Here is a 72089-nt window from a genome sequence, read left to right as displayed (position 1 = left end):
TTATTTCGAATCTCCAAACTCGATTTAGTACACAATGTGACTTTTGATTTGATCACGTGACACAGTCTAGTACTTATGGGACACCGAATAGGCCCTTTCCCGTTCTTTGAGAAAAACATACAACGCTGTCCCCTTCCTAGTTTATCATGTAAGTACCCAATCCGACATGTTGAAGCTCCGAGTACAATCTTCTTACATGTATCTCTTCCAGTACGTTGTAGACACAAGTATAAAATGATAAATTGTTTAATAGACATAGGCATAATATAATTTTGATTCTATTTTTAAAGCACTAGCTGTAGCTTCCAGTTTATGTGTCATTAACTCTATACGTTATTATTACATGACTTTACACTAAAAAATCTTTACTTCCGTTGAAGTTATAGGGAAGTAATACATAATGGGAAGTAATTACTATGGAGACGTAATTGTTTTCGTTTTTCTAGAAGTGGAAAAGAAGGCCTTCATTCACATTAATTTTAATGTCGAAGTTGATTGAATGGTACCGTGGTTTCATTTGTCATGTGTATCTCATTTTTGTTAATTATTGTCCTTGGCTCAGAGCACGTACCATAATAATAGTAATAGTTCCTTGATTATGTATTGCAAGACTCATCAATTCTAGCCTCCGATATTATCGTTAATATATAGAAAAATTAACGTTCCATAATTTGTCCATTAAAGGTTTTATTCACCTCAGCTCTGTTTACTCGTTGCTAAACCACTGTTATTCTAAAGTGCTCATTTATTATCCCTTTGTAATTTCTTAAGATACACTTTACTAACAATAACTGAACAAGGTTGATAACATTGTTGTAGTTCGTTGTCATAACAATACTAATCGACATCAAAGGTAGTGTTCCTTACTCAACATAGTGATTCCTATATCATGTTGGTAATCACAGTGGTCCGAGAAAGAAAATATCTAAAATAGTGTACGAATTATGTTACACTCTGAGGTTTCAGAGTTGACTTTACTCAGGTGATGATATGTTTAATTCTCTTCAGGAAGAGAACTCATTCTTACTAGTTCTGCTTTAAATAGGTATAAAGTGAAATTAGTTACTTCAGAATATACGAATATTCTTACCATAATGTTAATCTGATATTACAATTTAATGAATTTAATCTAAATAGTCTGTTGTATCAGAAAACGTTCTATGTTGTTGTTTGAAGACAGAGAAAGAAGTTAATAATGCTTTATCAGTTAACTAACTCTTTGTATTGTTAAATTTCAGGCACGTCTCGTACAGGAAATTTTATAGGTAGACATTATTACTTCAAACTAAGGGAAGAAGGTTATCTTTGATTACACATTCACATATAGAACATTATGTAATTTTTTCTCTCAGTTTGAAGTGATAAAACCTTAATTTTTGCTTTTATGGCTGCCTCGTGAGCCGTCTCTGCAACAAGCATGTCTTGCTTATCTAATGAATAACTATACATTATTCGGCGTAAGCTCTAAACTGCGGTAAACAAAGCCACGTGAAACTAAATCTCGCTGATTTGCTGTTGTCCTACCGACACTTGTACCTCTCCGCAAATAGTTCATGTGATTGCATTATTACTTTTACTATGAAGCTTCCCATAAAACTGCTATATTATTATAAATGACAAAAATATAATACGGATTATCTAATAATACTGCAATCGAGTGTGTAATGAAACAATAGAAATAAACACTAAGCATGCACAGTAATTATGGCGCCAACTCAACTGTTAACGGGTGTTCTGCTTTTAAAGTCTGAAAGATGACTGGCATGAATCCCGGTTCCGCGAGTGTTGTGGTGAAACACCAGCAAGGCAAACCTTTACTCAGTAAGCAACAATTGTTTACGAACGAAATTCAAATATTTTTTTTAATCTTTCGAGTTTCTTTTCTTTCTTTCTGCTGCTGCTGTAAGTATCTGGACAACACGAGACAGTATTGTCAAAACGCACGTGCATAATTTGCTCCTCCCCGTGGGGAGTGGGAGTGATACATCACTAGCCAATCGTATTTGTGACAAGCGGAAGGATACAAATATTTTGTTTATCGGAGTTTAGAGTTTACGCTGAACAATGTATAGGCAGAGTAATTTTGGGAAATAATCCAGCATATAATTTTAAATACTCAGTGAGATGATACGGGATTTTCATAGCTCCATTGCCAAGGGCCCCAGAACGTAGATGTTGACCAATAGATGTAATAGGAAGTATTCGTCAAGACCTATCTAGAGGTACTGTTAATTTTGGCCCTAAAGCCTCAGGAAGTTGGTCAAATAGAGCCGCAAAGGTAAGAGGGTCATGGGTTATTTAGGGAAATTGAGAGGTGTCAGGAATGAAATCAATATAGGAATAAGATCAGTATGCAACATCTTTTAGCATATATGAGAAACATCCATAGAGGATAGTTTTAAGTTGAAATATTGGCATAGGTGATTCGTCGAACATTGTTTCGAAGCCAGATATCTCGAAAGAAAACGTAGTGTAATCGCCTGCCATGGCTGAGATCTCCTGCTTCTGTTACAAGTTTCGTACATTATCAGTATATACATCTTATGTCAATGTTTCGAATTAACCACCGTATCGAGTGCTGATGGCTTCTCTTATGTCGTGTCATCCACGAATTAGTCTTTTTGTCTTGACGAAGAAATTGTAAGCGTACAGACTCATATCTGGCGACACAAAGGATGTTCGAGCACCTCCTATCGCGTAGTTGCGATTGAGATATTGTGCAGAACACACACACACACAATAACATATATATATATATATACATATATATATATATATATATATATATATATATATATATATATATATATATATATATAATGTTAACGAACTATACCGAAACTGTGGATGGTGGTCCCTATTAGCGTAAAGGAAGTCATGCATACTAGGGATGGCCACATTTTCCGGAAAACGGAAGGCAAAACATTTTCTGGAAAATGAAAATGTTCACTTGGAATAGTGATATTGGTCGTCTTACATTAAGAAAATTAACGAAAATTGTTACGCGAAAACAAATAAATGAGGCAATGCTCTTCACCATGTAGTGCTATAGAAACGCAACTGAAACTTAACAGTGGGTAGGAGAGGAAAGGTCGAGTAAATCAGCAACGAAACATTTCTTCCTGCTACATCTATTTGTACACTTCCTTAATCACGTACTTTTTCCGTTTACGTGAGGGCTTGCGGATCATTCGTTTGCATCTGGAAATTCCGATCATGCGTGTGTTTCGGGGAATCCCCGATTATGCGTGTGCCTGAGGGCAGACCCCTGGCAGTAAAGAGAGTTGGCAGTGTGTTATTAGTGCAACTGGTATGTTTATATTCAACCATTTCTTCATTGCTTATCATGATCACGGTGATCTGTCAAGGTCACAGATCCTGGGGGGCCGGGACAGCCCCCTCAAAGTTCATGTGGGCCCCGCATTGTATTTATAAATATACAATATTTTGCATAATTTGAATTCAATTTGTCTTAAAACCCTCATATATGCCTTCTGCATTTGAATGGATCCCCAAAGTTACAGAAAAATCGTCACCCTAGATTCTATAGAATCCACACGCAGTAGTCTTGTATCATTTCATGGACAGGAGTACACTACGGATTCCAACTAAGCTCAGGCGTTAGAACATCGATTAACACTCAGAAGACCGATCTTCGATTCGAGCGCCCTACCCTCTCGACTGTTTTTTTTTCTGTAAGTTTATTAGTCAGTTACACCCGACCTGTGCCATAGACTTTTTAAGCCCGTAAGATAAATTCAATTCTACTGATGTAATTCAATTTTACACTGTACCCTAGTGTTACCATCTTGCAACTATAAGCGTCACGAATTCCAAATACCGGTACTATTGACTATACATACAATAGTATGTAGTACTACTTGAAACTAGCGCCAGCTATTCATATAATGATCTATTCCAGATAATTCTCTTCATTCTCGCCAATTTCTCTTAAACTGAAGGTCTATACCACCTATTCATCGATACATCAACTTAGTTCTCAATGCTGACTTATTATCTATGTTTTTCTATGCATTTGAAGGTTTTAATTATTATTCTACATTCATGTTTTGTTACTAAATTGTCAACTCCTAATGCAATCAAAATGTTTACTTTTTATTTCAGAAACGTAGATGATAATCTAGATGCTTCTACCTCGATATTTCAGATTATCGCTTCACCTAGTGCAAGCTCAAATGCATCTAAAGTAACACAAAGATCCCAAGAAAAATGTTTTACAAATAAGGGAACATAGTAGTACGTAAAAAACAGAAAAGAATTCTTCTTATCGCAGAGGCCCTAAACCTTGTTCTCCCGCAAGAGCAGAGGTGCTTGAGTAAAATAAGTAATATGGTACCAAAGGATCTTTTTTCCTTTGCCTTTCGTTGAAGCAGTTCGGTTTCTTGAATTTATGAATGAAATAGGATCAAGTTACCAGTCACCATCCAGGCAAACTGTGACTCGCCGTATTGAGGCCTTGTTTTCTAAGGAGAAGTGTGGCTGCGGAATCGATTGCTTTGACAACATATAGTTGAACTTCGTATGCTACAGAAAGTTATATTACAATCACAGCCCACTATATGCTTCCATCTAAGTTCAATAAGTTCAGCACTCAAATAATTGAAATAGAAGTGAGGCACGCAAAGGTAAACCTAACTCAGCACTTAGCACATGTTGCAGAGGAGTGGAACATTTCAGATAAAATACATGCAATTGTCTTTGACAATGCTAGTAATATCACAAGTACGATACGAGAACTTCCGTATGCAAGCATAGTTGTTTTGTTCAGACCCTACAACTCTCTATAAATAAGGGTCTTGCAATAGAAAAATCGAGAAAGTGTTAAGTGTTGCTATTCGGATTGTTTCCCACTTTATAAACATAGTACGTTGGCAACGTCAGAACTGGAAAAACAGTAAAGGTTATTAGGATTGGCAGTACATTCCCTTATACAGCAAGTTAAAACTCGGTGGAACAGCATAAATGGAATGCTTGAGAGACTGAGAGAACAAAGAAGAGCTCTTAACAATGAATTATCAGATAGAAATGTAACAAAGGCGCCAGATTGCAAGAAGTTTAACCCTTTAAGGATTTCCACTTTCTGAGGTAATTTTTAGACTTTCACTCAAACAGCTATTGCTTCCTTACTATTTATCGTAGGATCATGGTTCATACCCCGTTTTTTCACGATAGAGCATACTCACCAATGGTATCACGTGTCCGTATCATAAGCCCTAACCGGAAAAATCGGTAAAAAACGGAATTTTTCTGAAAAAATCACCCCTTCGTAACACCTGCGCCCCTCAGGCACGGCCCCGGTTTTACGTAGAAATCTAAAAAAAATTGATAAATACCCAAACGTACACACAATCCTTATGCAAAGTTTCAATCTGATATCTTGAAAACTAAAGGCATGAAAAAGTTTTGAAATTTGCCTTAAGAAAACAAGTCACGCCTCACTTGGCGCCGCCAAGTTGACCATCCCGTTCCAAAACTAATCTCCGGTGTTCTTTGGTCCATCCTTGACTTGAAAAATAAAAAATCCCGGCTTAAATACCTGTTATAGAACCTAAATAAGCGGTCAAAGACGATAGTACGCCATGGTATATAAACATACCAGAACTCTTAAAAAGGTTAAACTTCCTACAGACTAGGGATGACCACATTTTCAGGGAAAACGGAAAACGGAATATAATTCTTCCGGAAGCTGAAAAACTAGAAAGGACCGGGAAAATGGAAGACAGAAAATTTTCCTAAAAAACGGAAGACGGAAATTTTCAGGAAAATCGTAAGACAGAAAATTTTCCGGAAAAACGGAAACGGAAAATTTCCGGAAAAATGGAAATGGAAAATTTTCCGGAAAAGTGGAAAACAGAAAATGTGATTTCCGGAAACCGGAAAATTCTTTTTCCGGAAATAGCCATCCCTAATGCATACGCACTGCAAAAATGCACATTTCATTAATGTTCAAGGGTGTACAGAGTATTCCCTGCAGGGTGAACTTCCCACACATGCCATCAACCGAATTTTGAGATATACTCTCACTTTATGATTGGTCCGAAGTAGACAAACGATAAGTGTAGATGGCAATGAACACGGAATCCTTTGGCGCGGCGTCGAAAATGTTACGGATCGTCAGCAGCACGGTCTTTCGTACTCGGGAAAACGCATGCGATGTTTCCTTTCATGCTTATTAATGAAGAAAACGTGAAATATACCATGATGAAATACATCGCATCACATTTTCTGAACACCAAAAGCATGGAGCTGCTTATTTCTAACATTTCCGACTTCCCTCCAAAGCACTGGATATCCATTATTGTCAACACTTACCTCTTGCCTACTTTGGACCCTTATTGAAAACATGGTATATCTGAAAACTCTATTGCAGTATATCTGAGAATTACACCCTGTGGAGAATACCCTATACACCTATTGAAAATTGATGAAATATGCATTTTTGGATTGTGTATGCATGGCTTCCTTTACGCTAAAAATGACGAGCATCCAAAGCTTCTGGAATTTGAAATAGGTCCTTTTGAAATTTAGCGTTTTCGCGATTTTGGACCAGGCCCGTGCTGGCCCACCGGGACACCGGGACGTGTCCCAGTGCGCCTTCCGAAATATCACAGTATAAATAAAGGTGCAAGTTTTTAGTAATAATTTCTTACAGTTTTATTGGTAAGGAACCCGTGAAAGGTGCAGTGCGCCCTTTACATTAGGCGCCCTTCCGAGACCACATCAAAGATGAACGATGTTATTTACTCTTCTGTATAGCACAGCTCTGTACAATAAATACACACCGTTACTGTTGGCGAAGAACCCGTGAAAGGTACAGTTTTCCCTTTACATAAGGCTCCCTACGAAACATCACATTATAGATAAGTGGTTTTAGTTATCCTGTATACCAGCTTTGTTTAATAAATTCAAATGCTGACTGGTAGTACAGAACCTGCGAAGAATACAAGGCGCCCTTTACATAAGATGCCCTGCGAAATATCACATTATTTTTTATTTTATTCTTCTGTATTTCAGTTTTGTATTATAAATTCATACACTTGCTATTGGCAGAGAACAGGTAAAGAATATAATCTAACTAACTAACTCTATGGCCTATGGAACCCGGAGGTTCAATGCCGCGTTCACAAAACCTCTCCACTGACTTCTATCCTTAGCTAACTGCACCCAGTTTCTACTTTGCATTCCAAAATCTGCGAGATCCATCTTAATATTGTCCTCCCATCTGCACCTAGGTCTTCCTAATGGTCGTTTTCCAATTGGTCTTCCAGTCAAGACTTTGAAAGCGTTTCTACTTTCTTCCATTCTAGCTACATGACCTGCCCATCTAAGCATTCTAGACTTGACGACCCTAACAGTGTTGGGTAAACCGTATAAATTATGTAGTTCCTTGTTACATAATTTCCGCCATTCACCATTCCCGTTCCTCTTGGGTCCGAATATTCGTCTCAGGATCTTGTTGTCAAATGCCTTCAGAAAGTTATATAGCTATAAAACGAAACAATTTGATACATCAAGAATAGTTCGGATAGTCAAACGTACGATGCATTTATGTAATACTACACTGACACTAGTATCTAATTTACGATTTTTACGGCTTCGAAGCTTTCACAGCCTTAATATGCATCCATATATCCGAGCATATTGATTGTTCCTGTGTGTTTTAAAGCAGTGTTCGGATAATCAGTACCTGTTGGATTTCTGAAATAAAGCTGTAATGATTTCCGTAAAATGTGGTCATCCTGTCACCACGGCACGGCGCGTCCTCAGGTTGTGAATCGAGGAGAAGGCTTCTGGGATATAGAGGTTAGCTGTGAATATACTAAGTAAGCAGTCGCAGACAGACAAGGGGTGATAATCCAGCTTGAGAATTTGGTGTGAGGCTAACAACCTCATCCATAAAAAAAAACAAAAAAATTTAAGATAAGTTCGCAGAATCCTCTGATCAGAACTGATAACTCCGCAAAGTAAAATCGACATGAGATTTGGAACATAAAATATAAGAAGTCTCTATAAGACAGTCGCGTTAAAATTTGTAAAAAATGAGTTTAGAAATAGAGGTTAGACCTAGTGGGATATCAGGAAGTTAGATGAGAAGGAAATGGAGAAGTCAAGTCGGGAAATTTTACGTTCTTTTACGGGGAACAAATTAAAAATTACCAACTAGAAACAGGGCTTTCCGTTCACAAACGAATACGTAATATCAGCAATTACATAGGTTGAATTTGTTAATGATATATTTTCTTTTACTTCTCTTAAGGGTCGGTGGTGTAATATTATTATTTTAAATGCACATGCCCCAACAGAAAATAAGGATGGCGATTTAAAAAATACAGTTTTTAGGAAAGAATAGAACGGGTATTTGATCATCTCCTGCAATACCATATGAAAATTCTGTTAGGCGGTTTCAATGCGATGGTAGGACCAGAGGGTATTTTCAAACCGATTATAGGGAATAAATATTTGCATAAGGAAGGTTGTGGCAACGGCGTTAGACTCGTAAACTGTGCAACATCCAGAAACTTTATCGTGAAGATTACAAAATTCCAACATCGCGATATTCATAAATATACTTGGACCTCATCAGATGGAAAAACACATATTCAAACTGACCATGTTTTAGTAGACAGAAAAGAACAGTCTTGCACAACTGATGTTCGGTCATTCAGAGGAGTTGATTGTGATAGTAAGAGAGAGATTATCGTTGAATATAGGAAATAGCAAAACGGAGCGGTATTTAAAAAAAATAGAGGAGAGTCAGGTGAGAGGGGAGCCAGATTGAAGTGTCGAATAGATTCTCGGTTTTAGAAGGTTCGGAATGCACTAGTGTTCAAGATACTTGGTTGAAATTAGAGATAACTTTAAAATTTCAGCAAAATAAATATTGGAGCACGTAGAAATACGTAGGAACAAACCATGGTTCAACCAGGAATGTACTAAAGTAACAGAGAAGAGAAAACAGAAGAAACTGCTTTGGCTACAAAATCCGAACGAAATAACTGCATAAAATTTCATTGTCATCTGGCAAAAACTTCTAAAACTTTTAGAACAAAGAAACGCTACTTTTGAAAGTTAAAATTAATTAACTTGAAGATAATAGTTAGAACAAAAACATTCGGGACATGTGTAAATGCATCAACGAACTTAAGAAGGGCTATCAACTTCGTGCTTATATATTAAAGAAACCTAAAGGAACAGTTCTCACTGATACAGATAGCATCTTAAATAGATGGAAAGATTTCTTTGATTATTTGCTTAACACATAGCCGAAAACTAATGCGCGTAGAGAAAGTGAAATGCATGCAGCATAACCGTATATCTATTCCAGAACCTAACCAGGCAGAAATAGAAATCGCTATTTTAAAAATAATAAACACACATCTCCGGGTGTAAACGAAATTCTGGTTGACTTAATTTTTGCTGGAGGGGAAAAATTGAAGAGCAAGATACACAAACTCATTCTCATTATCTGGAACAAGGAGGAATTACCACAAGAGTGAAGAGAATCAATCATTGTTCCAGTTCAGAAGAAAAGCAACAAAACAGATCTAATAATTATCGAGGTATTTCTTTTCTGTCAACATCCAATAAATCCTCCTACACATTGTATTAGGAAGATTGACTCCATACGGAGATGAAATTATTGGAGATTATCAGAACGGATTTAGATAAAATCGATCAACTATCGACCAGATATTTACCATTCGACTAATACTTGGAAAGAAATGAGAGAATACAACATCCTGGTACATCAATTATTGACTTTAGACTCTGGTAGGAGGGAAACATTGTACAACTTGCTTACAGAATTTGCAATACCGAAAAAGGTAGATTAATTAAGATATGTTTAAATGAATCCCAAAGTAAGGTTCGAGTAGAGAAATTCCTGTTCACGAGCCTTCACGTTGAGAATGCTGAAACAAGGAGATGCATTGTTGTCATAATTATTTAACTTTGTTCTGGAGAACGCTATAAGGATTGGAGTCTGGTCTAAGAGTTCACGGAGAGTCGAATAAGAATCCGCTATGCAGCGTTAAATGTAATGAGAGCGAAGACTGTACAGATGTGGTAAGACTGTTGGTATAGATGTGCGACGGTAGGCCTCTTATGTTAAGGAATAAGCAATGCGTAAACTATACTGTTTCAGGACTTGTAGTTTATCACATAACTTCTGCGGAGCTGATAACCAGCTTCCTTCTGCCTCAGATTGATTGTTCCACTCTGCGGTCAATTAGAGGCCAGCCATAACTTCACCTTTATACCACCACCTTGAGCAGGACCAGGAAATCCAGGGGGCTCCGCTGATTGAATTGATGCTTCAATCATGGTTTATACGCGTTTCGTTTAGAACGACAATTCATTTTAGAAATAATTTACCTTCCTCTCTTAGCACCAAATCCTGTAGAGTCCCATAATGCTTTCAATTTTAACTTCGGAAATTTGAAGTAGTGTCTATCACCCTGTAATTTTTACAGAATCCAAGATCTTATATAGCATATGAAATAAGTTATTGTGATATGCATCTACTTCTATGACTAACTCACGTGCAATTATTTGGCTGTCCACCTCCTGCAATAAATTAAAAAACGAAACTGCGTGATTGTCAGTTTAGGATTGCCCTAAATGGACCTTGTTCTAAACGAACGAAATATCTATTTCCATAAAAATTTCCACCAATCACACCAATACGGAAAACTTTTGTCATCATATGCTTGACATAATCACTGAAAACAGGCTCGTGCTTTCGACCACGCATCATTTCAATTTGATCCACACATATTGTTCCACATTCGTAAATAGGTGACATTACGGGTTTTAGTAGTTGCTCTTTCATTCAAATGTGAATTCTAAGGTAAAAAGGGTTCAAATACTTTCTAAAAACCTATTTTTCTCATCTGAAGAATGGACATTACAGATAATTTTCTATCAAGATGGAAAAGCCAATTCAGCGTGCATTTTGCAGTGGAAATTTAATTTATTCCATGGTCAATAAAGATTCTTTTTATTAGAATTAAGTCGTAGAATAGCTAGTGAAGGAATGGCGTTAAAAATACATGCCTTTATACCTTTACGCATAGGAGCTTCATAATTAACTACGCTTCCTTTTTTAAAGATCTAGATCATCAATTCTCAGCAATGACGCATCATCTTTTAATAGCTTTATTATTGTGAAACAAGACCCATCCCAACAAGTACCATTAGAGACAGGTACTTTTGTTGTAAAACAAAAGTACTCGTCTATAATAATATAAAACAGAAACATTTTAAGAAATGTATTGAGAATAAAAGTTTCTTAAAGAGAAAGATGTTTAATAAGTACAACACAGCACTCTAAGGAATAACTTAAAAACAATGCTTAATGAGAAAGGTATTATGTGAAAATATTACATATGATGTTTGTAATTATAAACTTTTGTCATTGCAGGTACAATTCACCATTCCCTCATGAAGTTCACTCAGAGCATGTTCCTCTTTTCCTTCATTTTTAAGATGCAATATTCATTTGTAATCCATCATGAGCAAACAAATATTCACATTCAAGAGGTAATATCTACATTGATTCTTGATCACTTTTACGAAGGAACTTGTACTTTCATTTGGCAAGATGAACGTACATTATGGGGAATAAGGAGCATTGCAACCTCAGGATTCCATATGCCAATCATTAGTGTAAATACAAATTACATAAACAACTGTCAACATGTTGATGAATTGATAATTCCGTCAATGAATCAAGGATGTATGAACTTCATTATTCAATCAAGAAATATATCTGATACATTTTGGTATCTCAAAATTTCAGCAGATATTTCTATTCAAAGGAAAAACAGAAGGTACATTGTTGTTAGTCAAGAAATTAATGATTCCATAATTAACCTCTTCAAACAGAAATGGATACATTTCTTTACAAACATTTATGTAATTGTACCAGAACTAGGACGATCTACGTCTGTTGAAAACTATAAAGTATTATCTCCAAAAATAGGAAATGAATTGAGATTACAATCATTGCAGTATCTTGCCTCGTGGCAAAATAACCAGTTTACTGATGTAATGAATCTTAGAACAAGTAAGCTTTCCAATCTAAATGACGCAATTCTTAAATTGCTGTGGCTCCAATTCCCTCCCTTTACCATTAGAAATCAAGGCACATATGATGGTACTGACTATCGAATATTAAAGGAATTGTCCTATAAACTAAATTTTACATGGAATATTTCTTAAGTAAGTATGGATCTTTGGGGTACTTACGCAGATAATGAATCGGCGCATACGTTCTTTGGTATGTTGAAAAGCGAATATCAAATAGGTGTACCAAGTGATTTTATATCTGAAACATTGATACAGCATTTTGATACAACCATATTCCATTCCGTATCAGCTGTATGTTTACTGGTTCCGTCTCCTAGACAAATAACAAATTTATGGTCCATATTTTCTGCTTTCTCTTCTAATGTTTGGTTATCTATTGTTGGACTGGTGTTGTGTTCTACTGCGTTGTTTGTCTGGATTTCACGTTGTGATACTTATATGAATGCTAGTAGTTCTAAACCTCCGTGTGTACAATTACTATATTCATTGACGACATCAATTTCTATTATCGTAGGTATCAGTATACCCTATCCACGTAACCCAACTATCCGACATATGTTGGTATGGCTCCACATGATTTCCACAGTTCTTATTGCTGCTTACAATTGCAACTTAATTTCCCATCTAACATTTCCAGTCTATGAAAAACCAGTAGACACTCTACAGGACTTCATTAATTCAGATTTGAAATGGACAGCAACGCATGATATTTGGTCTCAATATTTTAAGTACTCATCTGATGAACTTTTGCAAAATTTTAGCGAGAGATATATTTCAATAGAAACAGTGGAAAGCTCCAACAAATTAATTAACACAGATCGAATAGCTGTACTGGTGCTAAAAGTTCTGCCCACAAGTTTAGGTGATATTCCCACCTTCCGTAATAACGTTCTTAAAAATATGCGCGTAATGAAAGAAGATATTATAACCCGATCTGTGGCATTGACTTTACCAAAAGGATCCCCTTTAATTAACAAATTAGATTCCTTACTACGGATATTGAGAGATTCAGGTATTATCAGCAAGTGGGGATCTGTAGTGCTTGATACATACCAACAAAAAGAAAAAGCGATTTTAGTACTTCCGAAACAAGAAACTAAAGGCGAACCTTGTCCATTATCATTAAGTGATTATACGGGAAGCTTTATCTTATTGTTTGTTGGGTATGCACTATCAGTATCGACATTTATTGTTGAGATGATCAGATCCTAAACATCTGAAATGTACCTAAGATATTTAGCTATGAATAGCGCAATTGTATATCCTTGTTATCTATGGTTTAATACAGTAGAATTTTATAAGAATGTATCAAAGTAAAACAATGTGATCATACAATCTTAATATTGTGCAATTTTGAATGCTAATTGATATAGACATACACTCTCAGTTTGTAAGTAAAATTCTTGAGACGTAAAGGTAGCAAATTCTAGTTAATCATAGGCTGGGTTTTTGTTAATTGTTTGTTATTCATGTCGTTATAATTTAACTTCTCATTTTTGTTATACTTGGGTTTTGGAATATGAAAACCGAGAGTAAAAATTTTAGAACAATGATTTTCTGAATAATCCTATTTTTTACCTACTTTCGCGCAAAGAAAGATTGTAATGCTAAGTGTGTCACTGAAATTTTAAAGTGTAGAAAATAATAGACGTAACTCTTAAATTATTTAGAGTCTAATAAAAATGTAAAAATATTATATAATTTGTATTGTAAAAGAAAAACCCATCTTAATCAAGACATGTGGTAAAAGGGATATTGAGGGGAAAAAACTTTGAATAATACTAAAAGTGATACTGTTTTTTCAGGAAGGTATGTCACTAGAAGTAGATTCGAGATCGATGTTATGGATAATGGAAAGATTATTATCCCTGTCTGTAGCCCATTTTTATAAGTTATTCATTGTTTTCTTTTAACATAAAAGTTCTCATTGCTTGGGTTAAATCATAATAGAAAGAAAAATATTAACGAATATAAACGTAACCAAGAAAGTTCTGTCGTTTTTACACCCACCACCTTCGAACATCGATATGCCACCTAAGACGTACCTAGAAGATCAAAAATAGTCCCCATTAACATCAACGACGTTCTGTCAGTGTTTTGGAAGGCCATGGATTCCATTACGGTAGAACTTGGTGGACTGTGCAGCGATCATATAAAAAAAACGAGAGAGAGAGAACTGAAGTATTCCATTAGATGTCCATTAAAGGTCTAATCAGCTGGAAGCAGTTTGTTCGTTGCTAAATTACTGTTATTCTAATATATATATATATATATATATATATATATATATATATATATATATATATATATAGTATATATATATATATACCTTTGTAATTTGTTGAAGACACGCCTTATGAAAAGAAACTCTGTATTATTGTTGATACGTTTGTAGTTGGTCGTCATGGCAATGCTTATTGAGTATTTGATTTCAAGGATAGCGTATCATACTCAACCTGAAGATTTTTCCACTTTGTGTTGGTTGTATCAGCATGCTGGGAAAGAAAGTGCATGTAATGAAGCCATAAAATAGTGTAGGTAATATCATTATATTCTGAAGTTTCAGAATTGACTCTGCAAAAGATAATAGTATTTTTAATCCTCTTCAGAAAGACAGGTCATTCCTATTAGCTATGATGCTACAATTTATTATGTATAATAGTTATTTCCGTTTATCTGAATACTGTTACAATACTCATAATCTCAAGCTACATTTTCGGTGCATTGAATCTAAGCAGTTTACGATACTGTTAGTAATTGAAGCCGTGACTTCCATAACCACACAAGCCCAGCTGAAGAGATATTCAGAAAAACAATAAAACCTTAATATTTCTTGGAAATGTGAACTTGGAAATCAGATTTTTTTCATACTTACACTTTGCTTAATAACAAATGACATTAAGTATTAAAATAACGAGTGTTACAAGTAATTTGTCTATAATAAAATAATGAAAATACTGGACTTGTGTTATTATGGAACTCATTAGTCAGTTACAATAGTTTTAGATACTATAACTCTGATTTGGCAAAGGAATATACTGATGTTTAAATAACAATATCTGGAAATGAAACAACAAACAGTAGCTGTACATAAACCCAGTCTATCTCTAACGGTTTTCGAGATGTATAATGCTTTTTTTAATTATTCGTTTCAGCTTTATTAATTAAAGATGGTCCGAACGAAAGCTAAATGTATGGATATTTTTTTTTGGTATCGGTTGGACGAAGTGTGGGAGCCATCGCACATGATTTCAACCATCACCATCCTGAAAAGAATCCTATCTCATCCAACACAGTTGCCACCCTCCTATCCAAATTTAGAAATACAGGAGCTATCGAAGACAGGCACGAACAGGAAGACATAGAACGGCTACGGAAGGGTGAATGGGCATCAACAATAATAGCAGTGTTGATGTCCATTCACAGAAGGTCTTCAGGTTGGCGTCTTTAATCAGATGCTGCAATAATTGCAACTTGTACAGGTACCACTTTCTTTTAAAGATTTTCCTACAGTTGCTGCCATCCTATCCAAATTTAGAAATACATTTGAATATCACTCGTCACTTACGACTGAGAAAGAGTTTCTTCGCCATATTGCGCAGTTAATCTTCTGAAGATTTTCGCAGGTTTCACGGCTTCTTTTAGAAGGAACTTGATGATGCAACTCTGCGCAACTGGGGGAGTCAGCTCCACACTACTAGGATTGTTGCTATCGATCATCGCCGCTCTCTGAGACTTCATCTCCTCAACGGGTACTTGTTACAGAAAAGTATTACAGTGAAACCTGTGTATGTTGGCCACCATCGGTTCCATTGAAAAGTGGCCAACTTAGACAGGTGGCCAACTTACAGAAAATAAGTGTGATTGGTGTATTTTAGAATAGGATTTCTAGTATTACTTGATTGTAAAATTTTAATAAGCAATACCACGGCAGCTACTTTTAAATAATGTATATAGAGTAATCATAACAATATACAGTACTAGAAAAAATACTACAGTATATTTAATATATGTACCTTTTTCTTCCTGATAACTAGTCTGGTACACTGAATTATTCGGATGGAAAACAGAATCACACAACCATAAAATCAAAACTTATATTCGCAGGTTATCGAAATTGGTATTGTAGCACACTGAGTTATTCAGATTGAAAACAAGAAAAGCAAAATTATAAATTCAATAATTTATATGCAGTTTATATGATTTTTTTTCGGCAGTGACAAATATTTTCTGTAGATACCTTTCCAAAACTAGCAAATCAGTTATTAATAACAAATTTATTCATGGTGGTTCATTTTAGACGTATGTCTTTTATTCTTTTATGCACATGTGCACATTCTAATTTTGTAGTAACTACCTCCTGTTAATGAGCCCCAAGTGTTTAGCTTGGAGCAAAAGATGTTTAGAGAAAATCTTAAGGGAATTCATATTTCAAAACCTCCGGTACCTTTCGACAAGCAGTCAGATGACAATAAATGACAATCGAGATGGTTAGCTTTAACCTTGAGAATTTTCCAGAATTACTAAAGCTTCCCACTGATGAAAGGAGCCGATATAGCTAATGGTTTTACCAAAACAGACAGGGTAAACAAATTCCTACGACCATTTCCTGAATTCCTGAATGTGCTTTTTCTTATTCGCATCTTCCTTCACCACCCCTTTGTCAGAATGACTAGAAAAAATACTACAGTATATTTAATATATGTACCTTTTTCTTCCTGATAACTAGTGTGGTACACTGAATTATTCGGATGGAAAACAGAATCACACAACCATAAAATTAAAACTTATATTCGCAGGTTATTGAAATTGGTATTGTAGCACACTGAGTTATTCAGATTGAAAACAAGAAAAGCAGAATTATAAATTCAATAATTTATATGCAGTTTATATGATTTTTTTCGGCAGTGACAAATGTTTTCTGTAGATACCTTTCCAAAAGTAGCAAATCAGTTATTAATAACAAATTTATTAATTAACAAATTTATTCATTAACGAATTTATTCATTAACAAATTTATTCAGTCACTTCTGGCCATTGACCTCGAAGAACAAATCGTGGAAATCTATGCTTCTCTGTCTGCAGTAACAAATACAGAACATTTGGCTCTCATACGGGAATACGAAAGAGTTAAGAAAAATAACAAAACTTATTCGCGTGGCCAAAATATGCAGGTAAATTTATCATTGTCAACATAGGATAAACATTGCGTCAATGCGGCCAACTTCCAAGATAGACAGGTGGCCAACTTACAGAGTAATAAGTAACGAATGTCTTATGGGAAAATGCAGGTTCAAGACGAACCAGGCCAAGATAAGCAGGTGGCCAACTTACAGAGGTGGCCAAGTTGACAGGTTTTACTGTACCTATTACAGGATGGGATATGGACTGCGTACAGCAAGACCTAGGAAAGAAGAAATTCCAATTATAAATTGAACATTCCTCGTACTATTTCAAGCAACAATTATTCTTATAATTATGATTGAAATAAAAATTTATGTTTGCAAAGACAGATACATAAGTGTCCAAACCAAACAACGCACCCCAAGGAGCATAAAGAAATTTACTTAAAATAAAAATTATGTACACAAAAAATGCTTCATATGAAACAACCGCTTATCCAAAAACTCACAGTAATGTTACTTTTAGAAAAACGTGCTTTATAAAAGAAATAAATGAAATGAAATCTTTGAGTTTTACGTCCCACGGTTATGCCGGTTAGGCTAAAGGAGACGGTGATAATGAGTAATGAATGAAATGGTGGAATGAAGAAAGTGGGAGGAAACGGGAGAACCCCGAGAAAACCCACGCACACGGTGTTTGTCCACCACAAAGTTCACTTGGCGGGGGCTGGGTTCGAACCCGGGACCCCAAGCGCCAGAGGTGAACGCTCTACCACTGAGCCACCGCGGCCCCTATAAAAGAAATAGGTTGGTTGGAGCAATTACTCAAGTAATTTGTAATCCTTTCTTTGTAGGTATATTCATCATTGTAACATGAAGATCATTCAGAATATGGTACTCTTTTTCTTCATTTTTAATAAGGAGAATTTATGTTTAATCCGTATTCAAGAAACAAACATCCACATTCAAGAGGTAATTTTTTCATTGATTCTTGATCACTTTTACGAAGGAACTTGCACTTTCATTTGGCAAGATGAACGTACATTATGGGGAATAAGGAGCAATGCAAACTCAGAAACTTATATGCCAATCATTAGTGAAAAAACAAATTGCGTAAACAACTGTCCAGATGTTGTTAAATTGATACTTTCGTCTATGAATCAAGGATATATTAATTTCATTATTCAGTCAAGAAACATATCTGATACATTTTGGCATCTCAAAATCACAACAAATGCTTCTATTTTAAGGAAAAATAGAAGATACATAGTTGTTAGTGAAGAAATTAATGATTCTTTAGTTAATCTCTTCAAACAGAAATGGATACATTTTTTTACAAACATTTACGTAATTGTGCTAGAACTGGGAAGATCTACATCTGTTCAAAACTATAAAATATTATCTGCAAAAATAGGGAATGGATCGAGATTACAATCATTACAACCTATTGCCTTGTGGGAAAATAGCCACTGTATTGACGTAACGAATCCTGCAAAAGATCAATTTTCTAACCTAAAAAATGCAATTCTTAAATTAATATGGGTTACTTACCCGCCCTATACGACTAGAAATCAAGGTACGTATGACTGGTACTGATGGTACTGACTATCGAATATTAGAAGAATTATCTTATAAACTCAATTTTACGTGGAGCATTTCTGAAGTGAGAATGGATCTTTGGGGCACTTACGCAGATAATGAATCTGCGCATACGCTTTTTGGCATGTTGAAGAGCGAATATCAAGCAGCAGTACCAAGTGATTTTATAACTAAAACATTGATACAGCATTTTTATACAACTACATTCCATTCTTTATCAACTGTATGCTTACTTATACCACCACCGAGACACATGACAAATTTGTGGTCAATATTCTCACCTCTTTCAGCTAATGTTTGGCTTGCTGTTGTGGGATACGTGTTAGGTTCTGCTATGTTGTTGTTCCTTGCATCATGTTGTGATGGCTACATAAAAAACAGTGAGATCAGAACTCCGTATGTACAAATAATATATTCACTGATGACAGCAGTTTTTATTGTTGTTCGTATTAGCACATCCCCTCCACACAATCCAGCTATTCGTCATATGTTTGTATGGTTCTACCTTACTTCCACAATTCTTATTACTGCATACAGCTGCAACTTAATTTCCTATCTAGCATTCCCATTGTATGAAAGACCAATGGACACTAGAGGAGTTCATTAATTCTGGTTTGCAATGGACAGCAGCACAGAATGGATGGCAGGAATATTTTAGAAATTCACCAGATGAACTTCTGCAACCTTTTAGCAAGAGATATATTTCAATACGATCATTAAAAAGTTCCAATACATTTACTAACCCTGAGCAAATATCCATACTAGCAACCAAAATACTATCAACTCGTTTATCTGATATTCAACCTTGTGACAATTATTTCCTTAAAAAGAAGCTCGTAATGAGAGAAGATATTGTTACCAGATCTGTGGCATTGACTTTTCGGAAGGGATCACCTCTAATTCACAAACTATATACCTTATTACGTATCTTAAGAGATTCAGGTATTATCAACAAGTGGGGGTCTATGTTACTTGACACATATCAACCTAGGGAAAAAGCAATATTAATGCTTAAGAAACAGGAAACTAAAGACAAACCTTGTTCGTTATCAGTATACGATATTATAGGAAGCTTTCTTGTATTGTCTGTCGGATACGGACTATCAACATCGGTATTTATTGTTGAGATGTTTAAAAACTGACAATCTGAAATACGATGTGTATTGCAGCTGTGCTTTCCGCAGTTAATGACGGTCCGAAGATATATTTTCTTGTTATCTGAGGTTCTATACAATGGAGTTTGATTGAAGTGTTGCAAAGTAATATAATCATATAACAATATAATAATAAAAATATCTGTGTGTATATACTGTACATTCAAGAACAATTTATCTTCACACAGTCTCAAGTGCTTAGCAAATAATCAAAATATAGGAAACAGATTCCAATCCCTCCTAGGACTGACTTCTGTTATCTATGTCATGATTATTCAACTGTTCATCGTTTCGGTGAGATTCCAGGGCATAATATAGATTACGAAATCCAACAATAGCATATAACCGTCATTTTTCCCCCTTCCGTCTCTAGCTGTTTTTGCTCTATAGAAAGGATGCCCTAACATGAGGCAAAATATGTCATTGAACCTTTTGGGAATCGAAACAAAAATTTAGAAACTTTTATATTCCATTTAGTAGCTTTAAAAATATAGTAACTTATATAATTTACGTTACAGAAGAATAACTTTTAAACACGACTTGTGAATGGGAACCTTTTACATCACAAAACCTTGAACAAGTATCATTTCTCAGTGTGAAACGACCTCCCGCCTATGCGAATTCAATTCTTCAGGCTTTTACAGTGAATAAAGCACGAGTCTCTGAGCACACAGTTCACCGTACATTGTTAGATGTGAGCCTCCAGAACGACGTCCCACACGTGTATCACTGGTAACCATTATCATAACCCTTAATGATGACTAGAGAAGGCAAGTGTACTTCACCATTGAACTGCAGGGCAATGACTAAACGTTTCGTGGTCCGATACACTACGACATGCCTTAATGAAATCGATGACAGGGACAGAATCCGTCGACTTCCAGCGCAACAGCTGCTCGAGACGTTAACAGTAGGATGATGAGAAGCCGGTGGTGGTTCCATTCTGATTTGGGAAGCCTTCATACAGTCACCCATGAGACATAGTGCGAGTGAAACGCATCATAATGGCTTCTAGCTATCGACACGTAATTGCTGATCACGTACACACATTTATATCAACCATATTTCCAACCGGGAATGGCATCTTTCAACAGAACAACGCTTCTTGTCACAAGCTCATCGTTGTGCAACAGTAATTCAAGGAGCGCAGTTGTGAATTCCAATGACTACTAATCCCCCAAACTAACCCGACCTTATCACAGTTAAACACTTTTGGGATGTTGTTGAAAGTCAGATATGAGCTCATTGGTCTCCTGCAGGCACCTTACAGAAATTAAGCTAATTGCATGTACAGATACAGTGTTTTATGTCATTCTTCCAGCCACCTACCAACGAATCATTGTTTCTATTCCAAACCGCATTGTTGCTATTATTCGACCAAAGATTGACATGTCAGATATTAGGAAGGTAGTCCAAATGTTCCGGCTGGTCAGTGTGCATTCCGCAATTACTGAGAGATAAAACATGTTACTATGTTTCTGTGTACTATGTTTCTGTCCGTGTAACGTGGGTTCCTGTCACCACGGCATGGCGCGTCCTCAGGTTGCGGATCGAGGAGAAGGCCTCTAGATATAGAGGTTAGCTGCGAATATACTGAATAAGCAGTCGCGGACAGACGACTAGGAGTGATCCTCCAGCTTGGGGGTTTGGGTAGGGCTAACAACCTCATCCAGTAAAAAAAAAAAAAAGCACTTGTTCAGAAATATTCACAAAAGCCTCGGACAAGGACTGATAACTTGGCACGACCTCAGCAAAAGAAAATGGACATGAGATTTGGAACATGGAATATTAGGAGTCTTTATAGGGCAGGCGCGTTAAAATCCGTAACGAGTGAGTTAGAGAAGTACAGGATGGACCTAGTAGGAGTTCAGGAAGTTAGGTGGGAAGGAAATGGATCTATGAATTCCGGAAATTTTACGTTCTTTTACGGAGAAGGAGATAAAAATCACCAGTTAGGAACAGGATTTTTCGTTCATAAACGTATATTACCAGCAATTAAACGGGTTGAATTTGTTACTGACAGACTTTCTTTTATTACTCTTAAGGGACGGCGGTGTGATATTATTGTTTTAAATGTACATGCCCCAACTGAAGATAAGGATGACGATATAAAAGACAGTTTTTACGAAGAAGTGGAACGGATATTTGACCAACTCCCGCGATACCATATGAAAATTATATTAGGGGATTTCAATGCGAAGGTAGGACGAGAGGATATTTTCAAACCGATTATAGGGAACGAAAGTCTGCATGAGGAAAGTAATGACAACGGTGTTAGACTCGTGAACTTTGCAACATCCAAAAACCTAATCGTGAAGAGTACAAAATTCCCACATCACGACGTTCATAAATACACTTGGACATCACCAGACGGGAAAACACATAATCAAATTGATCACGTTTTAGTAGATAGAAGAAGGCAATCTAGCATAATTGATGTCCGATCGTTTAGAGGGGCTGATTGTGACACTGACCACTACCTGGTAGCAGCGATAATACGAGAGAGGTTATCGTTGAATAAAGATAATATTCATTGTCCGAAAATGGAGAGATTCAATTTAAAGAAATTAGAAGAGAGCCAGGTAAGAGAGAAATACCAGATTGAAGTTTCGAATAGATTTTCGGCTTTAGAAGATTCGGAATGCACTAGTGTTGAGGATACCTGGATTGAAATTAGAGATAGCATTAAAATTTCAGCAAAAGAAAAATTGGGACACGCGGAAATACGTAGGAACAAACCATGGTTCTACCAGGAATGCATAAAACTAGCAGAGAAAAGAAAACAGGCAAAATTACGCTGGCTACAAAACCCGAATGAAATAACTACACAAAATTTCGCAGATATCAGGCGGGAAACTTCCAAAACTTTTAGAACAAAGAAACGCGATCTTCTGAAAGCTAAAATTAAGGAACTTGAAGATAATAGTAAAACTAAAAACATCCGGGACATGTATAAGGGAATCAACGAATTTAAGAAAGGCTATCAACCTCGTGCTTATATATTAAAGAAATCTGACGGTACAGTTCTCACTGACACGGATAGCATCTTAAATAGATGGAAAGATTTCTTTGACGATTTGCTTAACACGCAACCAAAAACTAGTGTTCGTAAAGAAAAAGATATACACACCGCAGAACCGTATATTCCAGAACCCAACCGAATAGAAGTAGAAACCGAATAAAGAAATTAAAGAAACACAAATCTGCGGGTGTAGATGAAATTCCGGCTGAGTTAATTTTAGCGGGAGGCGGAAAATTGTGGAACAAGATACACAAACTCATTCTCCTTATCTGGAACAAGGAAGAATTGCCACAAGAGTGGAAAGAATCAATCATTGTTCCAATTCACAAGAAAGGCGACAAAACTGATTGTAATAATTATCGAGGCATTTCTCTTCTGTCAACATCCTATAAAATACTTTCAAATATTTTATTAGCAAGACTGACCCCATACGCAGATGAAATTATTGGAGATTATCAGTGCGGATTCAGACGAAATCGATCAACTATCGACCAAATATTTACTATTAGCCAAATACTCGAAAAATGTGGGAATACAATACCGCGGTACATCAATTATTTATTGATTTTAGAAAGGCGTACGACTCGGTTAGGAGAGAAACATTATACAACGTTCTTACAGAACTTGGAATACCGAGAATGCTAATTAGATTAATTAAGATATGTTTAAATGAATCCCAAAATAAAGTCCGGATAGGAAACTTTTTGTCTACGAGCTTTCACGTCGAAAATGGCCTGAAGCAAGGAGATGCGTTGTCGCCATTATTATTTAACTTCGTTCTGGAATACCCTATAAGAAAAATCAAAGATAGCAACCAGGGCCTAGAGTTGAACGGTATTCACCAGGTTATGGCATATGCTGATGATGTAAATTTAATAGGGGATGATAGGAGAACAATAGAAAGAAATACAGAGATCTTGTTAAACACTTGCAGGGACATGGGTTTAAAAGTAAATGCAGAGAAAACTAAATACATGGAAGTGCGTCGGGACCGGAATACAGCAAATTATGGACGCGTTAAAATATTAAATAATAATTGATAAAGTGGATAGTTTCAAATATCTGGGATCAATATTAACAGACGAAAATCATGTTCACGGAGAAACTAAATGTCGACTAAAAGCAGGAAATTCGTGTTACTATTCGGTTCAAAATCTCTTGTCGTCGCGAATTCTGTCGAGGAATTTGAAGCTTAAAATACATAAAACGATAATCATGCCTGTTGTTCTGTATGGCTGCGAAACATGGTCACTTACTCTGAGGGAAGAGCATAGACTGAAAGTATTTGAGAACAAGATCCTGAGACGAATATTCGGACCCAAGAGGAACGGGAATGGGGAATGGCGGAAACTTCATAACGAGGAACTACATAATTTATATGGTTCACCCAACATTGTTAGGGTCGTCAAATATAGGAGGCTTAGGTGGGCGGGTCATGTAGCTAGAATGGAAGAAGGTAGAAACGCTTTCAAAGTCTTGACTGGAAGACCAATCGGAAAACGACCATTAGGAAGACCTAGGCGCAGATGGGAGGACAATATTAAGATGGATCTCGCAGAGATTGGAATACAAAATAGAAACTGGATGCAGTTGGCTAAGGATAGAAGTCAGTGGAGAGCTTTTGTGAACGCGGCATTGAACCTCCGGGTTCCATAGGCCATAGAGTTAGTTAGTTACTATGTTTCTGTGGTAATATAGATACTATCCTTTCCATTATCATATCAAAGATTGAATTATTCAGATGAATTCATTAATAAAACTTTATTTAAAAGTCTACAAAAATACACATTTACGAATAAAATTCTTTGAATTATTTACTTAATTGTTTTTATTGTTTTATCTGATCCCTGAATAGTTGTAATTTATATCAATTTATTTGAATTTATGTTAATAATAAATTGTAATACCCATGAATTTCTCATCACGTATGGATGTAAGCTTTTGGCAATATACATTTGGCCTAGTAAAATATGTACACAAAATTGTTCTCATGCATTTTAAGAAATAGGAGGTCTGTCTGGCTAAATTATGTTTGCAGAAATAGAATAAAACTATGTCAAGGATATTAAAGAAGTCAAATGTGAAAATTTTTGTTATTCGGTTGTATCGAACAAATTGTATGATAGTATCTCAGTAAGTCATAACCTTCCTAATGAATGAATGTAATTTTCAGTATGTTTTCTGGAAGTATCTGAATTTATTGATAGGTCATTTGTTTCGAAGTTATTGCCAAACGAATATTTTGCAATTATCTTTGTTTGTTGTGTAACTACACAATAAATGTTACTAACAATATTGCCAATGCCTTTTAACAGCCACTAATACTCGCTATGTGATATGTGGCAGTCAACACAGTGATGATACACCTCCTTCCTTTGAGCTACGCCGTCAATCACCAGATCTTCCTTCGTCGGATGAAGCCAATTGCGATATATCAAAAACAAAAACACGGCTAAGAAAAACAACACATTTTGTTGCACTGTAAGTCTGTATATAAACAACGTTTCGTCTTTGGATATATTGTTCGCGACTAAAGACAGAAGAGCAATATTCTCTAAATACGTCCCAAGAAAATAACGCCCACTTTGGCTTTGATCCTCATCAGGATATATATTTATGTACGCAACAATATGAATTACTGCTATTAATCCTGTTCGTAAGTTACCAGCACAAAAGTGCCAATTGCCTTCAGAATACTTTAACCACAGCCAAGTAATAAGCCAATGACCAGCACATGCTGCGGTTAGCCACCATCGGAATATCATTGCAAAAAGATGGAAAACTATCACCCGGGACCCTAAAAGAAAAAAAAAAAAAAGTATTAAGATATTAGTTCTCTCATATAGCATTAAAACAGAAGACTAATAAATCTTTCTATCCTGAGGAGAAATCCTTAATTTATGGGGTGTGCAAATCAAATTATCGTATACTAATATCAGTACATCTACAGCAACAAAAAGACTCCTACTAATCCTTGACCTCAGTGAATCACTATGTAAATGCTGAAAACAAAATGAGGTTAGTAATTTTCAAATAAAAGACAGCCGAAATTATGTTTCTACTAAAGATATTTCAATTTTTACAAAAGACATAGAATGGGGCAGTCAACCCCCTTTTTATAAATCATTATAAAAACAAACTAGGATTTAGTTTTTATTTATTTATTTATTTATTACAACAAATCTTCAAAGCACGAATAGAAATTAGTATACAAGTTCTCCCACCCAAAAGTCAACTTTTTAGTTCACTTGTTGAATATGACTCCAGCCAAATAATAATAATAATAATAATAATAATAATAATAATAATAATAATAATAATAATAATAATAATAATAATAATAATAATAATAATAATAATTCACTTTTCAAACGGGTATTTCTTTGAGGGTTTCTTGTCTTGTAACTAGTACAGCCTCCACATTCTCGGGTATCCTAATACTTCTCGCACTACCAACAATTCTCCGTGTTGTTTGTCCTGTTTTTTCAAAGTTCTGTACCCAGTACAGGAGAACGAAAATGTCAACGGAATGAACGTTGTGCATGTACGTACATCAGCTTTCACCACTTAAGTCAATCGCTTTAAGGGTACGGTAACCAGCCAAACATTACCATGAGTTTACGACCGTAACGTACGTGCGTAAACTTACGTCGTGAATTTGAGCGCGTCCTGTAGTCAATACACTGTGCGTGAATTTATGACCGTAGGCTAAAGAAAGCAGTCAATGTCCAGTCTTTCCATTGTTCGAGCAGGGTAGGTCGATCGAAGCGCATGAAATCCAGATGCTATACGTATATTGTTAAAGAAACCAAATGGAAGACTCAAAAAAAAATAGGAACATTTACACAATGATATAAATTTTAAACATAAGTAGAGACACACTGAAGAAACATATCATCAACAAGTAATATCAATTCATAAAGAATAACATAAACTTGGTAAAGGATATTTTCAGGTACCATATTACCCAAAACACAGATTATATATTAATAACGTACCACAAGACTTAAATATCGTAGAAGCAAAAGCTTGTATTGTGTGTAATCAACCCCTCCACCTGGACTAGTATAAACATGAGCATGCTCAAATCGTTAGATGATATATAAATGAATACTGCTGAAGATATTAGTAATAAATGAAGATCTGAAGTGAAAATAGATAGTGAGGTAGGTCATCTTAACATTAAAATAGATAAATAAATTTCTTGGCACGAAGATCAGAAGGGATTAAACCGACACATTGCTGATTTAATACAATTTCAGTGAAGGTTGGTGTGTGGTTTCCATTTACCTTTCGAACTAAGCCTATTATATGTAAGTGCAGTATACAAAGAGTAAGGAACTAAAAGGATGGTAACATCTAACAGTATTGCAAGTTTGCATATATACATACAAAACAATTGAGGCGTAGTAACAGTGAACTCAACATTGTATAATTTAATTTAATTTCGAGTGATGATATAACATAAGGTTCTAAAATAAGTCCTGAGTGATTGAGTAACTGACTGACTGATCAACGTTCAGGCTAAACAGCTTAAACTAGAAACTTGAAATTTGAAAAGTGTGTAGGATTTGTGACGTAAGGAATCATTAAGGAATAATTTTGGTAATTCTCCCTTGGAAAGGGGAGGGGAAGTAGGGATTGCAATTACTAGGTCTATACTAAAATACTCACATCTCCGAATCTCTGAAGGGTAGAGCAGAACCGTACCGTGGGGAGGTTGAGCGGGGCGAAGGCCCCGGGTACCGAAGTAAGAGGCGCAAAATTTGGGAGAAAAAAGAAAAAGAGACGAAAATTACTTGGAATATATGTATGGGGCGCCGTCGTATACTCTCGCTCCGCGCGCCGTTTTTCCACGACATGGCACTGGGGTAGGGACATAAAATGTGGTCTCTGGACTTTGTAGAAATATTTAAAATATAGTTGTATACGTGTTTCAGCGTTCTGTGATATTTCTCTTACAACAAAAGAGAGGGTGCGAGTTGCAGTTGCTAAAATAAGATGGACAAACCTCGAAATTCATAAAATTAGAGCGATAAAATTTGGTATTCAGACTTTTCACTTGAAATAATTGAAAATGTTTTCAGCGTTTACTTTTATATTTCCTCCAGAATGGACGAAAAATGTGAGAAGAAGAAAGGATGGGAGTTACAACTGTTGTAATAAAGTTGCTATATCTCGAAATCCCTTAATGTCAGACACATGACATTTGGTATTTAGGCTTTTAATTAATATTTAAAAACGTAATTCAGCATATTTTTATGCTTCCCTTAGAAGAGGAGGAAAAAATGGGTGAAAGATGGAAGTTGCAATTATTATAATAAGATGGCTAGCTTGAAATTCCTTACGATTAGAGAGATGTTAGGAATATGAAACTTGGTATATAAACTTCTTATTCAAAATAATTTGGTATATGCCAAAGCATTTCCGGAAATTCCGATTTTACGAGAGAAGAGGCATTTTTTCCTCAATATATAAAAATGACTTTGAGGTTGTCGGTCTCATCATCAGGGGAAAACGGAGGAACCATTTGAAATTAATTTTTGAACACAACACTTGGGCCGACATGAGTTTTTTTTTTTTTTTTTTTTTAAGTACAAGGAACAGAAGCAAAGACTAAAATACGAGGTGCGAGGCCGTAGGCCAAGCAAATGCGGGGTCTGGGGGGCGAAGTCCTCAGCTAGCCGAAGGCAGTAATTTTATAAGATTTCCCAGGAGCAGTTTCCGAATTTTCTTCCTTCCGGAGATCAACTTTTACACCTTCCGGACATCAACTTTTAATTAGGCTCCGTCCCTTCATTGAAAAGTAACACTTGTGTTTTTACACTTTCACCTGTTTGCTGTGCATTTGTCCAATTAAAAGTACATTCTGTTGAATACATTCTTGTTCTTTAATTATCCTTATTAATGTTCCCTTATTCGTTTATTCTCTTTCTTCCTTCTTCTATATCTAAAATCCTTTCCCATTCTTTATTCATCGCAAATCCTCCATTCCAATTCGTCAGCTTGTCTTCTGCCTTCATGATTTCCCTTTCCTTTCCATTTCCTCAGCAAAGTCCTGTTCTCAGATTTTAAGACCTCTGCTACATCCACTCTATCCTGTGGTTTGTCTCTTTCTGATGTTTATATATTGTGTTGTTATCCCTTTACAATCTTACGTCATCCTTGAGCTGCTTTATCCTTTCTTCCATCTTCTTTTTGGTATCTCCTATGTAAATTTTGTACACTCCGCGTATCGCACTTTATATATTACCCCGCTTTGATTTTTGTCTAGTATCGCTTTCGTCTTGTTTTTCTGACTGCTTCAATTATTCAGGAATTATGACATACACGGAAAGAGGAACCAGAATAATTAAAGTTGATTCTATCGTTGTTGTTTCATTTCTTCTGAGAGTGAGGCATATAACTTATAAATACAGTAAAACAATTGAGTCGTTCATGAAATAATTTGAATGACGAGTGTTCGGTGTTATGTAATATTTTATGGTAATATACTTCCAGTTAACGTGTAATCTGGGAAACATTGGCAGTAACCTCCCAATAGAGGTCGAGAAATATTTTAATGGGAACAATATCAAGTTAGCGTTAAGTTATTATGAGAGTATCTTGTAAATGGATGCAATTTTCTATTTTCGTCTTAGTTATGATCTGTTTTGGGCCTACATCTGTTCTTCAAGTAAGTGTTTGCACAGCCCCCATCATGATGAGATATAACAAAAAAATTTAAAAATATTCAGCATAACTTGTTTTCACGCAAACTGGGCTTGGAAAATGTAATGTTTGTTATAAGTAGTCATATGTAAATTTTACATTAATGATAATTTGGAATACAATTTTAAAAAGACATTCTTTATTGGTACTTTTGTGGTTCTATATCCACGTATAAATAAATATTTTATAGAAAAATACTCTTATAATGATTAGCTACTCAAAGTGAGAAACCAGAACGCCTATACCAAGCGCAATAAGACACGATTAACTCAACTCATCACTTGACAAAATCTTAATTTGTCAACCGTGAAATCCACTATGCATTTATAATAAATGTCCACTTAGCTAAACTAATTATACCTTGCGAAGAAATGTGGCTTTTAGAAAACGAAATGATTGCTTACCCGAAAAAAGAAGTCCTTACTATACTGACAACTTCTAGAGGACAATGACTTGCTCATTCTACCATTAATTTAATAGTGCAGACTACCGTCTTTTGAGTAGCAATGACTAGGTCCATCGTTACATATGCCTCACCTGGCTTCAAACCTTGTTGGAGACGTTTATATCCCAAACTGAATTGTAGGAGTACATCTTATACAGACGCGGTACATTAAACTCAAATTCAAGACTGCAAGTGAAAGATTTACAGTACTCTGAACTGCAGTTTTTTTTTTTAAAGTGTTGAATTCTAAGAAAATGGATACCTAATAATTTTTTCTTAGGTATTTCAAGAAGTTACTTAACAGTTAGCAGAAATATCACAAAAATTCTATAAAAGGAAAATAAACCTAATACTTACAAATTGAGAAAATAATACTGAGAAATTTCATAGCGCATCTAAGAACTTTGATACATGCTCGTTTGTTTCTCTTGATGAGATCAGTGGGAAACATGGCAGCTGTAGTCCAAGCTATCACGAAGGAAGATTTTGCGATGGAGCTCCATTGCCACCATTCTGAAAAAAAAAATATAACATTAAACACGCGTACAGTCGAATTAAAAATGTGCTTTCTTGTAATTAGATCATCTTTTGCCATCAGTTCAGGAATTAGTTGGCCAATTTGAATAAAATTTTCTTGACACACAGAGAAAGTACCGATAACTGGATTCAAATACTTAATTTATTCCGATTCTGCAATAAAATATTAATACAGGCACTGGGAAAGTGCACGGAAAATATTATTCTAGTTTCACTGCATATATTTTACTATGTGGTAGGTGAACACCCTAATAACTTTTAACAGGTATACTTAAAACTATCATAATAAGTTCTGTGAACAAGAGGGTCTCATGAAATATTGGTTTTACCCACTTTCTTTCTCAAAATTAGAGCTTTTATTTAGGCAGTAGTATGAGGAAATAAACATAAATACTTGCTTGTTATTACTCTGATTGATAAGAAATACACACATATTTTCCAAGTACAGGTTGATATTCAAACAAAAATTGGCTGTCTGTACAATCCTTCAAGAAAGAAAATTAAACACTTAATATTTTTAGCACTACCACTTCCTCTGGGATCGACAATACATGATGTTTATACTTTATGCCACCTCTTTTCTTTGTTGCATTCATAATGGGGCTATACAGCAGGAAATAAAGCATAAAATGATATATGTAATTAGCAGGTATAAGCAAGAATATACTTTCTCCGTGAAGACAGCGGCATGCATATGAGCACTGATACGTACACACAGTGGCGTATTTACGATTTTGTTTCGGGAGGGGCTTTGCTAACTTTCGGGGGGCTTTGCCTGGAAATGTGAAAATTCTGCAAGATATTTACTTTACTTTACTATACTAAGTAATTAAATTTTCGGGGGGGGCTTAAGCCCGGAAGCCACCCCCCTAAATACGCCACTGCGGGTACACACATACGCCAAAAAGTAGTGTTGGCGATGACGCACAGAAAAAATAGCGTTTTCCACATTCTTTGTGGGTGGAACTGACTTCGCTGGAAGGCAGCTTTATCCATCTATAATAATTAATTTTGGAAAGTATGCCAGAAATTAATGCTAAATTAGCGCTGCCGATATCGCATAGAAAGATAATTTATGTCATCTTGCTGTTTATTCATCATGAATATGAGAGATCAACTGTTTTGATTTATGATGTCCTATTAAGAGATTTTCGTACAGAATATCGTTTGGCTTTCTGCTAAGAGCACTAATTTCCTTTCTATGTGTTATCGTCAGCACTAATTTTAAATGTGTGATAATTAGTGCTCATGTGGGTAGCGCTGTCTTCACAGATCTTAAGCAAAAACTGGTTATCGATTACAGAACCATTAAAACATAAACGGCGCATTCAGAAAGCAAAGCGGTAAATTTGAAAATTCGCTCGGAAATCCGTGCCGAAAATCTGAAGAGACCGGATTATCAATAGCCGGCTTTTTAAATGTGAACCTAAAATAAGTTGCTTATATTGGAAACAGACAGTGGTACACTAAAAATCAAATCAAATCATCATACATGAACTTTGTTCATTCAGTCATCTATGAATACTAAGATCTCTATATACTACATATACCGTAAACCAGGGTGGAAAAAAATCATGATTTTTTTAAAAATCATTTTTGTTGATTTTTTTTTATTTAAGTCGATTTTTTTGATTTAAATCGATTTTTTTGATTTAAATCAAATCTTTCTTCTCGTATAATACAAGTCGCGAACTGAAGAAAAAACATTAAAAATTAGTATTAAATGTTAATTATGCCATTTAAATGAAAGTATTGGCATTTAATTTTGAATTCATCCCCAATCGTTAACCTATTTCAATCCCAATGTTTCATATGCATTGTGGAGAAAGTACAGCAACGTTTATCAACATGACTTTTTTCGTTTTACAAAGGTTACTGATATTTGGCAGGGGCATATATATATAATAAAATAGGAACTATCTAGCAACATGAAATACATATAAAGTACATAAATTTCGACTAAAATGAACTAACTAACTCCATAGCCTGTAGAACCCGGAGGTTCAATGCCACGCCCACAAAAGCTTTCCATTGACTTCTATCCCTAGCTAACTGGATCCAGTTTCTATTTTGTATTCCTATTTCTACGAGATGCATTTTAATATTGTTCTCCCATTTGCACCTAGGTCTTCCTATGGTCGTTTTCCGATTTGTCTTACCGCTAACACTTTGAAAGCGTTCCTAATTTCTTCCATCCTGGCTACATGACCTGCCCAACCTGAGTCTCCTAGACTTGATGACCCTAACAATGTTTGGTAAACCGTATAAATTATATAGTTCCTCGTTATGAAGTTTCCGCCATTCCCCATTCTCGTTCCTTTTGGGTCCGAATATTCGTCTCAGGATCTTGTTCTCAAATACTTTCAGTCTATGCTCTTCCCTCATAGTAAGCGACCATGTTTCGCAACCACACAGAACAACAGGCACGATTAACGTTTTATATATTTTAAGCTTCAAATTCCTCGACATAATTCGCGACGACAAGAGATTTTGAACTGAATATTAACATGAATTCCCTGCTTTTAGTGGACATTTAATTTCTTCGTGAATATCGTTTTTGTCTGCTAATATTGATCCTAGATATTTGAAAGTATCCACTTTATCAAAAGTATTATTCGACATTTTAACGCATCCAAAATTTCCTGTATTTCAATTCCGAGGAACTTCTATGTAGGGGAGAGTTCCCGATATCGCACCGGGTTCTAAATCGCACCACCCCTAGTTTGAAAAGAACCGTAGTACTAACAAGCCATCTAATAGTTAAATTAAGTACTTAAACATATTTCCATAATTATAGAGTAAAGTGACGACGTTCAGTAAGTTATGTGTGTGTGCAGTTTCAGTACAATATAATTGGAGTATCCCTTACTAATTTTCGGGGTATTACCTTTTCTTACTAATTTCTTTAGCTCCTCTCCTCTTAATCCTTATAATAATTATTGACCCCCTTACAGTAGAATGGAGATTAAGGTAAGAGAATTAGCTTATGTTTCAATAAGTAATAAAAACAAAATACCATTAATATTATAGTGACAAACTCAAGTTATTATTTTTTTAATTTGTGAGGTATGTAAAGAATATTTTTTTAAATGATGTAGTTTCCCAAATCGCACTACTACCGTGTGTCCGAAATCGCATCAGTGTGATTTTGGCTCCCATGATGAATTGTTTTTCGGTTACAATTCACACAAGGTGGGCACATGGCAATATGGAAAATGGTCTCCGGAGTCTATGAATCGTGCTTTGAAAAAATATATAGAAAATAAAGTGATGCTGCCCAGCCCAATAATAGGAGGAAATAGAACTATCAACATGCAACCACAAAGAACAGAAGTACTCTCATCAAGTCCTTACAAAAAAAATTAAGAATAACGGCAAAGGCAATCAAGAGTATCCAAACATGTGGAGAGATCTAATCCTTCTGAACCGTCAGCTAGGTCTGTATGTGCTTTAGGAAACCTTAACACCAAAAAGTGTATTCGAAAAGTAGATAAATTCAAATCACGATGCTCCGAGCTTCATATTCGCAGTGTTTCAAATGTGGCTTTTGAAATCAATGAACGAAATTGGTTTTGCGTCCTTTGTCAACAAAATTTAGTCGAAGATATGGTACAGAGTGTTCTGTGTAAAGTCTGGATACATGAGCTGTTACGGTACAGCTTCGCGCAGCCCGGCACGCACCATCATTAGACGGTTCCCGTAGAGTACGCACAATTCTTTACCTCCAAATGATATAGCTTTGCACTATATTACTTGTAGGTTCAGAAAGCTTGTCCCTTCAACAACCGTCCAATAATCCAGGAAGGCGCAGTTTACTTCACCGTAACGGTCCAGATTCGGACGGATTCACCTGTGAGGAGACCTGAGGCGCGATAAAGAAAATAGGTGAGAGCATCACCCACTTTCGCAGATCAATTACAAGTAATTCAACAGATACGTTTTTGTCTTGGTCATGCAGCCTGAAAAAAGAACGAACAAACCTAAATATTTTCAGTGCCATTTATTATGAATAATTGACCGTACCTGTAACACTGTATATATTTAGAAAATTACCTTGCCCCCGTATCATAATCGGTTCGTAGAAATACTTTGAAGTTTCTTACAAGAACAAAGTCTTAGTCCGTCGAAGCACACTAACGTTCGTGATCACGAGGCAAAAGTCTTTCCATTCTAAATCTGATGAATATTCTTGCAATAATTGTCCTTTACTTCGCTTCTAACGATTTACGAAACAAGTTTCCCCAGGGAACATGATGACTGTAATATTTCGCAATGAAATTGAAGAAATTCGAATAATTAAGAGATCTTCACATTAATTGGTGTTTCATACGCTCATTCTTTTTACTGCAAGTCCGCCGAATGCTTTGTTCGTCTCAAACCTATCTCGTCCTCAACCCCTTTTTGTTATAAAGTACTTCATGAGTAGATTTACTTTAACAATAACTTAAGAGACACTTGTAAAAAACACTAATATCTGTATTACCACTTTTACAGGTTATTTATGAAATTTTGGTTATAATTTTAGCTTTTCAAAAATATTGCGTAGTTCGTATTTTCAAATGAATCTGGCGTCAAGGCACAACTGCGTTCGAGAAAATTTAGTCAAGCCATTCTCCACACACACATACTTACACCAAACTTCAGTTTATACGTCTGGAGTTCTCTCAATTTTCTTCTTCTTTTTCTTCTACTCTTCTTTCTTTCAGTACTACCAGGTGGCAGCACAATTAACGGAAGGCATACACCATACGAATTGTACGAATCCAAATGAACGTCACAAAGTACACTAATGTAGAATTTGCGTTAAAGAGAAAAAATATGTCAAGCAAAAATTTGGAGCAGTTACAGAGCCTTGTGCGGGTGTTTCAGGAGATGAACGTGCATTCCAATGTGATTTTTGTGCACATAAGGTGTAGCTTTATGTTTTCCATAAATATACATACTTTACGTTCTATAGGATTATGAACAATATTGCTCATTGGATCAATAATATGGATATTTTTTTCTTTAATGATATGTTCTTCCTCGTATTAATAACACTGAGATAAAAGAATGTGATATATCATAGATATATTAATTTGTTTTACTTCTATGCATTTCTACTTAGCTTATTTCCAAGGTGTTATTTCTTTGTTCGGTTATTTAGATTGCAGTATTTTTCTCTTTAAAGATGTTTTATACCTCATCTTAATATAACATAAACAAAATAATGCGATATTCAATGGAAATGATGATTTTGTTTTACCCATATGCATTACTGTAAAATTTGCGTGCATTCAAATGGCGGTGCGATTTTGGCTTCACATGGTGCGATTTGGAAAAACCTGTTGGGTAAATCGAACCAATCGCAGGCTTCATCATTTTTATCATATCAAGATATCGTTATGAAATCACTGTAAAAGAATTGTAAACTATAAAGTTCAATACGATAAAAAAAATCATTTTAAATATCTTCAGAAGTTTCGAATTAAAGCAATTTATGTAAAAAGTGGTGCGATTTTGACTGCTCTCCCCCATTTAGTACATAAATTTCGCCTAAAAGTTTTAATTTTTTTTCTGAGAGGGAATCGGATTCCTCTAAATACGCCCCTATTATCTGGAAACACAAGTAGACGTGTACACAAAAGAATTTTCGTCTTAAATGTCCATGGTGATTTCCCCGTTGGAATAGTTAACGGTTTAAAAACCCTATGTTACTAAGAGAAGAAAGCAGGATTCACTCGTTACCCGTTCAAAACGGGATTTTCCCTAATCATTCTCTGCATGATACTCGTTTTCATACTGTGCTTATATACATTTGAGTCTCGTTGCATTATCAATATTATCTTCCATAATCGAAATAACAGAACAGAAACGATATTTTACTTCTTTTCTCTTTAAATTAATTTATTTCGGAATTTGATTTAAATCAACGATTTTTATTTAAAAAATCAAGTGATTTAAATCTTGATTAAAATCGTGATTTAAATCAGACTGATTTAAATCAATCCACCCTGCCGTAAACAGTTAAATATATATTAGTGCCATAGTTCGCAAAGGACTGATGTGATCCAGATAACACGCGTTCAAATGGTAATGCGTGTTTCGCTTATCGCGTCACTATGCTACATTTTCTTAACAATTATTTCAAATAATTCCTCTATTTACTCATGATACCGAGTGAAACCGAAACTCTATGACTCATGTGAAATATAACCCATTAACACGCTATCTAATAGTGAATGCATTAACCTTTTTGTTGCATAGAAGCACACTTGCATGTTTTCAGAATTGCTATTTCAAAATAAAATCAAGTACGTGAAGAAATTGAAATGAAATTCCTAGTACTACGTTTCATGGTTATGTCCTTTAGCCTAAAGGAGAAATAAGGTTAATAAAAATGATTATGAAAGAATTGGTGTAATGACCATGTGGAAGGAAACGAAAAACCCCAAGAAAACTCACGGACTTAATGTTATCCACCACAAATGCACTTGGCCAGGGATCCCTCACACCAGAGGTGAGAGCTCTGACACTGTGCTACTGTGTCCTCAAAATTCCATAAATTCTTTATTAAAAATAAATAGCCGCGTGATCCTGTGTGTTCTGAAACGCGGATTCTAGTGAGGAAGAGACGCAATTTCTAGAAAATCTTAATTTTGCATTGTATTCATCAAATATCCAAAGGAAGAAAACATTTGAACTGTTCAAAATAATTTTTGGACACAGAAACCACTTGCATCGATTCGGATTCTTATGATTTCGCTTTGATTCAAATGTTTTCCTAAGATGACGAAACAGGGATTTAAATGGTGGGCAAAAAATAGCAACTTCACGTTTGAAATGCATATTGAACATAGTTAGCAACTACGTACCTTCAACTTATTCTCTTATCTGTCGGTTTCGCTGAAATATGTTTTCTAAGGGAAAAGGAAGAAGTCCAACTTTATACCAAAAATACAATATTTTAGAAACTACTCAAGTTACGGTCATAAAATTCGGTGTATAAATATATAAACTTGTCATTAAAACTAAGTGAACACTTGTCTTAGAGCTTTCGAAATTTCTACCTTTAATGCGGGAAGAGGGGTAATTTTAATATTTTCCCGGAGAACAGGGAAAAAAGGTTTGCTTAACTTTAATAAACAAAACAAATTAATGATTTTACTCTTTGCTATGTGGAGGGCATATGCACCTTTGGTGTGGGAGATTCAAGTTTGAGTCCTGGCGGAAACTTATGTGATTCGGGCCCAAGTTAATCTGTAGATTCACATATCATATAGCTTAGTAATTGAACGGGGCTATAAACCCAAATCCAATCCAAAACAAATTAGTGAAGAAATAAAATTACTTGTGACGCATAGCGATTACAAGCTGTACATTCTAGAATCTCCGTCTTCTAAAATTAATTTTAACCCTCGTTAAAATATTGAGAATATTTCCTTTGATCGCACCCTAACGTGGCTTTCACGAGTTTCAATTCAGATAGGAAACATTTCGCGCATTATTACAGTAATGCATCCATATATACGGTAGCACCATGATTTTGACACAATATCAATATGTTAATGAAATCAAATTATCTTAGTCTTGATGAAAGGTATTTGAAGAGTATATTCGAAGCTGCTTCGTATGATGAAGTAATTTAATTGAATGATACATTGAAATGTAGTCTATCAGCTCGAAACGACTTAAAATATGTACATGTCTATATGTACCCTTAAAATGTACTTACTGAGGAACATTATACGCCTTGAGCAATTATCTCGTCCACACAGGAAGATAATCTGCAAAATTAATTGAGGAACGCAGCCAGCTACGGCTTCAATTATTCCCAAGAGAGTTAACTCTCCTAAGTGGCTCTTAGTCCTTGCATAGGTTGCCAATCGTTTTCCACCTGCTTCTTTTCTTCTATTTGTTCTCCAATTCAGAAATCCCCATTTCATAGCCAGAGATCCCCTTGAACAAATGAATAAAATAGCAAAATAAATAAATTATGAAAATACAGTGTTGGAAGTACATTTAGGAGCATCCTACCTATCTCTAAAGGAAATTGTACAGTCCACAGCAAAAAACCTGTACATGAGCATGTACGTTTATTGCGAAACGTCGAAGTCTTTTGATCCAAAATAAGTGTGCAGGGGAAGACGCCAAGTTTTCGCCGGGAAGCCGGGTGTCGAGGAGGAAGCCGGGCTAGCTTGATTCGTGCCACTTAGACGTTATGTTGATTCCCTGGGCTGTTAGGTGTAATTTCACGATAAACTTACATGCTCATGTTGCAGGTTTTTTGCTGCGGACTGTACCACATACTGTATGCCTATAGCAGATATGTTTCAGTAAGTTTGAAGATGCCAGCACAACGGTTGCCACACAGGACAAGCTGATCATAGTGTTTTAGAGTGTATTCAGTTAGTATTGAAATTGAATATCGTCCAACTAAGCGATGAGTCTACTTGTACCTGCGAATCCGGCACCGAGCGCGTATTGTGTCATGAAGTGAGTTCAAGCATACCCGTAGTGGATCTGCATCAGGTGCGATCCGTTCCACAGAAATGACGTTCGAATTGATTGTGACGTGTCAGTAATTCATCCGTGGTGTACATTAGTAAAGACTTGTCGCAGCAAAGGTGTTTGCGTGACACATTACGTAGTGCTGGACAGGATGATAGTAGCGTCACCATTCTAATTGATAGCAGGGAAACTACCATCACAATCAGAGCTAGTGTTACCCCACGTGAACGAATGAGCAATTAATTGTTGGAGGCAGGTCTAGATTCCTTTTCCATGATTATTCAAGACACTTGCTCATCGTGAAGAACATCTTCAGTAGTGTTTGGAAGAGACTGTAGGGATGAGGCAGACAGTGGGGGTTGTATGCAGCAATTAAGAGCCGTTTCTGTCTCGAGCACAGTGGCATCATCTTGAGTCTCAGTTGACGTGCAGGCAGGCAAAAATATATATCGTGTTTTCGCACTTCAGCAGAACACACAGCCATCATTCAAGTATGGAAGAAATAAATTAATATTCCGTTTGACCGTGACCTTCATTCAGGGAAACATGACTAATGCGTTTCTTAAATCATGTACTCCGATCATATCTAGAAAATTTTCGGAACCCAACTTTGAAGCAGACTAACTCAAATATCTATAACTTTAGGGTCACCCTTCATGACATCTTCTATTTTGACCCACTGTTTCTGCATATCTAAATCTTATCAAGCATGTTGAACATATTGAGACAGCACCTGCTCGCCAGACGGACTTCAGTAATGACAGCCATCGGGTTACGCCAAGATATACAACTACTTTGCTATACTATACTCCAGTCAGACGTTCAACATCTTTGCTACTGCGTGCCCGCCTAAACAGTCGTTTGTGTCACTTATGTGCCCGCCTTTACTTGTTACATGTATTCTTCATTTGAATATTAAATATTTTATCTCGCATGGTGCATTGTTGGAGTCTATAACATTCAGTATTTTCTTCTTGTTATGTACCAACCTTGAAATAGATCCGTGAATCCTTTGAGTCTTCTGCAATATGTTTCCACAAGTGTATTATTCAACTTGTCGATATCTAATTGTACTTTGTCCTACAAATAATCCAGTGGTCTTTATTCCAAAATAATTCTTGTCACTTATATTTCTGAACCTTTTATGTTAGTATGTTAGGATTAGCAATGTAATTTCACTTCAGTGGTCAGTGATTAATAATTGTTTAGGTTTGCTAATGGTTTGTTTTACAAATATACAAATTATTTTATGAATGTGATTGGTTAAGTTCATACAATATTACTACTCTATTGGTTTAATATATAATTTTTACAATAATATCTTATAGTATTTATTGGACTTCCATATAATAGTATAAAGGTTAATGTAAAACTTGTAGAAGTCTGCCTACTTCATATTGTTGAGAGTTCATACTTCGTGTGACGAACCTAAAAGTAAAGCATTCGTTACAATATTTAAGTACAATATTAAATTTAGAATAAAGAGAAGTTGCAAATGTATTTTTACAGAGAACTTTGTATGGACATTACAAGTTAGCTTTGCATTACGCGTTTAAGTTGGTATTGTTGCGCAGACACGAACAATGATCTTACTTGTAACCAGGAAAATAGTCGTATTAGGACCATAAAACAAACAAATCTTCCTTTATACACTTATCCATCTTTGCTAACGCAACCTATCTGACTAACTAACTAACTAACTCTATGGCCTATGGAACCCGGGGGTTCAATGCCGCGTTCACAAAAGCTCTTCACTGACTTCTATCCTTAGCCAACTGGATCCACTTTCTACTTTAACTTTGTGTTCCTATCTCTGCGAAATCCATCTTAATATTGTCCTACCATCTGCGCCTAGGTCTTCCTAATGGTCGTTTTCCGATTGGTCTTCCAGTCAAGACTTTGAAAGCGTCCATCTTAGCTACATGGCCTGCCCACCTAAGCTTCCAAGACTTGATGATCCTAACAATGTTTGGTAACCCGTATAAATTATGTAGCCCCTCGTTAGAAAGTTTCCGCCATTCCCCATTCCCGTTCCTCTTGGGTCCGAATATTCGTCTCAGGATGTTATTCTCAAATACTTTCAGTCTATGTTCTTCTCTCAGAGTAAGCGACCATGTTTTACAACCATACAGAACATCAGGCATGATTACCGTTTTATATATTTTAAGCTTCAAATTCCTCGATAGAATTCCTCGACCTACCTGACACATGCCCATACTATCCTGCTGGCCTTCTTGATTCGAGCTGCTCTGCCCTAACACGAATTATATACTGCAATACAATACAATATTGTTGCAATACAATAGTGTCTGCAACAGTTGATGAAGTTTGAGTTCTACACCAAAGAAATGCTTTGCTTAGCCTCAAATATGTCGGAAGACTTGGTACAATTCATAGAAAATGTCAAGCAGATGTTCACCAGGAATGCTACCAGACTTCTGAGTATGGTGAATGAGTGACAAAAAATATATAGAAATCTTATATTTCCCAGAGGAACGGCAAATTCCTCGACCTCTTCATCCTCTTGTCCATCTTCTTCGTATCTGTCAAATTAATAATTTATAAAAAGAAACCTAGTGGCAATCTAACAACATTTCATTCATAGAGATAACTAGAGAGGACAGATAACTAGGACACTGTTACCTCCCGTAGAATATCGTTGGAACACATGCTGAAACTATGGTAAATTCCATCAATTCTTACACATAAGGAATCATGTCCTCCTAGCAAAATATCTTAATTACACCACTGATTACCCTCAAGAGATGTTCTCGGCATAGTGCGGGAAAAAATACTGGTAAAGTTTCGTGGAAATTCATTGATGACCGGGACACACTCGCATCCTATGAGTGGTGAAATTGATAGATCTAAGTTCATGTGCAAAACTTAAGAATAATGTGATGTTCACGGAGTAAACAGAAAATAAACCACATATTGGGAGGTGGAATTTCTGGTGGTAACAGGCTTAAAACAGTGTGAGAAAAGACACATAACGGGCAACAGGAACAAAAATAAACAGGGACGTGAAACTCAAGAAATGTACTTATGAAAAAGGGGTTACGTACAAGGATATCAGAAGTGTGCTGATGTCTGCGCAAGGCAAAACATACAGCACAACGTTATTGCATGCTGAGGATAAGGTTATCAATAAATGACTAGGATGTGGCTTGCAGTTCTTAAGTCAGTGTCCCTCTGACACAATGGACCCCGAAGCCATATGACGACGTACAATTCTCCTACTAAGCATGCTCCACGCATATACTAAGGGTTCAAGTCTGGTGATCAGCTAAGCCAAACGAATCGTCTAATGTCCTAAACCTCAATGTACTCATCCACTATGCCAGTTCAATGGAGATGTACATTATCATTCATTAGAGTGAAATCAAGGCCCACTGCATTTCGGAACAGATAAACATACGTACTGGTTTAGAATATCATTTCGATGCCATGTACCTGTGATGTTGCCCAGTGGAAAGATACGAAGTGCCTATAAGACTCTTGGATAATCCCGTCTCACACCATAATTTCACATCCAGCCCTGAGTAATGGTCCAGTTCAGTAATGTTAGCTGGTAATAACCATGTTCTGGGCTCTCTGGAAATGAATTCACGTTGAGAATCACTGGTCAGACTAAACTAGGATTCATCTGTGAAGAGGACACGACTCAATTGTTCCTGAATCCATGTGTGATATATTCTGCACCAATTCAAACGGGCTATTCTTTGCTGTGGGCTCGATGGCATACACTTTGTTGATCATGTGGCATACAAGGTATCCCACAGATAACCCTCTGTGCACTCTAATCACTGAAATGGTGGTTCCTTCAGAGGTGCAAGATCCCTTCCGAGATCTAAGGCGGTGTTGTGTATATTGGTCCTGGTTGTTAAGCATAACAAACGGTTCTCTTGGGCGGTGGTACTCCTTTGACGGCCTCTACTAAACCTCCGAGAGGTTTCTTCATCCTGTTACAATTGTCGCCAGCTTTCTGAAACGATACTCAGTGGAACACCGAGATTACGTGGCACTTCCTGTTTAGTCTAACTTCTTCAGTCGTCCTATGATTCTCTGATGCACGATATTGTCGATACAGTTTCTTTGTGCCATTCTCTTACACGTACACTAGCAATAAGATGAGTAATACGGCTCTGTGTATGTTCTATGTGGGTTATCGAACACAGCTGTTGGCGTGATGAAACAGCGCTCGTCACAAACCCGATGTTAATGGATGCACACAGTCTCGCAAAGCGATAACATTGAGGATCATGTGTAGCGAACAGTCAAGAACTCACTCTGGCATAAACTCAGTGCATTCACGACTCTTTTCAACAACGGGTTATATGCAATTTCGCATTATCCTTCCGTTTTGCACGTAAGTATAGGTCAGGCTTCACGACACTTTATGATCGCTTTAGCTTGTAGCAATCACTATCGCGCACGTATACTTGAAGCTGTTTCTCGCATAACTGCTCCTATAGTAGAATCTCTTACGAGATCTGATGCGAAAAGTTAACCAGACATTAATTATATAATTCAAACATGAAATAAAATAACAGTATGTCTTAGCTTGCAAATCAGACAAAAATTGAAGTTAATTCTTACCTAATCAGAGGTTGAAGACCAACTACTGCTAATACACTATCTAAAAGGCTTCTCGATGCTTTATCATCCCTGCCCGACATGTAGTGAAAGACACACCTGCATATTAACAAAAGATGAGTGTAATATTTATTTGAAACGTAAATGCATGATAATGTACACTAAATGGAACAAAATAATTCAATATAAATCTAAAGTAGGGTACTCTTTTCATTTGCTTAGAAAACAATGAGATATTTTAAGTAGCACACACACATATTGTAAGAAATTCAAAAGTAGAGTAATGGAATATTGACCAGTCACGTAAGCAAGAATTTATTTCGGAAGGTAAAAATCTTTTTGAAGAGTTCGAATTCGATATGAGGGTAAATTATATTAACATTTGCACAACCACTCTTAAAATTATACTAAATGTACAGAAAAGTCATGGTTTCGGGGATTCCAGGCCTCAAAACCCCACCTTCTGCGCACATCCCTGCCAATAACCACATTAAATGACGCCAAAGTATCCCCCCAAAAAATGTCAATTAAACTGAAGAAAATGTTATGTTTTGTTAATGGAATATGAAACAATCAGCATTCAGAAATTATGAATTTGTTGTTGTTCTTATATTGAGAGGCGTCGCTTCAAGACGGTAGAAGACAAACAGAACTCTCTTATTAGACCAATGAGATAATCCATGGACAAGTATTTCCGGTAATTAATTTTTAGGGAAAGGAATAAAGGAATTTTTCTTAGAAACTGGTAAGGTGCCCCACCCACTTATATATATTCTGAAACTTTGCAACTGAATGGTAGAAACATCAAAACATATGACAATTATTGACAGCGTACTTAAGCGTAACGCAAGGCATAAAGTGGATCAGGCTTTGTGCTACTTCAAACTCTATAGTAGAGCTCTCTCGTGGCTAAGCGGTTAGCGTACGCGCCTTTGACGTGGGAGACCTGGGTTCGATTCTCAGAGGGAGCTCATGTGGTTCGAATCCCACGTTAAGCTGTAGGTTCAGATCTCACATAAGTTCCTTTCTGAGAGAAATACTAAACTTAGAAATAAAATCAAAATCCAATTTTAGAAGTCAACTAATTGACAGTCTTGTACTGTATGTCTCACGGCAGCGCTTTCTACCTGTTACAGTTTTTATTGGAATCTCAGAAAGATTGTCGTGTATATAAATACAATAAAAAATGTTTCCCCGTTTCCTTTTATTTTCTTTACCAACACCACAGAGTAATTATAGTATTTCTCTTTAACTCTTTGCGGCATAGTGATGCATTTTTTTGCATCACCGATTTATTGAACGATGTTGCATAGTGATGCACTTATTGCATCACTTTAGTGAACGCTCAGCTGATACTTGCACAGTGGTGCAGATTTTGAATCACTTATTCGATGTAGTTACGATTTTTGTTACTAAGTGGCCCGTCATGTTATTTTCAGTCAATTGTCATATTCTCGCGTTTTGTGGTTCTGTTATGGTTCTGTTTGCATGTAGTGAGTGCGGTTATAATTAAATTTTTAATGTTATTGGTAATACTGCTAATTTATGTATTATGTCTATGAGCTCTTGTATTTTAGATTCTTGGGATGTAGTGCAGGTAATGTAGAGGCCACCTGAGTTAAATTTGTGACTTTTTAATGTTATTTATTGTGATGCAAAAGTTGCATCACTGTAAAACAAGCCGATAAAAAGGATATTGGTTATTTGAACGTGTGTTTCTCATACGTCGCAAGTTACGTGTAATATATTCATTGATGGTATTAAGAAAATGATTGAATACAATAACACCAATAATGTAATCCTGCGGGAGCTCCGAGAGCGCAGTCCTATCTCAGAAAATTTAGTTTCTAACAAAAGTCTTAAGTTTTCAGAGAAAATACTTTTACATGTATTTCATACATAGGTACAGCGGTAAAATGAGGGTGATTGCGGAGAAATGTCGTCCTCTCACTTCGAAAAATTAATTTTGGCGTCCTTCCACCGCCAAAAGGAAATTATATTGAACAAAGATAGCCCATGGGGAACGGCGTGACGTCGTATGCGTTCTATTTATTTCATAATACATAATATTACATAATACATAATTTCATAATACACAATACATAATTTAATTTTAGATAAAGTACATCATATTTATGGAGCGCCATTAGTACTGTTGCATAGTGATGCAATAAATGCATCACCCCAGTTTGGCGCCAATAATTATAAACTACGTTAAAATATATTATCACTGTATTTTATAGGGTCTAATATTTTAAAAAATACATGAGGTTGATATTTACTTAAGAATTTTTTTCGCGTGCAACATGGGAGTATAAAGAAAATATTTCTCCGTACCGCAAAGAGTTAAAACAATATTTAAGCTTTTGACTAGAATATGCATATGAGCATATAAATTTCATAAATTATACGTGTCAGCATTGCACCTTATAAATTTTGTAAGGAAAATAAAATGCAACGATTATGTTAAAATAAAATAACAGACTGTTTACCAAAAAAAAAAAAAATTAGGAATATTTTCACATCCTGGTTTCAGTTGGCAATAGTCGGGACTAGGGCCAACCAACCAAGATCATATCTGGATGAACTCCTCAGGAACATCATAGAAGCAGACCTTCGGAAGAGCGTTTGTTTCATTGCAGACGAGGTAGACGTACAACATACCACAGTCCTTCGGCAGCTTCGTACAGTCAATATATAATATCATATTTCAAGAATTACTTTTCTAAAGATAGTGAAATTCGTTGAATAGCAACCATGCGTGCTTCTGCTTCTGACAAAGAAAAATTATAGTAAATCTTAGAATCTGAGTTAATGTAATAAAAAAATTATATTTCTGCTTTTCCGAAATATTATCAGAACAGACGTTTATGGTAAAAATTGTACTTCATCTTTTTCCGTATAGATAGTATTTTAGTATATATATGCATATCTTTTATAAAATAAATGCATCATATACTTTAGATAACTTTCCGTGTGCGGGCACAGTGACTCAGTGGTAGAGTGCTTATTTCTGGCGCGTCAGGTCTCTGGTTCAATCCCTGGCCAAGAAAGTTCTTGGTTAACAACATCGTGTCCATGGGTTTTCTCGAGATACTCGGGATACTCCCGTTTCCGTCCACATTGTCATTCCAGTAATTTGTTCATCATCATTGACTTTCCTACATCATGCGTCTTCTTTAGCGTAAAGGGCATAATCGTGGGACGTTAAACTGAAACATTTAACTTTCCCTATGAAACTGTGTGATGGGAAACGCCACAATGCATATGGGACTAGTTAGCAATGCTGTTTGTATTGATGTTCTTTGACTTTTGATTCCTATTACATGCTAATTCCTACATTTGGCGGGTTCCACAGTTTGCTTTCCAGAACATATGGCATCGATAAGCATTGTTTAGCCTCATGTGGTTATTATGCTCATAGTGCGTTGCTTACAACCAAGACCGATGATTTGGAATGAAGTCTTTCTTTCGTGCACTCGTGTGTGGGTGCATTCGTGACATCCGTGTTTCAAGTACCTCTCCAATATGTTTTTGAATGAGATGTTTTGCTTTTTTAGTTATTAGATTTAGTTGCGTTGTGCGTGCTCTAATTCCGTGACCTACAAATTCTGAATGAATTCTACACCATGAATGCTGTAAATAACTTCAAAAAAGCCATGTTTCTATCTGTCTGCTGAGGAAAAACTTGCAATTTAGGAACTTGGAAGCCCTCTGCCAGCCCATTGCCAGACTTAGACATTCTGCAGAGCATCGAAACAGGCAACAGTTAATTCAAGAGTGTGTTCAAAAAATATATATATACAATAATAATGAATGGTTATGTGGGTGATTTCCGTGTCTATTGTTTGGTGGTAAAGAATTGTGGAGAAAATCAGGCATAATAGATATAAACCATTTATGCTCAAACGTAAGGAAAAAATCTTCTGCTTCACATTTGACTTTGAAATGAACATTAATGCAATAAGAAATCAAATTAATGATGACAGGAGCAAGGGAGTGGAATCTACAAAGACAGAGAGTTAAAAAAAAGAGGAAGAGTGACGGAGAGTACAAAATGGAACGATTCCTTTCTGTTTTGCCTATTCCTGTTTAGCCTACTAGCCTCCCAGCAATATTTATCAATATTTCTACGTTATCAAGATTGTAGGCGAAACAGGAATTCTTATTTTGCCTATTCCTGTTTCGCCTACTGTTAAGATAAAGGGAAATTTTTAGTTGGGGATTTTTCTTCGGGATTTTAGCTTCATATGAATCCAGGATATTTATCTAATGCAAGTTACCAAAAGGAAGTAAAAACTAGGGATGGGCAAAACCGGTTTTTATAAAAACCGAAAACCGGTTTCTATAAAAACCGAAACCCGAAAAACCGACATTTCGGTTTTCTCCAAAACCGGTTCGGTTTTCACCGAAACTGGTTTCGGTGAAAACTTTTCGAAAACACACAAAACTATTTCTGTGGAAATGGATTCTAGTCGAGTCAAAATACGGTTTGACCTGGGCAAAATTGCAACCTTTAGTTTTACACCTGTATTTTGTTTAGGTACCTCACCTGATGAAAATATCCAAAATCCGACAAAATCGGACCAGGGGAACACCCCCAAAAACGGTTTTCAAAATGGCGGACCATGGTTTTTCGAAAAAATCGTAGACCTTTACGTTGGCGGCTCTAGTAGCCCTCTTAATTGACATAGAGACATAAACGATACCTCGTAGAAACGCTCATAGACCACAAATTCCAACGAAGTGACTTTTGTACCCATCATGCCCAACTCGTAGAAGAAGAAGAAGAAGAAAATCGATTTTTTGTTTTTTAATTGATATTTCTTGGACCCTGGCAATACTGTACGTCCTCATACGCCAGCAGAAAAGTTCCTACTCGTAGACCAGACATTGGTAACAATAATATTAAAAAATGAAGGACGTAGCTTCAACAGTAAGAGAGATAAAAATTCGGAACCGCGGACCAAGGAGGGTCACTGTATCTTTTTTACTGTGGTCTAACTTCTGTTTCTTAGATCTAGCATCCTCCCTAATTGTCACAGAGACATGAAGCATACCGCGTTGGAAAGCTTATGGAACCACCTTGCCAACGACGTATCGTTTGTGCCTCCTGTGCCCAACCTGTAGAAAAAGAAGAAGAAGAAAGCTTTAAAAAATTGGGAAAATCCACATTTTTACCTTTCTTGGGCTCTGGCAACCCTGATAATCGTTCTACGCATGAAAACATCTTGTTTCTTTCTTTAAATCAAAGGTCGCATTAATATAAGTACTATACATAAAACAAAATTATTCTTAAGCAAAAGAATGGTAATAACGAAAGACTTTGGGTGGCAAATTACACATCTACATAGTCATTGCCTACGCTAACACTGTCCTCACCATATTCGTTTAAACAGTTAAAACATTCAGTTTCTTGGCATACACCACAAGCAATAGCAAATAGAAGGTCATACCATAATACAGTGTACAAGACAATGCTTTTTATAGAAACATAACACCTATATATAAAACAAAAATATTCTAAAGCAAAAGAATGGGAAGACGAAAGACTTTAGGAGGCAAATTACACATCTACGTCGTCATCGCCTACGCTAACACTGTCCTCACCATATTCATTTAAACAGTTAAAATATTCAGTTTCTTGGCACACACCACAAGCAATAGTATATGGAAGGGCATGCTTTCTGCAAGTACAATACATTCTTGCACACCCGGTAGCGCAGTTGCAATGAACAATGGTAAGCAAATTCCATACCCATCAAACACGATGGTTGATGTGCCATATTTACGAACCGTATACTCAGCAAATGATGCAGCGATATTGTCGTACGAACTGCCTTTACACCATGGTAGTCTATGTAACTGAGATCCTCCGTCTAAGACATACAGAATATTGTCTGGCTCCGTTTCCTCAAACTGTGCGGTCTGCTGCTTGCTGAACTCTAGTATCGCATGGGCCAGTGGGGCTTTATCTACCTTACGCATCATGCTGGGTGACTCAAATAAAGCTGGTGGGTAGGCACATAATTCATGCGCTAAGGTCTCCTCTAAAGTTGTGCTGCCTGCATTAGTGACAACTAACAGTCTTTGAAACAAAAGATTCGAATCGACGGAGATATCGCTGCTGATTTTAACACTACTCGGGGATGCTAGAGTTTGGACTTTATCTGCACGTTTCCACTTCACAGTGAACAGGTCTTTGCCAGATAGTTTTTTTCGCAAGCTCTTCTCCAACTGAAAATGCATTATGGACGTTGACCGAGGAATCCGCTGTGACGCCAGTGGCAATGTTTCTCAATGATTTGTCTCCGTCAAGTGGTGAAATGGGCTGCAGTCCTGCAAGAATGCGACGTGTGTCACTGATATCACGTGACATTCTTGACGTTTCGGCTTCTTTATGTTGTTCGCTAGTGATATATGCTGTATGAGTAAGAGTTTGCATCGCCAGATTGTACTCGGAGCATTCTGGCATTGAGAGCGCCCACAAAAATCGTTGCATCTCTGACATTCCACTCCCAAGGGGTAGACCTCCAGTGGATTTTAGCGATCTCATCAGAACCTGCTCTATGACTAGATCAGAGGACAACCCAGCCCAATAACGGTTGCTTCTTCCAATAACTTCGAACCCATTTTGAAAGCTTTCGTGAGCTGTTGGATTAACCGATGGCAGCGTTATTGCAGGTACAAGCACGTCGACTTCAAATAATTGAAGTGTCCTGCTGCAGCGAATATGGGAATCCACTCTCCTATAGCATCAAGGTGATCCTCCCAGCTTCCTGTTCGGTCTGCTGCCACAAATTTCCTTGCTGTAGTCAACATACGCTGGTATTCAAGCCACAACTGACTTGTTTTTGATGTATTAATAAGTTCTGACTTTCGTGCTTCTATTTTTTCTCGGACTTCTTGAAGAAGAGGTGAAGAACTAGCTCCAGTTACAGTAATCTCACCCGACATCAGACTCTGGTAGAGAGAGCAAGCAACGTTGATAGTTCTGTGTGTTCCGTTGTCGGTCTCCAGAAAAACATTCTCCACAAGCAATGCACTTAATGCGAGGTCAACCATCATGTGCACACGGAAGGCTCTTGCTACAGACTTGCCACTTAACATATGTACAACCGAATTTTCTCCATAAACCTGATGCAAGATTTCACGTAAGCCTGAACCATCCATCAAGGAACCAATTGCTCCTAGAAGGTTTATCAGAGTATGAAATGAGCCCAACAGGAGAACCGTGTCCTTAATACTGGTGTTATGTGCTCTGTCCATCCAGGATACGTAAAGCTTTCCAAAACAGTGGTTGTCTAAGGTGATGCTTGGTGTGACTATATTTTCTCGCAAGATTATTCAGGTACACTAAAGTGGAATAGGTGCATGACATTTCATATAGATGGAGGTCAATAATCGGTAAGCAAAGAACAGTGGATTTCCCTGAATGATGAAGAGATGGATCTGCGTGAATGGCTTGCATTATTCCTGACCAGTTTGGTGTGCGTGACGGAAAGTGCCAGGAAAGTTTCCACAAAATATCCAGGGAGCTTTCGTTCGGTGATGGTGCTGCTACCAGTTCACAGTTGACCTTTTCGAGAATAGCCCTGGTTTCAGTGTATGCGTGAATGGGAACACTGGCAAGGGATTTCACATCAGCATCAGAGACGGGCTTCCGAAGAATGGTTAGACTGGTAGTAAAGGATGGAGTAATGACCGCCAACATTTCCATACCATGGAATGTGCCTAAACCACTCAGCGTTTGGAGATTATGGTCTACATTATCCGCTGCAAAGAGGAGAGTCTGGTCTGCTGGCATTTCGATCACACGATTAGCAAATGTACTTGCAGCACAGCGTATGAAGAGCAAAATCCCAGGTGATGGAACGTGTCAACTAGGTGTTTCGATCGATAGTGGTGGTGCAGCTGCACAGCAACACCTAACTGCAGAGGAGCTAACATATCTCTTGGTCCGGCTGCTTGCATCAAACACTGGCCAATCGATGCTATTTTGGTTTCATTGTCCTTTCCGGCAAAAAGTGTGGCATAGAATAGTTTAAGGCTAGGTACTGAAGGAATTCCTGGATGGTCAAGTCGCTGGGTGAAGGATATGTATCACTTCCAGTTTGTAGTTTCGATTTTATGTCGCTTTTGATCAGTCGAGCTACGGTTTCTATTATTCTATTTTTTTCCTTTTCTTCATCATACTCTCGTGGTAAATCACGATATGCAAGTAGAATGTGATTGGCAGTTTCTCGAACTGTAATGAAGTCTTTTTTTTTCCACTGTCACTAGAAATTATAATTTTTTCACCGAAGTACTCCATTAGTTGACGCTTCATGTGCCGTCTGTCATACGCAATGTGATCAGTCCCTACAAGAAATGTGCCCATTTTTGTAACAAGTTCTCCCACAGTTAGTTGCTTATCATCGTGCTCTTCCAAATAACTACAGATGCGCTGAAATGCTCGGATTCTCTCATCATTTGTAGGTCGGCCAGCACGGATTTTTTTTTTTTTTTTTTTTTTTTTGACGCAGACTGATTATCGGTGCAGTATTGTTGAGGAATTGCTTTACCTGTTCGAAAGTTGATACTACATGATCTGTGATAGACACAATCTCCTGCATGAAGATCAGATGAGAAGTACTCAATTCGACCTCGGACAGTTTGTGACCTGGTATCGTTTCGTTTATTGCAACACTTTAAAATGCTGTGTGGCAATGCTTGTGTTTTCACTCGCACATTTTCTGATTTCAACACGTGACGGTCATCAAATAAGAGGAGTTCCGCAAAACAGGCAGTCATTGTTGCTGTTGAAGGACCCATCCGACGAGCGAGTAACTCGTTTTTGAATCGGCGATGACGTTTTTCTTTTTAGGGCAATCTCTATATCTTTTTTATCAATATAACGTTTGCGACAAGAGACATAAACCACCATACTTGTAGCGGCGAGAATGTTACTACCACGAGCCTTACTGGCATTGTTCACTCATTCACCTACCTTTTCTTGAAGTGTGATGAGGTTATCGTCAGGATCTAGGCTTCTCCAGATGATACACAAACGTGTAAGGGAATCAGCCATGGTTCGTCAGTGCCTAGGTTCATGCAAGACTATGATATGTAGAAAACCTTATGGAACCCCATTTCCAACGACGTATCGTTTGTGCTCCCTATACCCAACGATTATCAGGGTTGCCAGAGCCCAAGAAAGGTAAAAGTGTAGATTTTCCCAATTTTTTTAAAGGTTTCTTCTTCTTCTTTTTCTACAGGTTGGGCACAGGGGGCACAAACGATACGTCGTTGGCAAGGTGGTTCCATAAGCTTTCCAACTCGGTATGCTTCATGTCTCTGTGACAATTAGGGAGGATGCTAAATCTAAGAAACAGAAGTTAGACCACAGTAAAAAATATACAGAGTGACCCTCCTTGGTCCGCGGTTCCGAACATTTATCTTCCTTACTGTTGAAGCTACGTCCTTCATTTTTTTATATTATTGTTAGCAATGTCTGGTCTACGCGTACGAACTTTCCTGCCGGCGTATGAGGACGCACAGTGTTGCCAGGGTCCAAGAAATATCAATTAAAAAAACAAAAATAGACATTCTTCTTCTTCTTCTTCTACAGGTTGGGCATGACGGGTACAAAAGTCACTTCGTTGGAATTTGTGGTTTATGAGCGTTCCAACGAGGTATCATTTATGTCTCTGTGTCAATTAAGAGGGTTACTAGAGCCGCCAACATAAAGGTCTATGATGTTTTCGAAAAACCATGGCCCGCCATTTTGAAACCGTTTTTGGGGGTGTTCCCGTGGTCCGATTTTGTCGGACTTTGAATATGTTATTTAGTAGTAATTTCTGAATCGAAAACTGTTTAAAAAGCTTGTGTTGCAATTTTGCCCAGGTTGAGGGTAAAATTGCTCTAGATTTCCTGGACTATTCGGTTTCCGGAGAACAACGAAACACCATTCTGGTCAGAAATAGAACAAATTTTCGAAAAAAAAACGGTATCGGTTTTGAAGAAAACCGAAACCGGTTTTTGTGCCCATCACTAGTAAAAACGTTTGAGCATGAAATAAAACTAAGTGGTAGGATTAAAAGAAATGAAAAATAGAGAAGAGCTATGCTATCGTATATGTTCATTTATTTATACTTTTTTTCTGTCACTTATTTGTTCCCTTATTTGTTCACTTATTTGTTCCCTACCTACAGCAACAACATTTTACTTTCATTCTCCTGCTGTTTCTGACAAATCAACTCTGTGCTTATGATACTACGAAAGACTGTGTGGCGCCCTGAAAAAAAATGCCACTGTGTTGTGCCTTACAACAAAGAAATGAACGTACCTGTAAATCTTTGAAAGTGGGTGAATAGGATCCTCGGTTACCCTGTTCGTCATTTTATCCACAAAACGTCTGGCTTCAATTGGCGTTCTTTGCGGCTCGTGCGAATGTATACCTCACGATTTATGGATTCATCTCCAAGAAGAACAACAGCGGCTTTGCATCCGAGTGTACATTTCATATAAGTCTTCTCACCATTACGCCTTTAATCCGATATAAATAATCTTTGCCTCCACGTTTAGTGTTAACAAAGTACGACATATCTTTGAGGATAAAGACACTTGTTACAAAAATATTCTCACAAAACACTCAGAAGACAATTCTATCTATAATTTTAAAAAATGTGCTTCACGGGCCCAGGACAAAGCGTAGGAAATTTCTGAATTTCCACAATTTTGAGCTTTTATGCGCACCTTGGCTACATATCTAAATGAATGCTGTCCGGAAAAGGTTAAAAGAACTACCATCAAGGAAGTAAAAGTATTGAAACAATTTTTAATTGGTATACACCACATCTTAAATCACAACGGAATAGACTAATCATTTTGAATAATATTGCCACCACTATAGGATTACCGACTGATAAATACAAATATAAAACTGTTAAAAAGATATACAGAAAGATTAAAGCAGCAAAAATTACTGCAAATAAAAACTTGATGAATAATTCAAAGAATAAATGTGCAGCAGCTTGGTCTATAATTAATAAGGAAATTGGAACACGCGCTGTCCGAGACCCTTTACGAATTTCCGTAAACGAGTTCAATGGATATTTTGTGAATAGTATAACAGAATTAAATGATAAATCAAAAGATGAAAACTGTTACTCCGAAAATCAAAATTTTGACTTTAGCAGTTTATTAGCACAGCAAAATGTAAATAACATTCAGTCAATTTTTTCATGGACTGCATTCAATACCAGAACAGTTTTATCAGTCCTTAGTAAACTGAAACCCACAAACAATGAGGATTTCTATGGATTTTCGAACAACTGGTTAGAAAAAAGTAAGTGATGTTATAATTAACCTTTAATTTACCTATTTAACTGGATACTTTTCGGGGAAATCTTCCCTGACTGCCTTAAATTGACAACCACTGTAGCCATACATAAGAAAAGCGATAAAAGTAAACCTAATAACAATCGTCCTATATCCTTAGTGCCAATTATATCAAAAGTTTTTGAGTAATGTGTTAAAATCAATTATTAGACTATCTAGAAACGAGTAAACTGATCCACACTTCTCAATTTGGATTCCGACCAGGGTTTTCCACGACTAAGGCTGTGGAAAATATAGTAATACGTATATTAGCCAATTTTGAAAGTAATTTATATACATATGCTGTACAACACTGCTAGATCTGACAAGGGAGGGTCATGAAGTGGCTCCGCTGAGATCCGAACGATACAATTGTATTTGCATTTGGTATGTTATAACTAGACGAATCCCAAAGTTGTACATGCCACCGGACGGGATATCGTGAGTTGCAACATATTTTGTAATGTAAAGGCTACAAAAAGTTACCTGCCAGAATAGTTTGAATCGAGCCATTTGTTCGGAAACTGTTGGGTAAATGGAAAACTCAGCGAACACGTATCCCATCATTTTCAAGGACATACTTTTTGGGATAAAAACTTTCCCCCAGGGTCCCAAAAGGGGTCCAACTCAAAATTTTCAAATAGCAAGGGGGTTAAGTAGCACATCGTTTGAAAACTGTTGTAAAATGAAAGAAACTGGAGCAAGTCTCGACTCTCTACGACACCCCTGTGCAAAATGGCGGCGGGTCGAAATATAAACAAAAACTTAATTGAAAAGTCCATGGTCACTCCTATAAACCGGAAACGATGAGACAAACGTGAAAACAGGAAAGGAAGTGTGGTATTATTTTCAAAGTACAAAGATTTAAGTTAAAACGTCTTGTCCCAGGGCCCCCACAGGGTGCCAGGTGGGGTCGAACTAAAAAGTTGTGAATGGCAAGAGGGGTGTAAGTAGATATCGTTTGAAAGCTATTGTTAAATGAAAGAAGATGGAGCAAGTCTCGACTTTCTACGACAACCCTGTGCAAAATAGCGGCGGGTCAAAATGTAAACAAAAGCTTAATTGAAAATCTATGGCCACCTTGAATCCAAGATGGTAGCTTAAACCTTATATCGAAAGGGTAGGCATACCAAACTGCTGAAGCTAGGAAAACCAAATTTGGCATGAATGTTGATCAGTAGGTGACGAAAAGATGCGAAATGTTCAGAAACGCGACATCTTGAGTTCAAAATGCTACACTATCTATTGAACGCATGTCTGGCTCAGACCACTGATGCTGCAGAAGCGAAATGTGGTATTTACATTTATGGTTAATAGCACATATCCACAAAATATCAAAGAGTATCATCTGTGATTCAATGCGGCTGCCAGCGTGAAAAATGAGTTTGTATATAAATATGCTATTTCTGGGAATATTGTGACAAACCAACAAAGTGTACGCAGCTCGATACACTGAAATGATTTACACGTGCTTTGGCACTGCTCGCCAATCTTGTAAATGATTTTTTTTTTTTTTTTTTTTTTTGTATATTTGGTATTGCTTGAAATATTGCGAGCAAAGCAACGAATGGCATACAAATGTAACCATCACGAATATGTTACAATAGAGCTTTCAACCTGACTGGTGCAGCAAGTCCTTTATGTATGAACTACGTATGACAGAATTAGATAAATACCCGAAGATATTCAACTTTTGTTTAGCACTATGAATAGGAAGTCAGAGTTGTGTGTTCATTGCATATTCGTTATATTCACGTAAATGATATCGAGAGAACCGTGACGAACGTGCATTAGGAACAAAACATATATGTGTTGTTATGGAATGAAATAATAGTTGAACTGAATCGAAATTCAATTGTTCTTTAGCCTTCCTTTAGTTTCTAAATACATAATAGAGAAAAATAGAGATTTAGATTTGTACTGGTATGAATGACCTAGGTTTCAAGCGGCCATCTTGGATGCAAGGTGACCATAGATTTTCAATTAAGCTTTTGTTTACATTTTGACCCGCCGCTATTTTGCACAGGGTTGTAGAAAGTCAAGATTTGCTCCATCTTATTTCATTTAACAACAGCTTTCAAACGATGTGCTACTTAACCCCTCTTGCCATTTGAAACTTTTTAGTTCGACCCCATCTGCACCCTGTGGGGACCCTGGGACAAGACGTTTTAACTTAAATCGTTGTACTTTGAAAATAATACCAAACTTCCTTTCCTGTTTTCACATTTGTCTCATCGTTTCCGATTTATAGGGGTGACCATGGACTTTTCAATTAAGTTTTTGTTTTTCATTTTGACTTGCCGCCATTTTGCAAAGGGTTGTCTTAGAGAGTCGAGACTTGCTCCAGTTTCTTTCACTTTACAACTAGTTTCAAACGATATGCTACTTAACCGCCCTTGCCATTTAAAAATTTTGAGTTGGACCCATTCTGGGACTCTGGGGCAAACTTTTTTTTATCCCAAAAAGTACGTCCTTTAAAATGATGGGATATGTGTTCTGCGAGTTTTCCATTTATCCAACCGTTTCCCAACAAATCACCCGGTTCAAACTATGCCAGATACTGTATCATGTAAACGATTTTTTAAGGAAATTCAGATCATTACAGTTCTTTCTTTGTACGTTTTTTTTAGATGCCTTACGTACATTAGAGAAAATCAGGATGGAATTGGTTATCTCAATAATATTCACTCATAGCCTATAATACTAAACGTAAAGATGATTTAAATACCCCACATGTTAGGCTAAATACAACCTAAAGAAGCTATAAATATACCGGCGTGAAATTGTAAAATGTATTACCAATATACTGTATATTCGAAAAATGTGTAATGTCGATTTCGAAAACCAATGTAAAGCATTTTTTGTAAGTAATTTTATTTATAGTATTTAATGAATTCGAATAAAAATGTCAGTTATGATAATCTGATTTTTGTACATTATTGACGCTGTCTATTACAACATTCGTTGTTTAATGGCAATGAAAAAATATCCTATTCTCCTATTCTAATTATATGATACACAAGTTCAACACAAGACTAGCACACACGTTACATTTCCGGTGGCACATTAAAAGTTTCGATTCAAACGAAACGCCAATCAGAGCAGAATATTTGTTTCAACTGGCTAGGATGATTTTTGGTAAAAGTGAAAGTACGTACATTTACTGTTGTTGTTCGTACTGTAGTTGTTTAAATCGCGACTATTTATGCGTTTTCGTTAACATTAAATTATTTTACAAAATAGGCCTAACTGAAATCACATTAAAAATAAAATTCCCAAGAAGAATCCCAAACTCAAAAATATCTCTTCATCTTAACAGTATGCGAAACAGGAATAGGCAAAACGGGAATTCCTGTTTCGCCTACAATCTTGATTACGTAGAAATCTTGATAAATATTGCTGGGAGGCTAGTAGGCGGAACAGGAATAGGCAAAACAGGAAGACACCAATGGAACAGAGAAGCAGAGGCGTCATTTAGGGGGGACAGAAGAAAGCAATTTGAGAAATACATATACTTTAATCGATTGGGTACTAATACTAGTACAAAACGTGAAAGCCCATGTCGGTGGTACTCTTGCCCTCCTCAAGCAAAGTGTGAAATGACGCCCCTGCAAAGAAGCCAAAGAAGTGTGTGATGTTATAATTTGCGAAGCTGAAAACCGATTCATACGACATCTGATAGCAGCAATGTTACTTGCACCACATATATTTCTACAGTATACCTAAATTTTTTTAGATAAACTGTGTTGAATTTAGAGATTTTTTATTACGTTAATCTTTACCGTGAACTGTCTTCACTCTAAATTTATATCATGGTCAGGGATATGGTTTTACTAGAATTAATTGTTCGGAGTAATCTAGGAAAATCTTTTTTTTTTTTTTTTTTTTTTTTACATTGAATAGCTTAAGATATTTTGAAAAGAATTGGATGGCCCAAGAAAAGCTATCACATTGGCATTCATCGAAAAAGATCTGAAAATGGTATACCAGACTTAAACCAGTGTGCAATAGACAAATTGCTGCAATCAAAAAGAGGAGAATGGATTTTCTATTTAAATAGGCAGAGTAAATGGACAAAATGTTCTATTTTTTGCTTTTTAGTTTTTTTTTAAATTTTTTTATACAAATTTATTTATTTTCATACGTCACATAGTATTTACTTCTAAAGTTACGTTGATTAATCAATGAGTTCAGTTTCTATCTTCTGTTTCCGATCGTTCGCACTGCAACACCCAAGACCATAATCCACCGGACGCCACTGGTTAAACACGTTTCTGATTTATATATATACCAGCATTAATTACCCGCCTCGCTGGCTTAACATAAGAAAAAATAGTATGTTCGTTAGCCAGTCACTTTCTACTATTACTAAAGCACTCTCTAAGGATATCACTATAACTGATATGTAAATGTCAAACTTAAGGCCAAATTATCTATCCACGTTGGAGGTAGATTTCTCAACTACGTCATTGACGAAGTAATTTCTTTTTGTCCCAGTTCCGGAAACTGACGGGACTACCCTGACTACTTTAAACATTTTTTAACTCAATATACCAATCAGTGCTTTCCAACCCTCCCCTTATGGTGACACCCAATAGCGTCATTTCAGGTTTTGCCAAGGGAGAGTGAACAATGTAGAGATGCATTTTACGCTTAGAGTTATCACATGACCCGATTTTGTCATGACAGTCTAAATATCGGAAAACAAATGCTCTTCGTCTCGACGTGGTTCGGTCGGGGCTTTAAAATCTCCTGACATTCAATATTATTATTATTATAAATTAGTGGGATACAGTAACTATTTCTGTTTTACTTTGCACATATTTAAGTGTGTAACATAGGCATATATATACTATTTAATTACTATTTAATTTATCCATATGTGTTATTATAATTATTTGACATAGGATCTAGTTATAGCTGTATAACTAAAGTTGGCTCACTTTCTTTTTATCAATTAGATAAATATGATTTGCTCTTCACGAAAAATTCGTATATTACATTATTAGATCTGTGAAAAAGGACAGCCGGTAGACTTCTCTTTTCCCCCCGCTCCATTAACTGTATGAAGTGTCCCTACAATTTGCTTCGTAACCTTACTTCATGCAGCAAATGCAAGAAACTAATAAAGAGAAGATTATATTTCTCTAATTGAGAATGGAAAAGTACGGAAATTAAATGATACAGGATGATAAAAGAATGCCAAATTAGATAGAATATAATCTTTGTATAGTCCTACAAGTTATCTACCTAAATACAAAGGAAGAAATTGAAATGGTAGTACTAATACATTAATATAATAGCAATGAAAGTCGTCGGGATATTTTAACATCCTGACAGAGTCACATCGGGACGTCGGACTTTTCTCCTAAGTTGGAACTGTCACGGCAAAATTTGGATGGGTGGCAAAATTGTTCACCGACATGAGAGTTTCACATATTTTTCTCAAACTCAGAAGCAATTGTCTCCGCTCCCCCCAAACGACACCTCTGGCGATATCCTACCTAGGTATTAGTTTACACAATTTTACACGACATCCGTTCACTGATATTACAAAATAGATTCTGCTGTAAAAAGATGTAAGAATAGAGACATCTACTGCCATTACTCAATATTACCAAGACAATTCAATAACACAAAATTATAGAAATGAATAACTCGATTACACAGCTAATACGCTGAATGAAAGCAGGAATATATATATATACCTAGGTATATATAACAGAATGTCGGAGCACCGAAGTTAAGAAGTTCTGACATAAATAAGTGCTAGAATTTAGAAACATCTAATGAAAACATTGCGGTCTGTTCTCAAATATATAGAACAAAACACCTTGCTATAGTATACAAGTATACAAGATTACATGAAATAGAAATAAATAATGTAAAGACGAACAACGTAATTGATTTCGAACATTCTTATGGTTATCGAACTCTGCTATAAGAACAGTTCAAACTAAGGCAGCTTTTGTATTTAAATAGAAGGGTAATAAAGTAAATAGATAGTTATTTTACTCATGTTTTCGGTATCTTTCTTTCATATTTTTTTCCCTTCAGTAGACATTTTTGGAATTTCTTTCTTCTTTCCCCCGACACGGACGTGCATGGGTAGGACTAGTGATGGGTAAATTCCAGGGAAAATTTATTTCGGGAAGATTCTCTGGGAAGATTCCCGGGAAGATTCTCAAAAATGGGAATATTCCGGGAATTTATGTACAAACACAAAAAAATTGCATTCTATTACTATATTATGATTTCAAAATAAAATTCGTTTTTATCACAGTAAACTTATTACTGTTGTCTCCAGATGATTCTTTAAAATGTATGTTCTGAACAGAATTATGGTATTTTATTATTATTTTGTGCTACTTAGAGACTACGCACAAATGTATGTTTACTTGCAAATTATTTTATGCGAGTAAATATGTAGGAAAACATTTGGTATAAAAAGTCTGCATACTTTTACACCGCTAAACAGTTTAAATTTATATGTAAGTGGATTTTCTAAACTTGACCCTACTACTAATATTATAATCATATTAAATGTTTAAACGTTATAAACAAATTAGGTTGGTAGCTACCAGAAAACATACCTCTCGAAAAATTCGTAAGTTTGCCAGTGTATTGGATGGCATTTATACAGAATGTTGATTTGAGATACACTGTGCTCGGTTACTTCATACTAGTAAATATCTAAGTTAAGAAGATATTTCGAACAATATACATAGTGTTACAAAAATTTGCCAACAAAGCTTGGTACATGAATACACGCGTAAAAGGCAGCAAACAAATCCTAATTCTTTGAAATCTTTGAGTTTTACGATCTACGCTTATGCCTGCTAGGCTAAGGGAGACGGTTATAAAGAGAAATGAATGAAATGATGGAACGAAGAAAGTGGGAGGAAACGGGAGAACCCTGAGGAAACCCACGCACACGGTGTTTGTCCACCACAAAGTTCTCCTGGCGCGAGCTGGGATTGAACCAGATACTCCATGCACCAGAGGTGGACGCTCTACCACTGAACCACCGCGGCCCCTACAAATCCTAATTAACACAGGTCCGGAAACACCGGTACTAATGAAACCTCTGAGAAGCAACCCTAATTTTGATATGTAAACATTACATTTTGAAAGTATATAAATTTACGACTACAGAGAATTGTTCATTCAATATCTGATTCTTTCTCAGAAAGTGGAATTTGAATTAGAGACAGCAGACAGACCAAGATCTATTACTGAACATGGTTCAGGGTGTCTTGTTAGTACTTCACCTCTACCTCTACAGAATTTCTAGATTACTTTACAAACTGGTTTATTTTGATCATATATAAATTAGTACTTTGCAACTTTCTAGTGCAAATGGAAATGGAAATTAAAAAATCGCACTATTAATTAGTTATATAAAGAACAGTCAATGGATTTCAATTTTTTTAACCTTCATATTAATTAAAACCTAGAAGTAAATGATAATAAATGAAAATAATGGAAATAAATTCCTTCCCGGGGATTTATACGCCAGGGAAAAAAACGAGAATATTCCCATTTTTTAATTTTCCTTCCCACCGCGTATATTCCCACTGCCCATCACTAGGTAGGACCGTTATGTCATTTCTAATTCACAGTTCACACATGAGTGAACACTTCCTGTGATCATTATAAAGATTTATGGGTTGCAATAAGATTGAATTCCGTCATCATCAGGGGTAAAAGTGCAGGGAAACGCGAAAGGACGCCGTACCTCACCTCCAGAAAATATGTATGGCGTCGCCCCAGTTTCTAAGAATTTACAATGGGCAAAGATAGGCAAGGGGACGGCGTGACGTCATGCCGGTACCTAAGGTCCCCCTACCTTTTTAGATCCACTGTTACCCCTGGTCATCATGATAGTTATCATGATTGTCATAATACGTGTGTGCAAGGCGTGCGCGTATGAGTATGCGTGTATGTGCATAGGCAATGTGATGGGCATAAAATCCTTTCATATAAGACTGTGTAAAAAAAATCAATTGCAGGGCGGGAAAGGAATGGAGAGGGCATTATTCAGTCACAGCCACGTCATGGGTAATTTCATGAAGTAAATAATGTGTATTTTAAAGTATTTACCTCGTACTTTCTTTACCGATTTTTTTTTTTTTTTTTTTTTTTTTTATGGGGCAATTTCTCTACAGACAAGTTTCTTGGTGATAATAGCATAATGGAAACGAAGTCCTTTTGGACCATATGCACTTTGCCCCCATGTAGTCGGCGCCACTGATCCTTATCATACAATGGTTTGTCCTATTTTCTAAAACCCCCGAATGTGAAAAAAGGAAACGACTTACCTGCCAAAGCACATAACTGAAGTAAATAATCCCGGAGCTATGAGAAAGAACGTAGTTGTCCAGAATTCAAGTAACTTTCCTGTTTCAAAATATTTGATGGCCAAAGGGCAATCAATGCAAATATTCAATAAAGTCTTTAAAATTGAACACACAACGTACAAAAAATCAACAAAAGTAAACAGAGCATTAGGGGTTGATGTGGAATGTACACCTCGTTCAAAAACAAGATCAGCAATACTTTTGCCTGATAAAGCAATGGAACCATTCCGACCACCATCGACACTTTCTGCCACCGATTCAAATACAAATCTTGCACCGTGTACCACCTTTGTAGCAGACGTGTACGGAAAATTTGTCACTATTAGGGATGGGGTATAAGTGTCTAAACTTGTGTTCCTATCAGTTTGTGTTACAGTAATAGTCGTATTAGTTGTATCTTGTTGAGGCTGAGAGTCTTCTTCATCTGCAAATACACTGTCAACGAGTGAAGAATCATCTGAAATACGTAGTCCGCCATTTTGTTTACTTTCTGAAGAAATGTCCATATCTTCAACGTATCCAGAAGAATTTTCTGCTGCCTGGTTTTCATCCATGTTGTAACAGGAGTATGTTTCACATCACTGCACACGTAAATTCAATGTATTACCTGTGATCAAATCACCGAGTAGACCTATTCCTCAACGGAAGTAACAAAAGAACAATGAAAACACTAACACACACAAACACACTCACTCTCTCACACACATATTCTCTCTTTCTTACTCGCTTACATACACATATACGACAAAGTACAGAAAGGGAAAGGCACATTCATAAAGGTATATGTTTATCTTCGCAGGAACTTGATAAGATATTAGTAACGTTCTTATCGCTTGAAGTTGTGATCTACTCAACGTTTATTTACTCAATCGTAAGAATGAAAAGACCTCACTAACGTGGCTCATGAATTCATAATTGAACGAACATATACTGTATGTATATGAAGCCCAAGCTAAATTTTCGATTTCAATATATGAAAAAAAAATTAAAATAGATTGTATGATTTTCTTTATAAAAAGTAAAAGCTTGTTCTTTTTTAAATACGGTATTTCATCTTTTACTTGAAACAAATACATAACGTTATCTCAATAAAAATAAATCTTGAGTTCAAACTTTGTACCAAGAGCAATGATGAAAATACTTGCAGCACAGTAGCCAGTGAACGATAGTGTATTATTCGTAAGGTCTCAAGGCGTTGCCAGGAATTCACTTTCGGCGGACTTTTGACTATAAGCAGTTTTAAGATAAATAATTGGTATCTTTACGGTTTGGAGACCTATACGTATATGGTATCATTAATTTATGGCTATTACAACTATATTATTATTATGATTATTAGTATTATGATTATTATTATTATTATTATTATTAGATTCAATGCTTTTAGATTTCTAAACTAGGCTACTCATAAGTATCGAAAGCCTTATAGAATGGTTATATCTGTCTCTATCTATCGAGCTCCTTTATGGCTAAGAGGTTAGCGTACGTGTCTTTGGCGTGGAAGACTCGGGTTCAATTCCCAGCGGGAGCTCATGTGGTTTGGATTCCATGTTAATTAGTAGGTCTCGTTTCATATAGTCTCGGTGCTAAAAGGGACGTTAAACTCAAAAATCAACTGACCATTATCAACCGTCTCTATTTATCCCTTTGTCTCTCCGTCTGTTAACAGGTATCAAAACAAAAATGGTAAGAGAGATCGACAAGCAGTTTACCGGAACCAAGTCTGCGTTTGCGCCTTTGGCGTGGAAGCCTCAGTTCAATTCCCGACGGGAGCTCATATGATTCGGATCTCACGTTAGCTGTAGTGCATCTCTCATATAACCTCCTTGCTGAAAGGGAAGCTAAACTGAAATCAAATCAAGTCTAAGTTTCAAGAAAAGATATAATCTTTCTTGACATCTCTTCGCTATATCTCTTCTAAAATCAAAAGTGATAGAAATTTCCAGATTCAATATTGATTTCCATAGAACAAAAATGGCAGTCAGTATTCCAACAATAGATTCCATTCACTAAGTTAACCCTCTATTCAAACCGGAACTTGTAGATATTAACGATTTCCGGTTTCAAAGTTGATCGTAATAGTACAAACAGGAAATTATATAACGATAAGCGGTCTTTGGAATCGATTCAATGTCCAAAGAATATGTTCAATTTCGTCCCTTAACCTTATACTCAATCCGGAAGTGGTAAACATTAAAAACTTCCAGTTTCAAGACTCATCACAATAATGAAAAGATGGTCATTCATACCGAAATGTTTGTTTGTCTTAAATATTGATTCAGTACCACAAGATTATGTTCCATGTCTGAGTGAGATGATATCATGTTCTGTATTGAAACTGGTATTGGTAGACACCAACTATCACTTCCAGTTAAAATATTAATCTGCTTAGAACAAAAGCAGTCAGATATTGCGAGTATGAGCTTTTTCATTCAGATTCAGCATCCGTGGTACAGGTTCTGTCTTTTATCTTATTCCCTCTATTGCAACCAGTAGTTATATAAGTACTATTTTCGGTTTCAATATGGGATTCTAATGGTGTGGAAGTCAATTTTACTTATTTAAAAGCTGCCTATATGAACATATTTAAGGTATTACAGAAACTTTCTAACTTTTAACACGCTCTCCGAATTGCCCTTATTTTCCATTTCATCAGTCGCTGTAGCCCCCCTTGAAGCTCAGGTATACACTGGATAAAATGGGCTTCAATCCTGCTTTACACTAGATAAAGCGGCAAACTATGGTTTAGCCCCTCCCTTGATCATATCCTAGATCCGCCACTATATATATACAATATTTTAAGAAAATTATTTTAAAAATCGGAATTTAAAAAACTCCAGTAGCCTAAAAACTGCCGCTTTACTGGATACCGTTGCGTACCGCCAAAAAAGGCACTGACTATTTATTGTCATTATTCAGCATCTTATTGTTCTCATAATATCGTATTTGTAAAAATTAAAATGGTTTGAAATTTTTCCGATCCTATTTCTTTGTCATGGCCAACGGCGACAATCTGTCTTCAACATTGGTAGGGGGTGGGTAAGATCAGTAAGTATATATATATATATATATATATATATATATATATATATATATATATATATATATATATATATATATATATATATATTAAGTAATGTTCAAAATATTTATGAAGTTGAAAAACAATGCTATAGAGGATCAGGGGAGCAAAGTTGTCTTCAACATTTGGAGGTGGGTAAATTTGAGGCTTATTCTGGGAGACATCAATTTCATCTAACTTTTCTTTGTGGTAATCGGACACAGATCGTCACATTTCTCCCCAGAAAACACATTTCAAATCAGATTATTGGGGGGACAGTCCCCCGTTCCAAGATTGGAGGGGACATGTCCCCCTCATTCCTCCGGGATTTTCGCCAGTGGTCATGGCTAATGACATATGATTGACAATGAAGATGAGCTCTAATTTCTTGGATGGGGCTAACTGACGGTCAGAGAAAATTTTGGAGGGGATAGCTTTTTTTAAAATATACTGTAAGAATAGTTTTAAATTTAGGAATCACATTTGTTAATATTTGTTACAATTGCAATCAGATAAATAGCCTTGAATATAGATTTCATAGCTGTCTAGATAATACCATTCATAAGGAAGAGTTTTAGCACTATACTTAGTAGAATATGCCTTCTTTCACTCACCTTACCTTCCTAGCTACAAGCATAATGTTGTAATTTAGTTACTGTACAAACTTTGTTCATTCTAATAACAGCACATCCATTGTCTATTCAAATGTATTTAACATATCAGGCTAAGAAGCTCTTTCCTGCATGTAATCGGATGTATTTGGCAACTACTTATCAACAATATTTTCTTTTTTAAGAAAAAATGTCATGCGTGTTAAGTTGTTTCTTTCTGTAAAGATTCAATACTTTTGACCCTAGATCTAATCCCATTGGGTGATTTAATTATATTTTGTAACTTTTCCGTTTATATTGCCGTATGTATGACTGTATAAGTATTACACGAAAATGACCGAAAACTTTATGCAAAAATAAGAAGTCGCACAAGAATTAAACCTTTTCGATATATTCCAATGTGATCCTTCTTTACTCCAAATCACTTCTTACATCGATACATAAGATTTTTTGTAAACCTGAAAATAAATCCGGAGTTCTAGTATTCAGGAAAGCACTATCAGCCCTAATAACTTCTTGATCACTACTAGAACGTAGTTCATTATTATTATTATTAAGCTAGGGAACAGAGAAGAGGTTTGAGGGTACTAAATTTGGTTAGACAATATTTTATTTCTTCGCAGTCTGTTGTTACACCTATAAAGTTTATGTTGTCTTGTGCATCACAACGATTTTAGACAACCATCCTTTGTGACCTCACATTTAATTATTCATTTGTTTGTTTTTCACTTAAACGCCTTAATACTATATTCCAGTCGCGTATCACCGTTTGCTAAAGAGTATCATAAAAATGCCGCCAGAATTCCATAAAACTTTGACCAACACCTTATCCCGAACAATCTCACATAAAGTGTGTTTCCTACTGTTTTCAACCTGTTTTTTTGTTTCAGGTTTAAAGTGATGGATGCAAGTCATATCATAAACCAAGAATTTTACCAAAACAAAAAAAAAAAAAACTGATTTTATCCTCTTTAAAAGACAAATGATGTCCTCACAAGCGAGCACTCGCTCACCTTAGTAAAGTTTATTCTGGAAGAAATCAAAATGAGTTAGGGCCACACTTAGCACCGGCGCAGGGCGATGTTTCAACTCCGGGGGGAGAAAGGAATAAGTATACCTGGAAAGAACACTGAACTCGCTGCCAACTGTGTTCAGCATTCAGACATTTCGGAATTTGTCTCGCCATTTTCCTAATTGTTCTGCCACAAATTTGTGTGTTCAGCCATTAGAGGGAGTTGTAACTTCTTATACGAAATATCAATAGTTTCTATAACACACCAAAGGTCTTCGATTCTGCTATACCATGTCATAGATGACATCAATATTTTCTGGGTCAGAATTGTTGAAGGTGCACTGGAGTGAAGTTTGTCCTCAATGAAAGTCCGACATTTTTAGAAGTTGTACAATTTATCTTTATCTTTACAGAAACTCTTTAGAAATCCATATAACTTCTGGCTTCTATTCTGATAATCTTGGAGAAAATTCTTCCATGTGGATTCAGCGTGTAAAGAACATATTTCATTTTCGATCTTATCCCACTATTGCAACCGGAAGCTATAGAACTACCACTTCCGGTTTTAGTATTAAAACACACAGTTTCGAAATCTACCGTTGCTTCACAATACGCAACATAAGCCACTTGTTCAATAAAAGGTAAAAAAACAAATGAACAGTAATTTAAGTCGCCAGTTAATAGTATCAACAAAAATTGAAAATATTTAATTTTACACCTAGAATGAGTTTCTGAAAATCGAAGTATTATTTACATTACCACTATTAAGCATACTGCTTTTATAATTACATTGTCCTGTTTAATTGATCTAAGAAAGCTTAGCATTAAAAGAAAGGAAGTTCTCGTCGTAGTAGTCTTCTTTTTAAGTAAATCCTATACCAGGCCCGTATCCAGGGGGGTCTAGGGGGACCGGGCCTCCCTAAATTTTTATTAGCCCTCCTAAAATTTTCACGGTATGCTTGCAAATGAACTATAATATGATGATTAACTATAATAGGTTTGTATCTCCCCCCCCCCCCGCAAACTTCTACCGGGTGCCCCTACATTTTTGGGCTGGCTACCGGCCTGCCCTACAACAATTCATATTTGTGGTTTTCTTTGTTATTTCATTTTGAATACAAACCAGTCAGTCCATTTAAGCGTTCTTGCTTTGTGTATGTTCTTAGACATTTATTATTATTATTATTATTATTATTATTATTATTATTATTATTATTATTATTATTATTATTATTATTATTATATTAGCTTTCAAAACTGCGTTCCCCATAATACAGCTGCAATGAGAAGAACACGGTAGGTTACGTTATATGATAGTATTAGGTTAAAAGTCATATAAGTGCAGTAACCAGAGCTGTAGCGTTCGGTGTGACAATGATTAGAGCAATAGATCCAGTTTAACTTCATTTGCAGAAATCCTCTTATACGCATTGCTCTATTTTCTTGAATTTAGGATAATTAGATTTTAGAGTTCAATAATCTACAAATTCTTATTTAGCACACATGAATTTTCTAACAAACTTTCACAGTGTTAAAGTTTAAATTGGATATGCATCTGTTATTTTTAACGTAGCCTAAGTTGACTTTATGAATATGTCTCACGATATTAATTATAACACTTCTAAAAATGCCTTAGAAAATGATGGTTTATCACCTTTAAATATTTGTATTTCCAATAATGTAGCAGAAAGAGTAAATAGTTACTATTTTTAGTAAATAGCTTATCTTTACTTTTGGCTTATCTGAACTTCTTGCTATATTTGACCATTTTATAACTACAACGATCACCGTTAAAATCGGAAGTGGTTGATTTTCTGCCATAGGGGTTGATTTACTGCCGCTATTCCTTATGGTTTTTATTCTATGGTGACATTTTTCTATGGCGGTTTTCTTAACATTAAACCAGAAAGTGGTTTACATCTCAAACTTCTGGTTTAAATAGGGGGTTAAGACATAAGATATTTCCTATTCTTAGAACATTAAATGGATTTTTAAAAAAGTGCTTCTCGATATATCTTATCATTTCTGGTCTGTGTAGATCAATACTGAAACCGAAAGTTGTAATAGACTTCTCCCACTTTCAAATTTAGTAGAGAATAAATGATATATGAAATGTATTTTTGGATTGCTTAATCGATTGCATAAGACCGCTTCTTCATATATATGGAGGAGAATTTTATTGAATATTATCTGTATAATCGAACTCGATTCCCAACTTCTAACCCCCTACACACTGGACAAATTTGGTGGTGTTCCATCAAGTAATCTTTGAGATGTTTTCGTCTCTCAGACGGACTGACACGCAGCCAGAGTAAATACATAATGGAATTTTGTTCAACTAATCTTCTTAATTAAATTTGTTTAATTAAATTTGTTACTAATTGTAGTACTTCCGTTTAGAAAATAAGAGTTGTTTCCTGTTCATGAAGATTCGGAAAAAAAATCTACAGGTAGGAAAAGTTATATGTAACAAGGATGAAAATTTTTCTTCTTCAAGAGAACATGCATTTTTGTCAGAAGAAAATTCCTAGCTTCCCCATCAATACGCACACCGGAAAGAACAAACTCGTTAACCAAGTTTAGTAACAATTTAATAGCATATATGTACATTTTTTAAAAGAACCTGAAATCATACATTTCCTTGGTCTCTGGGATATCGCAGGATACAAACGATTCAGGCCGTGTCCAAAAGATACAAGTGTGCATTCGAAGTACGCTTATTTCCGGAACTGACGTCACCTAGTGTGCATCAAAAGGTCCAAGCTCGCAAGTCTGCGAGTGCATAGTACGTAGTGTGCGAGGATGTACACTAGGTTAGCGCACTTGCGTACTTAAGATGGGAGTTCTTCGTAATAGGAACAACAATAATGTCAAAGTGACTTAATAAAATTTTAAAAGACATATTTTTAATATTTTTCGTGAAGTGAATATATTTGTGGGCTGACCTGATAATAGTTTACTTGAGAAATATACAAATTAGTGATTTTACAAGTGGAATATAAAAATGTTACGCAAATAACAAACGTATTTACGTTGTGTTCTTTGAGTATGCAATGAAATTTAAAATTGTATAGGGAAAGCAACCAAATAGTTTCTTTAATAATGCTATAAAGGCATTTGTGTTTAAATATTACATGGTTTATGTAGCTTAATTGAAATAGCTATACTATCGGTAATGGAGCTATTTGCACGTAAATGTCAACTTTTAATGGCGAATGAATTAAAATGTTTAGCTCTATCATAGAATAATGAATACCTATATTATCCATTTCTCTATACCTACACCTACAGCTGCAGCAAATGCTAATTCGTAGGTAGATAGGCGTAATTTTCTAGTTTTGATTTTAAACAAATTCCTTTCAAAGCTACCGTATTTCCTTGCACTTAAGAGACTGTAATATACCAATTATCATACATTTTGCATTTTTGACAGTTGCCCAAAAGTGAAATACAGATTAAAAATGTATTTCTCCACATTTATCAAACATTTCACAAATTCCTCTTGGTAAGTCTTTACTTTGGCCACTTCATTTTATTTTTTTTTATTCAACGATTTGATCTTTCTGTTCCGGTTTTGAGAACTTGCCTGTTAGCTCATATGTATATAAATATAAGTTAGTAACTACGTTGGTTCCTTTCTATACCAAAGTTTAATATTTAATTCACATATTATTGCCGAGCGAGCGTAAATGAGTGAAGGCAAGTTTGAGGCTCACAGAGCACGTTCTTTTTCAGTCTGGGTTACGAATCGCTTCATTGAACGATTCACCGAATAAAATGGCCAAAGTAAAGACTTGCCTTCCTTTTAATTCATATAATCCCATTACAGTACCCATTATGAATTGATTATGAACAAATAATTCCTTCCGTATAGTTGAACAATGAGAGCCACTACG

General features: G+C 36.1%; 2 protein-coding genes across 3 annotated transcripts; one reads left to right on the top strand and one right to left on the bottom strand.

Moving 5' to 3' along the window:
- The first annotated feature begins 12249 nt into the window (after positions 1-12249).
- Positions 12250-13323, top strand: LOC145679136 (uncharacterized). Its single transcript, XM_081749729.1, has one exon. It carries the CDS (start codon positions 12250-12252, stop codon positions 13321-13323), a length of 1074 nt encoding a protein of 357 aa, XP_081605855.1.
- An 11452-nt stretch (positions 13324-24775) lies between these two features.
- LOC145679722 (XK-related protein 6-like) lies at positions 24776-64265 on the bottom strand. Of its 2 annotated transcripts, XM_081750289.1 has the most exons (5): positions 63471-64265; positions 43792-43887; positions 38417-38640; positions 30523-30678; positions 24777-25806 (listed from the first exon to the last, which is right to left on the bottom strand). In XM_081750289.1, the coding sequence occupies exons 1-5, from the start codon at positions 64061-64063 to the stop codon at positions 25328-25330; spliced, it is 1548 nt and encodes a 515-aa protein (XP_081606415.1). In that variant the 5' UTR covers positions 64064-64265; the 3' UTR covers positions 24777-25327. The 2 variants fall into 2 exon arrangements, with proteins under 2 accessions (XP_081606416.1, XP_081606415.1); XM_081750290.1 differs by lacking the exon at positions 43792-43887 and having other exon boundaries at positions 24776-25806.
- Positions 64266-72089: the final 7824 nt, after the last annotated feature.

This window comes from Thermobia domestica, chromosome 2, assembly GCF_964235325.1.
Source record: "Thermobia domestica chromosome 2, izTheDome1.hap1.1, whole genome shotgun sequence".
Classification (NCBI taxonomy): Eukaryota; Metazoa; Arthropoda; class Insecta; order Zygentoma; family Lepismatidae; genus Thermobia; species Thermobia domestica.
This window is presented reverse-complemented; position numbering and strand designations above follow the sequence as displayed.

Excerpts from the sequence above, each read along its gene's own strand:
- LOC145679136 (XM_081749729.1), top strand. The coding sequence starts at position 12,250 with ATGGATCTTTGGGGTACTTACGCAGATAATGAATCGGCGCATACGTTC.
- LOC145679722 (XM_081750289.1), bottom strand. The coding sequence starts at position 64,063 with ATGGATGAAAACCAGGCAGCAGAAAATTCTTCTGGATACGTTGAAGAT. Across the intron at positions 43,888-63,470 it reads TCAGTTATGTGCTTTGGCAG|GTGTGTCTTTCACTACATGT; the intron begins GTAAGTCGTTTC and ends GTTAATATGCAG. Across the intron at positions 30,679-38,416 it reads AAGGCGTATAATGTTCCTCA|AATGGTGGCAATGGAGCTCC; the intron begins GTAAGTACATTT and ends TTTTTTTTTCAG.